The sequence below is a fragment of the Notolepis coatsorum genome, assembly GCF_963971535.1.
Source record: "Notolepis coatsorum genome assembly, chromosome: 1".
Classification (NCBI taxonomy): Eukaryota; Metazoa; Chordata; class Actinopteri; order Aulopiformes; family Paralepididae; genus Notolepis; species Notolepis coatsorum.
This window is the reverse complement of record NC_140165.1, coordinates 311,155,343-311,227,431: the sequence shown is the minus strand read 5'-3', so window position 1 is coordinate 311,227,431 and position 72,089 is coordinate 311,155,343. Positions and strand designations below refer to the sequence as shown.

At 43.4% G+C, this 72,089-nt stretch overlaps 3 protein-coding genes across 3 annotated transcripts in view; all 3 read left to right on the top strand.

Annotated features, from left to right (window-relative positions):
- sh2b2 (SH2B adaptor protein 2) overlaps positions 1-3,584 on the top strand; it is a gene marked incomplete at its 5' end in the record, with an annotated part of 22,878 nt that extends 19,294 nt beyond the window's left edge. Inside the window, one exon of the mRNA XM_084311417.1 lies at positions 1,879-3,584. Within this exon, the coding sequence (XP_084167543.1) occupies positions 1,879-2,243 (365 nt within the window). The 3' untranslated portion in view covers positions 2,244-3,584. The remainder of the gene's footprint in view (positions 1-1,878) is intronic.
- A 28,298-nt stretch (positions 3,585-31,882) lies between these two features.
- Positions 31,883-43,201, top strand: LOC311226027 (DNA excision repair protein ERCC-6-like; the record flags this gene model as incomplete). Its single annotated transcript, XM_084311408.1, has 3 exons — positions 31,883-32,019; positions 42,261-43,081; positions 43,176-43,201. Exons 1-3 carry the CDS (start codon positions 32,003-32,005, stop codon positions 43,199-43,201), a joined length of 864 nt encoding a protein of 287 aa, XP_084167534.1. The 5' UTR covers positions 31,883-32,002.
- A 20-nt stretch (positions 43,202-43,221) lies between these two features.
- LOC311241872 (DNA excision repair protein ERCC-6-like) lies at positions 43,222-47,069 on the top strand. The gene has a single exon (XM_084330813.1). The coding sequence runs from the start codon at positions 43,267-43,269 to the stop codon at positions 46,528-46,530; it is 3,264 nt and encodes a 1,087-aa protein (XP_084186939.1). The 5' UTR covers positions 43,222-43,266; the 3' UTR covers positions 46,531-47,069.
- The last annotated feature ends 25,020 nt before the right edge of the window (positions 47,070-72,089 follow it).

Sequence of the window (72,089 nt, the reverse complement as noted above, 5' to 3'; positions counted from 1 at the left end):
AAGACGAAATCGCGCGCGACACTGTCCTGATATGAGGCGGCGCGTGTCCGAGTGTGTCTGTGTGTGTGTTACCTGGAAGCACACAGGGGCAAAGCAGCCTGCGATTCTTGACCAATAAAAAGTGTTTAGGGGCGGGACTCGGCCGCGTAATCGCTCAACTAGAGACACAGCGAGCGAATATTTGAGGGGTGGACGACATCGCTGCTCAGTTCGCTGTCGCTCGCGGCAGGTCAGGATAGTCTGATTGAAACAAATACATTTTAATCACTTTTTCTCGCTCGCTCGCGTCGCTCTATGTCAGGAAGGGGTGTTAGGCTTTTTATTTGCATTAGCCTTTTATTCTTTTTTTTTATTAAATTTTTTTTATTGCTCTTTTTCCCCCTCCTTTTTCCTCAGATTTTCTCCCATCCCAATGCATCCCAATGTTAGTCGTTATGCCAATTCCCAATCCCCTTCCTGGTCGCTGCGCACCTACCCCACACAGTCGGTCTGGGAGAGTGGAGGCTATCACGTGCTTCCTCCGACACACGTCTAGCCAATCAACCGCTTCTTTTCACCTGGCAGCGCGGACTCTCACTGAGAGCGTGTAACGTGTGGAAGGATCACACTACCGCCCTTAGATCCTATCCGCGCTTAGCAGGCGCCCCGACCGAACTGTAGGAGTCGCTGTTTACAACGACCCGGACCCACCCCGCCAGCTTATCCCACCCTCTAATACCGCCAATTGTATTAGTGTGAACGGCCAGCCAAGCTGGTGACAACCCCGGAGCTGTGAGCTGGATTCGAACAGGCAAATCCAGCGTCTCCGGGGTTGGTGACGAACGCAATCTCCGTTACGCCACCTGACCGCCTCGCATTAGCCTTTTATTCGCATTAGCCTTTTATTCGCATTAGCCTTTTATTCGCATTAGCCTTTTATTCACATTAGCCTTTTATTCGCATTAGCCTTTTTATTCGCATTAGCCTTTTTATTCGCATTCACCTTTTATTCGCATTAGCCTTTTTATTCGCATTAGCCTTTTATTCGCATTAGCCTTTTTATTCGCATTAGCCTTTTATTCACATTAACCTTTTTATTCACATTAGCCTTTTATTCACATTAACCTTTTTATTCGCATTAGCCTTTTATTCGCATTGGCCTTTTATTCACATTAGCTTTTATTCACATTAGCCTTTTATTCACATTAGCCTTTTATTCACATTAGCCTTTTATTCGCATTAGCCTTTTATTCACATTAGCATTTTATTCACATCAGCCTTTTATTCTGTGCTGTCTTCATTGTTGTTTAATGTGATAGAATAATGTGACCTTTCCACTTTCAGTGTCTGTGTTTTTCTTTTCTACGTGGCACGTAATGTGTCTGTGTGTTTTGTAGCACAGAGACACACACACACACACACACACACCTACGCACACACACACACACACAGAGACACACACACACACACAGAGACACACACACACACACACACACACAGAGACACGCACACACGCAGAGACACACACACAGAGACACACACACACACAGAGAGAGAGACACACACACACACACACACACACACACACACACACACAGAGACACACACACACACAGAGTGACACACACACACACACACACACACAGAGACACACACACACACAGAGACACACACACAGAGACACACACACACGCACACACACACACACACACACACACACACACACACACACACACACACACACACACACACACACACACACACACACACACACACACACACACACACACAGTGGGTTATGTTATGTGATAGAATAATGTGACCCTTCCCCTCTCAGCGTCAGTGTTCCTCTCGTCTTCATCACGTAGAAGAGTAACCTCTCCGTGTGTTTTGTTGCAGACGCTGTGCCTCAGCTCCCCCCGCCGCCCCGGGACCCCGGCTGCCGGACCGACGCTCCCCCCCCGCCGGCCCTCCACCTCCCTGGGATCACGCCGCCCGCCGGGCCCCCTCCCGACGCCCCTCTCTCCTCCTCCAGCTCCTCCTCGTCTCCCACGGCCCTCTCTGCCCTCTCCCGCAGCGAGCCGGGCACCGGAGGAGGAGGAGGAGGAGTGGGAGGAGGAGGAGGAGGAGGGGGGGGGCTCCAGAGCAGGAGCAACAGCTCAGAGCGGCTTCTGGAGGCCTCTAGTGGCGCATCGGAGGACTACCACGACGTGGACGGGACGCGCCGGACCCGAGCGGTGGAGAACCAGTACTCTTTCTATTGACCAATCAGGGTCCGGCCGGGTGGGCCCTAACCGGAGGCTCTGATTGGCTCAGATGCAGACAGGCAAAGATTCGGGATGATCTCAGTTTCTCTCTCTCTGCGCCACATGTCTCGTCCGCTAATCCCACATAGGCTCAACCTCGGCCGTCGAGGATCGGAGGAAACGGCTGATAATAATCTGTTTTGCGCGTGTGGTGAAGGAAAAACACAACCGCAGGAAGAGAGGGAGAGGATGAGAGGGGGAGGATGAGAGGGAGCGGGGGGGGGGGGAGACGAGGGCACGGAGGAGGGGAGAAGCATAAGCGGGAGACGGGACGTAGGCGGAAGAGAGTCACAGGAAGTCATCCAGTCGAGTCATATGGCTTTGATTCACCTCATCAAACCACTTCCTGTCCGCCCCCCCCTCCCCCCGCCCCCCCTACTCACAATCCACCCCTGGGAGCGGAGCCTCTTGTCACCGCCCTGCTCGAGGATCAAGGGCTGCGACGATGACCCCCCGAAGAAGCACTCCTTCCCACTCCAGAGACCTCCAGAGCATCCCCCCTTAATGTTTGTTAAGCTGCTTCGAATCTTGTCCCGGATATCCTCGCTGTCCCTGAGGGCTGCTCCTACGGAGCGCGGCTCGAGGGCCGATCCAACGCTCACATCAGCGCACAGCCATCAGGGGCGCGTCGAGGGGCCGGCCCACCGCTCACATCGGCGCAGCCATCAGGGGCGCGTCGAGGGCCGATCCACCCGCTAACATCAGCGCAGCCATCAGGGGGCGTGTCGGCGGGTAGCGCGCGGAGATATTCTCTCTGAAACATGTACAGCCTACAGGTCTCAGTGCCTGACAGTTATACCCTGGACTTATACAGACCTTTTGGTCATAGTAGTAAATAGGGAAACTCCTTTCCCCGCGATGATGAAGAAGATGATGATGATGATGATGATGATGATGATGATGATGATGATGATGATGAATGGGAGAACGGAGAGGACTCGTCTAAATACACAGAGCACGGCTCGCCCCTCCCGTCGTCGTCAGAGAGCATAATAATCATACCAATATAAATCAAATCCAAATAAAGTCGGTTTTTCCGTTCCATACCATACTATACTGTACATGGACATCGCTGCTGCACCGCTGCATATTCCAAGTGTTTTTGTTCGCACAAGTTACGTCGACGGGAACACAGTAGTAGACAGAGGGTGTTATATAGTGTAATAATAACAACAAAGACGCAATTCGAGAAGATAAAAGCCTGCAAGATTACCAACTATCACTCGTTCGTTATTAGTGTTGTTGGAGGGTGGTCTCCGGTCTTTGCTTTTACTGCATCCTTTCCTTTGGCTGTGTGTGTGTGGTCGTCTACTATGAATCCCATCTAGTGTCGTCATCATCACGATACCAGAGTATTGACTTCGATACCGATACCTACCAGCCTATAAGTATCACGATTAGCGGTTCTAAAAACGATACCACGGGCAAAAACCTAAAAATATCAGGAAAAGGAATATGGAACATAATAGATGGCAGAACATGGAAGATTGTTTATAAACAGTGCCGCCGCGACACTCTTGACACGCCCACTACGCAAAGCGTGCGCTCTCTCTCACACACACACACGCGCGCGCACACACGCGCACACACACACGCGCGCACCGTTGGGTATCGCGATACCCTACTAGTATCGGTGTATCGTGCAACCCTACTCCCATCTATTATCAAATGGTCAGTGTGCTGCTACAGTAGAGTTTCTAAAATATGGTTATTGAGTCCCCCCCCCCCCCCCCCCCGTCCGTCCGTCCGCTCCCGGGCCTCTCTTCAAGTTCACCACATCAATAGTCTCTATAGAATAGATAGACCCCCCTGTTCCTATTGATAGTGGGTTTATTAAGCAATGGCTTAATAATATCAATATAGTGTATAAAATCCAGCATCGAAGGGAGGAGCGTGAGTTTGGGGCACATTTAGCTTTCTCCAGTGCGTTGTAGATACAGGACGGCATGCTGTGTGCTGTCTGTACCATAGATATATATATAGAACACTAGATAGCTTGCCCGCGCTGCCGGCCAATGGAGAGCGACGTCACTGAGCCGCCGCCATCTTGCCAGGGTCAGCCTTGAGTGAGAGTGAGTGAGCTGCACAGACAAAAATACTCATAACTCGCTGAAATATTGACGGATTTACAAACGGTTTGGTTTATTACAAGCATTATTAACGTGGCTATGATTCAAGCGGTTTGTAAAAAAAAACATCTTTACATTTTTTTTTTTTATAAGTATGCAGTATCATAACTACATCTTTGATGTTTATAGCAAACCAACCCGTTTGTAAATCCGTCAATATTTCAGCGAGTTATGAGTATTTTTGTCTGTGCAGCTCACTCACTCTCACTCAAGGCTGCCCCTGGCAAGATGGCGGCGGTTCAGTGACGCTGGTGACTCCGCCTTAAGCTATCTAGTGTTCTATAGATATCTATGGTCTGTACAGCCTATGGGTGAACTGGTGCGGGGGCGTGGCCTAGGACACGTCACTAGATGGCCATGCTGGAAAGGACAGAATGTCAGTAGATCTATAATAAGGTGACATCGTTCTCACAACGGCTCTTCAATTAGAACGTGTAGTTCCATGCCACACACGCTGCTTGCTAGAAACACTCAAAGTCAGGAGTTGACTTTTTTCATTACTAGATCCACATCGGCACATAGAGAACACTGTCAAATAACCTCTTAAAAACGTTGGGCACGTCTGAATTTCAAGTCCCATCAGAGCCTCATGGCTAGTCATGTAGATTTTACCAATAGCAGCCGGCTTGGCCATAGTAACACCTTTAAATGATCTTACAACGATTACATTACTAATAGAATGCAGACCGCAAGGAACTATAATACAGTGTACAAATTCAGAAGGCACTTTATTCAGTTGGAATCGAAGTTCCACAGGTGCTAGGCAGGTGCCTTAGTTTAAATGGACCGTATTATTCACATGGCCACACTCTCGTGTCATGCTCGGGTTGGGATTCACAAGGTGGGAACAGGGTGGAAGGGAATCTGCAGTAGCAAAAGAACTGCTGTGTGAACATGGTCAATGAGGTTCCGGTGGTCAGTCTAGCAGGTACAGAGAGGTGTGGTCCTTTAGTTTAAATGAGATTATGGTGGTCAGTCTAGCAGGAACAGAGAGGTGTGGTCCTTTAGTTTAAATGAGGTTATGGTGGTCAGTCTAGCAGGTACAGAGAGGTGTGGTCCTTTAGTTTAAATGAGGTTACGGTGGTCAGTCTAGCAGGTACAGAGAGGTGTGGTCCTTTAGTTTAAATGAGGTTACGGTGGTCAGTCTAGCAGGCAGGTACAGAGAGGTGTGGTCCTTTAGTTTAAATGAGGTTACGGTGGTCAGTCTAGCAGGTACAGAGAGGTGTGGTCCTTTAGTTTAAATGAGGTTACGGTGGTCAGTCTAGCAGGCAGGTACAGAGAGGTGTGGTCCTTTAGTTTAACTGAGGTTCCAGTGGTCAGTCTAGCAGGCACAGAGAGGTGTGGTCCTTTAGTTTAAATGAGGTTACGGTGGTCAGTCTAGCAGGAACAGAGAGGTGTGGTCCTTTAGTTTAAATGAGGTTACGGTGGTCAGTCTAGCAGGCACAGAGAGGTGTGGTCCTTTAGTTTAAATGAGGTTACGGTGGTCAGTCTAGCAGGCACAGAGAGGTGTGGTCCTTTAGTTTAAATGAGGTTACGGTGGTCAGTTTACCAGGAACAGAGAGGTGTGGTCCTTTAGTTTAAATGAGGTTACGGTGGTCAGTCTAGCAGGCAGGTACAGAGAGGTGTGGTCCTTTAGTTTAAATGAGGTTACGGTGGTCAGTCTAGCAGGTACAGAGAGGTGTGGTCCTTTAGTTTAAATTACGTTTTTTCGCTGGTCAGTCTAGCAGGAACCGAGGGGCGAAACAGTTCACGATAGTACATGTGCCAATTTGAATCCTATTTTTGGAAAAGTATTTATTCCTCAGTCGTTGTAAATTACATTTTCCTAGCGGGTCTTTATTTATGTATAATTGATTCTTCTTGATGAAATATCCCCAGTGGAACCTGTCATGAGAGGCCGTCTCACATATCAAGAGATAAAAGTCATATTTTCTTTTCTTTTCTTCTTAATGCTGATTTTTCTGTTGTCTGGCTGAGTTTTGGAGAGTCTGTGCAATTTTGTACAAAGTGATGTACTTGACATACTACTTTATATTTCTGTGAATAAAACATGTGAACAAACGCTGTTGCTAATGTTCATTGATTCTCGTTTAGATGAAGTATGCCGTGGAATAATGAAGTCATTCAAGACACACAGTGTGTGTATGATATGACATGTATGATATGACACAGTGTGTCATATATGTTGTGATTAATTGAAAATGGGGGACCCTGGTGTAAACAAGACGAAAGCCTTTCTCTGGTCTGCATCCCCTTAACAATTGTATGTATTGAGCTGTACTGTATTGTACCCATTCTGCAATCTGTTAATAAAGTTTTCAATCAATCATTCATTCATTCATCTGTCTGCACAAACACCGTCTGAAACTGGCCCCTGTAAATGTCCTAACGCAACCCCCTCCAATGTACAATAAATGTCCTATTAAACCCAATAATACACGAGACCCTCTTCTTGGGACCAAGTAAGGTTTAATCGATAATCCAATGTACAGTTACCCCCCCCCCCCCCTATGTAGTCCCCACCCACCCACCAACCTCCTCCAATGTAGTTTTTTCGTCAAATGTATATACTCTCTTTTTTAGACTCTTCTTGTATCAAAAACTACTGTATTTGTAGATCTGGTATGTCATAAATATAGATGTAGCTGTACTGTCTATCTGTATGTCATGTATGTCATATATGTTATGATGAATTGAAAATGGGGGACCCTGATGTAAACAAGACGAAAGTCTTTCTCTGGTCTGCATCCCCTTAACAATTGTGTGTATTGAGCCATACTGTATTGTACCCATTCTGCAATCTGTTAATAAAATGTCCAATCAATCAATCAATCAATCAATCAATCAATCAATGATGGAGTCCAAGCGCCCCCAAGTGGACAAACTGTGTAACTGAGGTATAACCACAGGGAGGGTTCAAGCCAACACGACGGGAACAACATTGATTGATTGATTTGAAATCTTTATTTGATTTGAAATCTTTATTTCGAACATGTAAATTAATACAAACAAAATAAATAACTAAACAAAATCAAAACATAACTCAAACAAAATAAATAACTAAACAAAAGCAAAACATAACTCATTATCAATCAATCAAATTAAATTAACTCGTTATCACGGGAAAACGGAGTAAATTAAATGTATGAATGTATGGCCTCTTAGGGCTTCAGTCCCTACCCCCTTTTTTGTGACTTACTATTTTTGGATTACGCGCACCTGTCTGAGCACAGTGGTTACCTTTTCTACTTTAAAATCCCCCCCCCCCCAGCCACATTGGTTCTCTTGCAGTTAATCCAGCCTTTTTGCAAATAATATAATCTTTTTTATAAATTAAATATAAATATAAAAATAATATTATTCTTTCGATTGGATCATTCCCTCCTCCAAACTGAGTCTAGGGGAAGGACTTCATATACGAAGATGTAAGTAAGTGACGGTAAAAGTCAGAGACAAAACCTCTCGATGTCTCCCTTTCATAAAATAATTTGTGATATCTGTGGTGCTCAAGTGGTACCTTTTAATGGGACTCCATGAGCCTTCAAACATGCTAATAATAACTGTACTCTGTAGAAATAATATGTGGAACTGGTGAGGTTAAATTTGTTATGTATATCTTGATAGCTACAGAAACCCTGTTCGTTGAAGATATCTCCCAATATATGTATGCCATTCTTTTCCCATTTGGGAAATCTGATGTTGTTGTGCAATAAGGAGTGTATTGTTATTAAATATGGGAGAGTGTCTATGCCATTTATGTTGGTTAGTACATTTTTTTGTGTGTTTCACGCCATATCCGGATCATATGTGTAATAAGAGGGCCAAATTTCATGTTGCATTGCTTAATTGATAGGTTGGTGTATACTACATATATGTTATTATGAATTGGAAATGGGGGACCCTGGTGTAAACAAGACGAAAGTCTTTCTCTGGTCTGCATCCCCTTAACAATTGTATGTATTGAGCCGTACTGTATTGTACCCATTCTGCAATCTGTTAATAACATTTTCAATCAATCAATCAATCAATCAATCAATCAATCAATCAATCAATCAATCAATCAATGATGGAGTCCAAGCGCCCCCAAGTGGACAAACTGTGTAACTGAGGTATAACCACAGGGAGGGTTCAAGCCAACACGACGGGAACAACATTGATTGAATGAATGAATGAATGAAAACTTTATTAACAGATTGCAGAATGGGTACAGTACAGTACAGCTCAATACATACAATTGTTAAGGGGATGCAGACCAGAGAAAGACTTTCGTCTTGTTTACATCAGGGTCCCCCATTTTCAATTCATCGTAACATATATGACATACATGACATACAGATAGACAGTACTGCTCCATCTATACATTTATGACATACCAGATTTGCAATTACAGTACTGTTTGTGATACAAAAAGAGTCCAGAAAGAAAAGAGTATATACATTAGGCGTGGAAACTGTACATTGAATTGGGTAGGTGGGGACTGTACATTGGGAGGGGGTGGGTGGGTGGGAGAGAAATATACATATGGTTACATTACCCATTCTGCAATCTGTTAATAAAGTTTTCAATCAATACAATTACATAGCCTTCTGAAATCTAGTCGCCAAATGAATTAATTCATTTAAGTTCATTTTCAGCCCTGCTTATACTAAAATGTACCTCTGCTTTGAATAGCAGTGATCCTCCAAGTGATCCACCCAAAGATTTGAAATCTTTATTTGATTTGAAATCTTTATTTCGAACATGTAAATGAATACAAACAAAATAAATAACTAAACTAAATCAAAACATAACTCAAACAAAATAAATAACTAAACAAAAGCAAAACATAACTCATTATCAATCAATCAAATTAAATCAACTCGTTATCACGGGGAAAACGGAGTAAATTAAATGTATGAATGTATGGCCTCTTAGGGCTTCCGTCCCTACCCCCTTTTTTGTGACTTACTATTTTTGGATTACGCGCACCTGTCTGAGCACAGTGGTTACCTTTTCTACTTTAAAATCCCCCCCCCCCCCCCCCCCAGCCACATTCGTTCTCTTGCAGTTAATTCAGCCTTTTTGCAAATAATATAATTTTTTTTTTTTTTATCCACTTTTTCTCCCATTTTCTATATTTTCTCCCATCCCAATTTCGTATCATCCAATTCAACCCTCCCCTGTCACGAACGCTGTTTCTTGCCTCCCACAAGCTGGCTGCAATGTGGACTAAGTCATACATAGCACAAGTCCCCTCCGGTACTTGAGGTAACAGCAGTCGCATCTTTTCACCTGTGCAGCTCGATCTCTCAGTGGCGAGAAGTAACGCGTGGGAGGCTCACGCTGCCCCCGACACTTCCTGATTCTACTGCGCAGGCGCACCAACAGACCTGTAGGAGTCGCTGTCCACAACGCCCGATCCCCACCCATCAGTTTCCCACCCCCTAATACGGCCAATGTGTATTAGTATGAACGACCAGCTAAACTGAAAGCAATGTGGAGCGCTGGGCTCGCTCCGCATTCGTGGCGAGCGCCTTGCCCACTACGCCACGTAGCCGCCATAATATAATCTTTTTTATAAATTAAATATAAATATAAAAATAATATTATTCTTTCGATTGGATCATTTATGATTAATTGAAAATGGGGGACCCTGATGTAAACAAGACGAAAGTATTTCTCTGGTCTGCATCCCCTTAACAATTGTGTGTATTGAGTCGTACTGTGCTGTACATTCTGCAATATGATAATAAAGTTTTCAATCAATCAATCAATCAATCAATCAATAAATAAATAGGAAAATGACGTTAACGCAGCGTGCTTCGTGATTGGTTGGAAGTGTGTGGCGGGGGCGGGGCAGACTGCTCAGTTGGACGCGTCAACACGTTTGAATCCTAAATTGCGACAAGAGTCTGTTGGTTGATGATGATGGCGGTCAGTTAATAACGTAAGCAGCCAGGGTGTCGTCGTCAACAGGCTCGAGTATCTCGGTTGGTGGTTTACCTCGAGGCTACGAAGAAACCGAAGAGATGGATGATGTCTCACAGAATAATGATGATGTGCTGCATGCAATTCCAGAGATCTCAGACTCAGAGAAACTGGAAAAGTAAGTAACGTTAACACACGACGTGAGGCAGCCAGCCTGGCGTCTCTACTTTCCGTAGCGCCATTTCTGCAGACCCCTCTCTGATAGGTTGAGCCCATTTCTGCAGACCCCTCTCTGATTGGCCGAGCGCGCGCATGCGCATGAGCCGCGACAAGCTCTACGCAGACCCTCGTGCTGGAAGATGTAGGATCACTTGGAGGATCACTGCTATTCAAAGCAGAGGTACATTTTAGTATAAGCAGGGCTGAAAATGAACTTAAATGAATTAATTCATTTGGTGACTAGATTTCAGAAGGCTATGTAATTGTAACCATATGTATATTTCTCTCCCACCCACCCACCCACCCACCCCCTCCTAATGTACAGTCCCCTCCCCATCATATGTATATATAATAATTATACTCTGTCAGGATCTATGGGTAACAGTACTGTATATTTGCATATCGTATATGGACAATTCCAGCGTTATGGATGTTACATTCAGAGAGAACATTGGAAACTAAACTTAATATTGACAAGTCATCGATTTGAATTGGAAGTATAATTTACACATTTTAGTTACACTTATTGAGATAAAGATGAGCCTGCAGTAAGAAATGTTTTGACCTTTTGGATTTTGAGATAGGTGACAAAATACACAGCGTTATGGATGTTACGGAATTGACAAGCTTTTCGGACTCACTGAACACATGATGAAAACTCTGTGAATATCTTTTTCAAAGAATAACATGTTTACTATCACTTTGTAGGGAAGGGTTTGAGGTACCCAAAAAGCACATTCAGGAAAACCTGGCATTTCCTCTCAAGGAATGAATCACAAAAAAGTGCTGTTATGAATGTTACGTTTGTGCGTTATGGATGTTACACGTCTGAAATAGACAAAAAACACTATCAAAAATAGGGCTTTACCCACATGTGTTTGACTTCGGTGGACCATTTTGAGGGTCAAACCAGTCTGGATTCATGTTGTAGTCTGAAAAAATGCCAGGAAATGCTTCTTCTTCTTCTTATTTGAATTTCCGGCAGTGTAGACGCATCGTGGCGTATTACTGCCCTCCACAATTCTTGCTTCGCCCACACTTGAGAAAGTTTACACTCCTCTTCTTCTTCTCATCTTCAAAACACATTTCTATCATCTCTGTCTCCTTCTTCTCTGCTCCTCTTGTCATACAATCACAATACAAACATCATCTCCTCTCTTGGAGGGCCCCCCCAAGAGGGGGAACCCTCCATCTCATCGCCACCTGAATCCTTCTTCTTCCACGAGAATTGTTGAATATATCCCAGGAAATCTTCTTCTTCTTCTTCTTATTTGAATTTCCGGCAGAGTAGACGCATCGAGGCGTATTACTGCCCTCCGCAATTCTTTTTATGGGCTCTTCTTCTTCTCCTTCTTCTCCTTCTTTTCTTCTTCTACTGGACCCCGTCATCACCTACATTGTCCATTGGAGTGCAGCTACTGCTGCTACTTCCTGTCTGAGCCCCCCTCCGCGGGATTTCTTATACTACACTAGTGGTGTTCCATCTTTAGGCCTCTTCAACTCACACTTTCTCCTTCTTCTCTGCTCCTCTTGCCTGTCCAATACTAATACATACACTAACGCTATATCCTCTGGTACAACTCTGAAGCATGCAGAAATGTCAGCACTGCCTCTGTGATCAACTGGTGGTTCTCATTATCCATGCCAAAGAATGATTTAAGAGAGAAGGAAGATACTCCCAGCTCTACCAGACTTTTATAAAAGATTTCCCTCTCTTTATATATATAGAACACAAATGTTCTAGAATGTTCGATTATGACATCATACTGTGACATCACAAATGTTTGATTATGATATACTGTGACATCACAAATGTTCTAGAATGTTCTATTATGACATCATACTGTGACATCACAAATCACACAAAAAAAATATATATATTTTTCTTTGGTCTTAACCATTGCTCGCCAATGGCTTGTTAACACAGTGATTGTCCCGCGGCTCAATCCAGACACCGTGGATATCGATCCGTTGCCATAACTCAATAATCAACATTATTTGGACGTGTATTAGTAATATACAACCCGGCAATGGATCGCATCGATCAACATCCCATAATAGCTATCTTTTTGCTCCACTCTCATCACCCAACGCTATGAGGAGACTGGGGTGAGTTTCAGCGTTTTTCTTTACCATTTTCGATACAAACTGCTCTGATCAATATATCACCCATACTACATGAATCATTTAACGTCGGTCACGGAATTATAAACGACCCCCCCTCCATTCATCCGCGCATGATGAGTCATAACGTCTAGGACCGTGTACAGTTGAAATTTTTAATCTGGCGTCGATCGGTATCAAACTGCATTTAATGGTCTAATATATGCATTTATGGCTATATCTCACGTTCTATGAAATACTGCAGAAAACGATAAAAACATATTTATACTCTAGACCGTATTTTTGTGTGAATGAAAAAGTAAAACGTTCCTACATCCTGAACGATAGATAATTGATGTTGAATGGGCCATAGTAATGTCAATTTAGCAATACAATTACATGAACATCTCCATAGACAAATAGAGCTGGCAGAGGATGGTTTAGGATGGGTACAATGCCCGGCGGAGAATGGGTTAAATAGTTTCAAAATATCAGACTTCTGAAAATAGCTCTTTATTTGATTAACATAAAAAAGTGTTTTCTATACAGAGAACAAAGCCGAAGGCCGGACCAGGACTCTCAGATTTTAAGAAATTTTATTTAATGGCAGCCTATAATACAGACATGTTTTGGAACGTGTTCCATCTTCAGTGTAATAGGCTAGCAGTGATAGCTTGTAAAAATGGGAGCTATATACCATGAGGGCAGGAAGTGACATCATAGAGGTGAGCTTGGGAATGCCAGTCAACTTTGACCTCCAGAGTAAGGACTTGATAATGTAGCATGTTGAAAACAAATGTATACCAGAAACTTAAATAAGCCTATAGCAAACACAAAATTCTATGAGCAAAGAAAAACAACAACAGAAACTTTTCACCATTTGTAAAATAATGATAATATACTCATGATAATACAAGTAATAAAAGTCACTTGTAGGAAACAGGATCACAACTTTTTTCATTCATTCCCTTTGGTACACAGCTATACAGAGAACAGCAATATTAATATCGGTTAAATCAGAAAATGAGTTTTGGAGCAATTCCATGAAAATGTCAACCTCACCATCGCTAAACGAACAATAATCACTATGCAACAACCATCAAATGCACACAGCACACACACCCACACGCACACACTCACTCAAACAAACAACACACTGCAGCACCCACTCTCCACACTTTAGATCACACAAACACACTTACACTTTATATTTATTGATAAAGGATTTGCACTACAACTCGTACACCTACTGTGAATTGTACCTAAATTGCACCTCGTCCCATTTCTCCATTTCTGCCTTGCACTATATATAGTCCCCCTATATAGTATTGTATATTAGTACACTGCACAGTATTGTATATTGTATGGTAACTACGTCTATTCTGCATCGAACATTGTACATATGTCTAAACTGAACACTGTGACCTCTTTTTTTACTTCTAATTTTACTATGTTTTTATTCCATACTTATCTTGTCTTGCACAGTCTCTGGAGCGCAACAGTAAGAAGCATTTTGTACAAAAGTATTCTGTACTTCTGTATGACAACTATTAAAGAAACTTGAAACTTGAACTTGAAAACGAAAGTTATAAAAAATCAAGTCCAATTCACTCTGCCTGGACTGGTTCAGAGAAATGGTATCTCCCTCTGTTATCCATGTGAGGATTGAGGTGTTCACGAATCTGATCAAAACTGACCCAGGACTTGTCCTCTTTGGTTGGAAGTGCAGCGGTAAGCCTCCATAAGGGACATGGACATGTGGCGTTTCTGAACCCTCTGCTTGACTCCTTCTCTTATGGTCACTGCATCCTTCATTCCTGGGGCCTGTCTTGAAATGTCGTCCCTGGAATAATACTAATTTACTTTCTGTTTGGTTTCATTTGGGGTTTCTGTGTTTTTTGTCACGATACTTGGCAAAACAATAACAAATACACATGTAGGCTGAGCAGACGCGAGGGGGAGATGGCAGACAGCAGCCGATTAGCAGTAGGCTAACGTGGACACTGCTCTGCCTAGACCAACAATGTGTGAAAAAGTTGTGTCTGGAAATATGTTGGATTTTAATCAAACAAGGAGTCATAAAATACTTCTGATTTAAATCAAACAAAGGGGTCATAATCGGACTTAACAACACACATTTTTGATAGTGTTTTTTGTCTATTTCAGACGTGTAACATCCATAACGCAAAAATTTAACATCCATAACGCCACTTTTTTGTGATTCATTCCTTGAGAGGAAATGCCAGGTTTTCCTGAATGTGCTTTTTGGGTACCTCAAACCCTTCCCTACAAAGTGATAGTAAACATGTTATTCTTTGAAAAAGATATTCACAGAGTTTTCATCATGTGTTCAGTGAGTCCGAAAAGCTTGTCAATTTCCGTAACATCCTGTGTATTTTGTCACCTATCTCAAAATCCAAAAGGTCAAAACATTTCTTATTGCAGGCTCATCTTTATCTCAATAAGTGTAACTAAAATGTGTAAATTATACTTCAAACAAAGGGGTCATAATCGGACTTAACAACACACATTCGCAATGTAACATCCGTCACTTGCAATGTAACATCCATAACGGTAACATCCATAACACTTGTAAAGAATACAAAAAATAAGACCAGAATGACTAATTGCTGTTAATATGTCATCTTTATAAAAGTTAGCTTTGCTTAGGACGTTTGGTTGACATTGCATTCCAGATGAGATGCATGTTTTATGACAACTTTTCCTGGAAAACGTTATGGATGTTACATTCGCTGTCTCATAAAGGGGCATTATAACAGCATGCTTCACCTGCCAATGGAAAGACACAAAGTACATAATTGATTCACATATTGATACAACAGCCCTTCATGACCAAAGGTGAGGTTCAGTGTTGTGCTAGTTACTGAAAAATAGTAACTCAGTTACTTTACTAGTTACTTCATTTCAAAGTAACTTCGTTACTGTACTAGTTACTTACACCCAAAAGTAATGAGTTACTGTGAAAAGTAACTATTTAGTTATTTAAAAAAAAATTCAAAAAAAAGATTGCTCCCGAGTCCCATGCCCCAGTTAGTACTCAAAATCGGTTGATCAACTTGACAGTTTCCATTCACATCACCGAACTCTGCTAAGCAATGTGGTCTAGATACAAACACAAATCTGACACAAACAAATGTTGTCCCGAGTCGATATAATAAGAAGTGCGCCGGTTGAAGGAACAGCCTTGATGTCGCCGGAGCGTTTCATTATAACCATTATAATTCAAGGGTACTACGACTATGCGTGCACCTCATGGTACCAAAGCACCTCAAAGGCGCTTAAAACAAAATTACAAACATCACAAAACAAACTGGTCAGACTACTACTTGACCTGAACCCCAGAACCCACCTCACCCCTGCCCACTTTGACAACCTAGGATGGCTTAGAGTAGACGACAGAGTACAGCAACTTGCAATGGGCCTGGTCTACAAGATACACTATACGACCGGGGTACCCATGTACATGTCAAAATACTTCCCAAAGGTCAGTGAATACCACAACCACTACACCAGAGGAAGCTCAACAAATCATGTAAAACCCAGATTCGGCTCAAACAAGGGACTAAACACGTTTCGCAATTATGCCACAACAATGTGGAACGCCCTACCCAAAGCTAGGGGTAACAGTACTGTATATTTGAATACCGTTTATGTCACAAATGTATCAGTACTAAATACCTATATGTCCCTATGCCATAAATGTCATGTATGTTGTGTATGTCATAAATGTCTATATGAATTGAAAATGGGGGACCCTGATGGAAACAAGACAAACGTCTTTCTCAGGTCTGCATCCCCTTAACAATTGTATGTATTGAGCCGTACTGTATTGTACCCATTCTGCAATCTGTTAAATAAAGTTTTCATTCATTCACCATCTTGCAAGTTGCAACGTTGTTTAAGATATCAATCAAAGCATTGCAACGTTAGAATAGTTAGGATATCAATTGTGCATGAAAGGACTATATTTATATTGTTTGATTAGTATTATGAGATTCCCTGGCAGATTTCGTACAGTCAAAATCCGTTGATCAACTTGAGTTTCAGTGAACACATTGCACTCACCAGTCTGCGGTGGTCGAGATGTAGTAACGTTACGTTAGTCCAGTTGACTCCAGCAGCGCCTCAAACATGTTCTTTATCTCGTTTCCATGTTGTATATTAATTATCTCTCCAAGTAGTTGCTAAATGGTTTGTTAGTTTGTTACTGCGTTCTTTTTATGTAGATTCATAGCGAGCGTTTGTTTTGTTTACAATAGAGAGGGTCTATTTCTTTCCGTAGCCGCATTTCTGATTTCCGCATTTCTGATTGGCCAGTGGCCAGACTCGCCTCGTATCATTCTACGCGGGTGGGGATGAGGATAATAATAATAATAATAATAATAATCACTACCGCTCGCTATCAATCTACGCCGTATATAACGCAAATAACGCAGTGACGAACCATTCAGTAACGTAAGTAGCGTTACTGAATTTCAAAAGTAATGCGTTAGAGTACTAGTTGCGGCAAAAAGTAACTTCGTTTCTAACTAACTTCGTTAGTCCCAACACTGGTGAGGTTAGAAAAATATCTGTTGATTTTTTTTGCCATTCTGGCCATTCAGAAAGTCATACAATTAGGTTAATCGAAAAATAAATTTTTACATCATTGCGTCTCCTCCTGTAGTGTGAAAAAACATGCATTCTCATAAATATTACGATAAAATCTATTTTGTACTTCAAAATATAGACCTTGATGATACATTTGAAATTGGTTTGGTTATGATCATGTTATTTAAATTTTTTCATGGTGAGGTTGACATTTGCATGGAATTGCCCATATGTCACAAATGTAACAGTACTAAATACCTGTATGTCATGTATGTCCCTATGCCATAAATGTTGTGTATGTCATAAATGTCACTATGAATTGAAAATGGGGGACCCTGATGTAAACAAGACAAACGCCTTTCTCTGGTCTGCATCCCCTTAACACTTTCGCGACCGCTGGGATGAGTCTAATTAATGGCAAGAGGACCGGGGAATGTAAACAAACGTGTGGCTTTTTGTAGAGCTAAATCTATACTTTATAAGTTTATAGTATTGCTATCTGTCCATTCTCATTGTCAATTGAGTTCATAAACCGTCCCTTCAAAATGGCTTAAAGAAAAAAAAATGCATCAATAGGCTAATAGCTGCTAACGTTATATCCAATGGCATTTCCGTTTTACAGATGCTACAGAAATAACTCAAACTGCATATGATCGGGACTGTACCAAAGCATGTATGCATGAAAGGGGGCGGGGGCCGAGTAACACAGTTGGAAGGGATTAAGGGGATAAATGGACATCACATAGAAAATAGAGAGGAGGAAAAGAAAGTAAAAAGGGGTACACAGAAGACACCACACACGGGTTTGGGAGGAAGGAGGGACATTGGAACATATGAGCCACATTGAGAGGGACCTAGGAAATGGGGGTCTTTGATCAGAATGAAGGACAGAGCGCTTTTGACCAGGAGCTCGACAGCAATAAAAACAGTAAGAAAGCTGGACAAATATGATGAGCGGTTGGGGGTAAAGGTTTCAAACCCCCAAGCCGTCAGGAGGAGGCCTCTCACTAGGAGAGCAATTACTCCTCACCCACCAGCAGGGGACAGGGGGGGACACAGGGACCCCCCGAACGCCTTGGGAGCACTTTATGTAAAGTTTATGTTTTTTATTTATGTTAATCATTATATGTATTCGGTGAAGAGAGTGGAGGCTACAACCGGAGGGGGGAATGAATGTGACATGGGGGGGACTGACAGACGAAAGAAGAAGAAAGATGACAATGGTTAAATGCAGGGTTAGAAATTAAAAAAAAAAATTCAAGGGCTTTTTTTGCCCCCCTTAATTGATTTTCGGGGGCTTTTTTTGTATTTCGGGGGCACTGAATTTTTATGATAAACGGTAGGGGTGGGACGGTTCACAAAATGGACGGTTTGGTTCGTATCACGATTTTGGGGTCACGGTTTTCAGTTCGATATACGTTAATTTTTATTAAAAAAAAATTAACACTCAAATCTAAACATGCTTCTCATTTATTAAAAATAAAATAAAAGGTTTACAGTGTTTACAGACTTAAATAATGTTTGGCACACAAAGACCGAACTGACTGAAAAATATATTGTCAAAGTATTAACTTAGTGCAAACAAACAATATGCTCAGCCAGCACTAGACTTTCCTTTCTTTAATATAAACACACAAAAACAATGTCAACCATGTTTAAATTCCCTGATTGTCAGTTCTCAATGGAAAGATTCGTTTTCTGCTTGAAATTATTATGTTTCTGTCTACATTTATTTAGACTAACATTATTTAAATATTGAGTGCAACTGTGGTGGATTACGTAATTCGGTGAGTTGGAACTATCTATGGGTTGGCGCGGGTCCCCACGGACATTTTAGCGTGTGGCACCTTCAGCTCCGGTAACGTTAGGAGGAGTTCATAACATCAACATGCAGTGGGACAGCGGTAATAGTCCCGGTTGGAGTTAGTAAAACACAGTTGTATGTTAGCCTTCTTGGATGTTGAATAAACGCCTATCATTGTCTTTAAACACCCCGCCTCTCAGACTCCCATTTCCTCCTCTGCTAGAGTAGCTAATAGTAGCTACGGTGACATTTCATTGACTGTACAGTATTAGCTTGCGGGCTGCGTCGGGCTACCATAGTTAAAACGTGCGTTGTTTTGTACAAACTGCTAACGCTATGGCAAGATGTGTGTATGCCTATGTAATGTTAATGGCTATGTTTTTAAAGTCGTAATGAAGATTGATTTATATTGTGCGTGCCATTTTTACACAAACTGACTAGCACCTGGCTGCAGCTGGACCCTATTGGGCTGCAGTGCTGCTGCTGCTGCTGCTGCCTGCAGCCAGTGCAGAACACCGGCTCCGCCAAATGAATTTTTTTATTTGCGCGTCATCTGAACCGTACGATACACAGACGCTCCATTACCGGATAAATATATATATATAATTAGTAAACTGTCGGGGGCATTAAGTGCCCCCCTTAACTGATTTTCGAGGGCATTTTGTCCATTTTCAAGGGCATTATGCCCCAAGCCCCCGTTAATTTCGAACCCTGGTTAAAGGTATAAAAATGATGTCATTAAACGTTAATGGAATGAATAATACGATAAAGAGGGGCAAAGTGATGTTGAAGTGTAAAAAAAGTGAGATGGAAGTGATTTTTCTGCAGGAGACACATTTGGTAGCACAGGATCATGAGAAACTGAAGAGATTTGGATATGAAAATGCATACTATAGTTCCTTTAAACGGAACCTGAGGAGAGGAGTAATCACGTTAATCAAAAACACAGTCAAATTTGAATTGATCAAGGAAGTAAGAGACAAGGAGGGAAGGTTTGTTCTGGTGAAGGGAAAAATGGAGGGTCAAATGATTACGTTAGTGAATGTTTATGCACCCCCAGAGAGTGAGAGGGATTTATATGAGACCATTTTTGATATGATAGTGATGGAACTAGAAGGGATATTGATATGCGCGGGAGATTTTAATGTAGTACTGAATCACGACCTAGACACCACGAGTACTAGAAAAGGACGGGCACCAATCAGTAGATATATGAATATTCAGATGACGGAAATGGGAATTACAGATGTTTGGAGGGGGATGCACGCCATGGACAGGGAATACACACATTACTCACACCCGCACGTGACATATGCGAGAATAGACTACTTTTTGATGACGACGGGGGACAGTTACAGGGTACGGGAGAGCAGAATAGGAGTAGCGGACATATCGGATCACAGTGCCATATATCTGACAGTAGATCTAGAAGGGAGACGGAGGAACACGATCTGGAGACTAAATGTAGGAATATTAAATAACAAGGGTGGTGAGTCAGATCAAGGAGGAGATAGCCAGGTATAAGGAAGAAAATGACAATGGGGCGGTAGATCCGAACATTCTATGGGACACACTGAAGGTGGTGATAAGGGGGAAATTGATGGAGAAGACAGCAATGCTGAAGAAGGCCAGAACGGAGACATATCACAATCTGATAGGGAAGCTGAAGAAGCTAGAGGGGAGACACCAGATATCAAAAGAACAGGAAACGCTCGGAGAAATCAAAGAAGTAAAGGCCAGGATAAATAGGGAATTATTGACGGAAATAGAAAAGAAAGCGAGGTTCATGAAACAAACGTACTATGAAGGGGGACCAAAAGCGACCAGACTGTTGGCTAGGAGAATTAGGACGCAACAGAAGTTGAACACGATACACACAATAAGGGATACAAAGACTAATGAAATATTGAGAGACCCAGCTGAAATAGAGAGGACATTTAGAGAATACTATGAGAAACTATACACACAGCCAAAAGCAGCGGGAGAAGAGGAAATAGAAGCATATCTGGAGAAGCTAGAGTTACCATCGATAGGGAAAGAACAGAATGAAGAATTAAATAAAATAATTACGGAACGAGAACTGGAAGAGGCAATTAGTAGAGCTAAAAACAACAAATCTCCGGGGAGCGACGGATTCCCATCGGAATTCTACAAGACATTTAGAACGGAATTAGCACCCATGTTAGGGGCGGCGTTCAGACACACGATGGAGGAGGGCAAAATGCCCCCCTCATGGAAGGAAGCCATAATCACCACGATACCGAAGGAAGGGAAGGATAGAGAATTATGTAGTAGTTTCAGACCTGTGTCCATACTCAACGTGGATTACAAGATGTATACATCGATAATATCAAAGAGATTTGAGACGTTTATGCCAGACATTATAGATGAAGATCAAACTGGATTTATTAAAGGGAGACAGACACAGGACAACGTGAGAAAGACATTACACATAGTAGAGGAGATACAAAAACAAGGTGGTAGCGCGGTACTGATTAGCCTAGATGCAGAAAAAGCATTCGACAGTGTGAGCTGGACATTTTTATATAAAACATTGATGAGGTTCGGACTGAACGGGAGGGCGATGAAGATGATCAAGGCGCTATATCAAGAACCGACAGCGAGGGTTAAGGTGAATGGCAGCCTGACGGATAGAATCAGATTAGAGAGGGCTACCAGACAGGGATGTTGTCTCTCACCAACGCTCTTAGCGATATGCAAAATGATAGAGAAGGGGGAAATGCAGACACTACAAAAATTAAAGGAGAAATTTGGACTAGAAAACAGGGACCACTTCAGATATCTACAGGTTAGAGACTACTACAACAAAGAAATAAGGGGGGCCAAAGACGAAGAACAGAATGGAATAATCAAGATGATAGTATGGGCATACGAAGGGGGGCAAGGAAGAGTAATATCAGCAATATACCGAGCTATAATGAACAGCAAGGGACACACGACCGATTACATAAGGGAGAAATGGGAGAGAGAACTAGAGATAGAAATAACAGGGAAGGAATGGGGGAACATATGCGAGGTGCAACATTCAACAACAGGATCGAGGATATGGAAAGAGTTTGGATGGAAAAACATAATCAGATTCTTTATAACCCCAGAGCTGAAGGGAAAATATGCACCAACACAAAGAGCATGCTGGAGGATGTGTGGGAAGGAGGGGGCAAATCACACGCACATATTCTGGGGATGTCAGAAGCTGAAGGGGTATTGGGAGGAGATAGGGGAGGCAATGATCAGAATATTAGGATACGGGTTACCACAAACAGGACTGGTGCTTTACTTAGGAGACCTGACACACGAGGGAATACAAGGGGGGGACAAATATTTAATAAAGATAATGTTGATAGCGGCCAGAAAAGCAATAACAAGACTGTGGTACAAAGAAGACCCACCGACAATAGCACAATGGGTAGGAATAGTGGAAGAGATGAATTGAAAATGGGGGACCCTGATGTAAACAAGACGAAAGTCTTTCTCTGGTCTGCATCCCCTTAACAATTGTATGTATTGAGCTGTACTGTACCCATTCTGCAATCTGTTAATAAATTTTTCAATCAATCAATCAATCAATCAATACAGGATATGGAGAGGATAACACACATGCTGAGGTTACAGGAAGAGAAATTTGGAGAAAGATGGGGAAAGTGGGAGGATTACAAGGGGAACGAAAACGACATCACAGAGGAAGAACCAAATACATCACAAGAGGGCGAAGGGTAAAGGAGGAAAGAGGTTCAAAGGGGGTCTCTGAACCCATGTCGCACACTTAATGTTTTACAATTGTTTTATGTTTTTTTAAGTCAGTATTTTTATTTTTCGTCTTTTGGGCATTAAATTTTTTCTTTATTATTTATGTCTGTTTAATAGTGTTGTTGAAGTTATTGTATATGTTGTGTTTTTTGTCTCAATAAAAATGTAAGTTTAAAAAAAAATAAAAAAGGGCGGGGGACGTCGTTTATTATTATTGATTACCAATAACAGTGTTCGTCTAACTAGCCACATAGGCCGTTCGCCTGGATGGCTAGCGGAACGGTGTCCGATCGGGCTGTAATTTACGTGAAGGGGATCTTACCGTGGTCGGGGCTGATCACCCCCCCCCCCCCCCCCCCGAGCATTTCCCCGTTATCGATCGCCATCTGGTAGATCATATGTCCATTGGCTGATGATAAATCCCCTTATTGCATGGTGAAATCTGCGATCCGAAACGTAATCCAAGCTACATGATGCACATCCAGTATCCTGCTACTAAAAATCTCCATTGAAAAAAAAAAAAAAAGGCGATCCGTTCGCCCACAGGGCACATTGCAGTAGCGCGATAGTGCCCCTAAGAGGATCTGGCCGGTATTGCACATTGTCGAATTCATAGAGTAGGGAATATCTGCAGTGCCGCTCGGCGACCTTGAACAGGTTATTAAAATGGAATAAAAGCAATAACAACTTGCCACAGCTTTATCCGTGATTCTGTCCACAACGCATGGATTCGAAACACGTATAAATACGTGGCTCGTCCCGAATGTGTTAACAATTGTGTGTATTGAGCCGTACAGTGTATTGTACCCATTCTGCAATCTGTTAAATAAAGTTTTCATTCATAGTTAGACATTAGAGGTTGAGTAAATATCTAAAGAGAAGTTAGATGTCAATGTTTTGGTTTGTTAAATGATAAATGTTAAATGATTAAATGATACACACTGAAATCTACGCTCTCTCATCCTGCTTTCCGCAACTCCTATACTTCCTGAGTAACTTGCCCAACACTGCTTAATGGTTGTTTAAATATTTTACATGGGGCACGTATAATCCACAGGGCACATTTACACACACTGTGACATAATATGAGAAAGTCCACATTCCAGTTCTACTTTTGTTTTGATGTGAAAAGGGATGCTGCACTTAGCACTGACTGAGAAAGTAAACATTACAGTTCTACTTTATAAAATGCTAATTGTAAATATGTTTAAGTCCACTCCACATTACAGTTCTACTTTTGTTTTGATGTGAAAAGTGATGCTGCATAAGATGACTGCTGAGAGCGTCGTTTCTTGACTCTCACCTGAGAGCGTAGTGACTGCTGAGAGCGTCGTTTCTTGACTCTCAGCTGAGAGCGTAGTTTCTTAAAATTGTCAAGCTACAATATTATAAAATACAATATTATAAAATCCTGTCGGGAAGCGTGCCTCAAAGCATGAATGAACCGGCATTTACCGGCATTTCTAAGCACTTTAAACTTGAACTTTAGTGCACATAAAGTCATGCGGAAACCGCTGTTCCTGGAGGCAGTAGGGCGTATGCATTTCAAAGTGTCCACCCATTATTCTACGCTCATAGCGAGGGGGGCGTACTAACGTAGGTCAGTGGCAAATCAGAGCGCACAACGGGAACGCGGAAACACGAACCGTTTGGTAACCCCACTTTGGTAACCCCCACTTAGAAAGTGGCCTGACTGGGGCTATATTTCACACTATATTTCCCAGCCTGAATTATTTCCCCAGTCCGGCCCTGCTTATGTGAGTTGTCAATGGACAACAACATGCTCTGTGTGTGTTTGTGTGTGTGTGTGTGTGTGTGTGTGTGTGTGTGTGAACCACATTGTGTCTGACAAAAGTTAACAATAAATAATGGTATTAGGAATACATTTGCCTCCTGCGTGAACTGTGCATAGCTGAATAGACTGTATTTTAACGTCGGCCATATGGTGGTACTTGGAGAGCCAGCTACCTTCTCAGGTGGTACTTGGTGTAAAAAGTTTGAGAACCACTGGTGTATAGTATTGTACTAGGTCTTTATTGTGTACAGTATTGTACTAGGTCATTATTGTGTATAGTATTCTACTAAGTCTTTATTGTGTACAGTATTGTACTAGGTCTTTATTGTGTATAGTATTGTACTAAGTCTGGCGGCTGGGTGGCGCAGCGGACTAAGCGCTCGTCACCAACGCAAGGGACACTGGTATCGAATCCGGCTGTCAGCGTTGCCTCTGGCTTGGCCGGCCGTCATACTCGCTCGATTGGCAGAGTCAGCGGGAGGGAAGTCGGTGGGTGGGTCCGGGTCGTTGTAAACAGCGACTCCTACAGTTTGGTCGGGGCGCCTGCACAGCGAGGGAAGGATCTGGAGGGAGGTAGTGTGACCTTCCACACGTTACACTCTCCCAGTGAGAGTCCGCGCTGCCAGGTGAAAAGAAGTGGTGGGCTGGGTACACATGTGTCGGAGGAAGCATGTGATAGTCTCCGCCCTCCCAGACCGACGGTAGGGGGTAGAGTGCGCAACAACCAGGAAGGGGATTGGGAATTGGCATAACGACTAACATTGGGAGGGGAGAAAAACAGAAAAAGAAGGGGGAAAAAGATAATACAAAAAAATATGTGTATACTGTATAATGTATACTAAGTCTTTATTGTGTATTGTACTAGGTCTTGTAGTTGTGATAATCTTACTGGTGCTTTGTTTTTGCAGGTTGTTGTCCCTTGCTACTGATGTGAAGATGGAAGCGTATCAAGGGTAAGTTGGCTCTAAGAAAAAACTTGCCTTGATGACACAGGGCTCTACAGTGCGACCATTTTACTCTAATTTGCCCCTAAACATATGTGTGTGCGAACCGGAAAAATCAATTACTCGCACGGTGTGCGAGTGGAGATTACAACCTCAGTCTTGCTTTTTTCGCTCTGCTGCTAATCGTTCAAAAACTACAAGTCCCACATTTCACAAGCCTCATTAATGTTCCAATCACAGTAGAGTTTCCTATAGTGACCAGGGCCGTAGCCAGGGTTTAGAAATTAGGGAGGTCCATTTATTTTTTTGGCCCAGACCGGCCCACTATAATCGGTCGGACACCACCCACCAGTACACCATCCTTACGGTCCCCTTAAATATGCGTACCTACTGTACTATCCCCCCCCCCAACCCATTACAAAGCTGGGTAGTAAGTGCCATGGACAAGTGGACCAGTGTACTCACTCGCTCTTGGCTGAATCTTGTTTTGGGTGGTGATGTAAAAACACCTGCATCATAGCAGGCTCAGGATGGGCAACGTAGTCTATAGCCTGTGCATCCCTGTCTCTCTCCTCCACAACCTGGCTTGACTAGACATAAGGAGAGAGATGATTACAATTAACTGGTACATTCAGGTCCAGAATTGTTGGAATCCCCTGACAAAGATGTGCAAAAAGCTGTACAATTTAAACAATACCATACTGGTAATGAGAAAATAGTTGTTTATTCAATGAATGCATGGAGCAGTTCCATCTTATTTCATTTGATACTAACTACTCAGTTCATACAGATTTCAAGTATTCAAATATCAATGATGAATATTGCATAAGGTTTACACAGTTAATAGATCACCTTCTTGTTTTATATTCATCTTATATGGCAATTAAATCAATGGTGTGTTTGTTTGGGGAGTTTGACCTATGTGCCTACCACGTGAAGGTGCATGATCAATGGACAGCACAAAAACAATTTGTGTAGGTGGAGACTAGAGCTACCACAGATAGTAATAAGTTATTAAGAGTAAGTAATCCATACCATATATATCCTAATAGTTACCTTATTACCATACTTGGCTGAAAACAAACTTTGCTGCCTGTTGTGAATGTGTTTTTCCCTGTAGGCTAATACATAAGTAGGCATACATTTTTGCAGTTGAGGAAAAATTTGCAGTTGAGTAGGCTATAATGTGCTGTGTTTTTATGTCTTCCATCGAGGACCACCTTGGAAATAAGTGTTAATGCTTGTTAATGAATGCTTTTAGGTGATATCCTCAGGAATACAAATTGGTCAAGATCATTTGTTTTTATGATGTGTTTTTAATTTCCAAATAAATCTAATCAAATAAAAAAGCAGTTTTTGCAGTTGAGCTACTGGTGTTGTATATTATACAGCCTTTTCATGCATCTTTATCAAGGGAACCCTTATCCTAATGATTTAAAAAATATTATGATGATACGATATGGACCTAGTAGTTGGGTCATCTGTGGCACTTCGTTTCTCAATGGATTTTTTAAAAAGGCGGGGGAAATTTGTGAGAGATCAAAATCCAAAATGGCTGCCGTGGAAATTAACTTTTTAATGGTTTGACCTACAATGATGCCCAATACATGGTACCAGCCCCCTCTCAGTCATGTACCAGCCCCTCTGTCATGTACCAGCCAGCCCCTCTCAGTCATGTACCAGCCCTCTCTCAGTCATGTATACCAGCCCCCTCTGTCATCTACCAGCCCCCTCTCAGTCATGTACCACAGCCCCATCTGAGTCATGTACCAGCCCCCTCTCAGTCATGTACCAGCCCCCTCTCAGTCATGTACCAGCCCCCTCTCAGTCATGTACCAGCCCCCTCTCAGTCATGTACCAGCCCCCTCTCAGTCATGTACCAGCCTCCTCTCAGTCATGTACCACAGCCCCATCTCAGTCATGTACCATAGCCCCATCTCAGTCATGTACCACAGCCCCCTCTCAGTCATGTATACCAGCCCCCCTCTCAGTCATGTATACCAGCCCCCTCTCAGTCATGTACCAGCCCTCTCTCAGTCATGTACCAGCCCCCTCTCAGTCATGTACCAGCCAGCCCCCTCTCAGTCATGTACCACAGCCCCCTCTCAGTCATATACCACAGCCCCCTCTCAGTCATGTACCACAGCCCCCTCTCAGTCATGTACCAGCCCCTCTCAGTCATGTACCAGCCCCCTCTCAGTCATGTACCACAGCCCCCTCTCAGTCATGTACCAGCCCCCTCTGTCATGTACCAGCCCCCTCTCAGTCATGTACCACAGCCCCCTCTCAGTCATGTACCAGCCCCCTCTCAGTCATGTACCAGCCCCCCTCTCAGTCATATACCTGCACGACTGGCGGGGGGGGTGCTTAGTAAGAGATGTGATTGGGCCAGCCCAGTGTCAGTCAGTACCAATGGGCCGATGTCTCAGCCTAGTAGTGGGCCGGTCGTTGACCAAAAAAAAAAAAAAAAAAAAAATTATAATTTTTTTTATAAAAAAATAAATTATATATATATATATATATATATTTTAATAGTTACAAATAGTTACCGAGGTCCGGACCTCGGTGACCTCATAGCTGGCTACGGCCATGATAGTGACGCAGTGTTTCCCCTAGGATTTTTTTCAGGGGGGGTGGTAGGCCCCCCAAAACTACTAGTGTTGTCGCGGGGCGCTCATGTCACGGATACGTGGTGTCAACAGTGTCGTCATAGACGCTCGCAGTAAGGCGGTTGTTAGCAGAGGTGTGGACTCGAGTCACATGACTTGGACTCGAGTCACGAATTTGATGACTTTGGACTTGACTTGACCAAATAAAAAAAGACTCTGACTTCGACTTTGACTTTAACACCAATGACTCGTGACTTCACTTGGACTTGAGCCTTTTGACTTGAGAAGACTTGATACCTTCCCCCATGCCCAACGATTAAAAATTATGTTATTAAATGTGCCGTGAATTAATAAATTTTCAGCGAATACGCTTCATTCGCGCAGCCGGCTCACATGTATATTTTCCCTAACGGAGTTGCACTTCCGCGTTCGTCCAGTGTAACCTGCGGAGATAGTGGGTGTGTTTTGTTTACACCAGTATCCACTGTCATGGCGGCGCACAGTAATCGAGTTTTTACACATGGATATCAGCACTATTTGTCTTTTGGACCGGTGGTCGTCCGTTTATTAAGATCGAATGGACCATGGATCAACTTCCAGACATCGGATGATTGTGGATTCGGGTATCGAAACGTTTTTCTAAAGTTTTGAGAGTACGGATTTGTGCGTGAACGTAGACCCGGGAACAAGTTGTTTGGGTAAGTCACTTATGTTATGGTTAAGGGTATGGAAGATGAACGTATGAGGGTCCGGATATCTTTTCTTCGAATGCGGGACGTTAATAATAATATAATTGTCCGAGTTATGAATGCCGTGTGACTCGTTTCATCTGTGTATCTCTAATGTGCGCGCTGTGCAGTCTTTACGTTGGCAACACGAATGATGAATGAACACGGGTCGCTAAGGAATTTAACTTGCTTACGTAGAAACAATGCAAGATAACGAGACCTTTCATTATAACGTCTTGTTATGACTAAGATATCAAGTATTTACTCCCGGAAAATCTTTATGTATGGTGATAACGAGTATATTGTTAACTTAGCTCCTGTACTCTGTCGTCGTGAATGAATGAATGATGAATGCAAACTTTATTTAACAGATTGCAGAATGGGTACAGTACAGCTCAATACACACAATTGTTAAGGGGATGCAGACCAGAGAAAGACTTTCGTCTTGTTTACATCAGGGTCCCCCATTTTCAATTCATATTGACATTTATGACACTCAACATACATGACATTTATGGCATAGGGACATATAGGTATTTAGTACTGATACATTTGTGACATATACGGTATTCAAATATACAGTACTGTTACCCATATATCCTGACAGAGTATATACATGTGATGGGGAGGGGACTGTACATTAGGAGGGGGTGTGGGGTTTGGACATTTACGGTGGCCAGTTTCGAATTGCAGCCTCCCGTAGGTGCTCTTTAAGAGCGGTTTTGAATGTGGGTAGGGATTCACATTCCTTTACAGCTTTGGGTAGGGCGTTCCACATTGATGTGGCATAATTGCGAAACGTGTTTAGTCCCTTGTTTGAGCCGAATCTGGGTTTAACATGATTTGTTGAGCTTCCTCTGGTGTTGTGGTCATGGTATTCACTGACCTTTTGGAAGTATTTTGACATGTACATTGGTACCTTAGTCGTATAGTGTATCTTGTAGACCAGGCCCATTGCAAGTTGCTGTACTCTGTCGTCTACTCTAAGCCATCCTAGGTTGTCAAAGTGGGCAGGGGTGAGGTGGGTTCTAGGGGTAAGGTCAAGTAGTAGTCTGACCAGTTTGTTTTGTGATGTTTGTAATCTTGCTTTTAGCGCCTTTGAGGTGCTTTGGTACCATGAGGTGCAAGCATAGTCGTAGTACCCTTGAATGAGTGCTCCTGCCAGAGTCTTCAGGGTATTCTTGTTTACCAGAGAGGAGATCCGGTACAAGAATCTAGTTCGTTGGTTGACTTTTTTTATTACATTGGATGTCATTTTGTCACAGGACAGATTTGCCTCTAGGATGGAACCCAGGTAGGTAATTTCATCTTTCCTTGTGACAATATTGTCACCCACTGTAACTGAGAAGCCGTCGGTCTTGCTGAGTTTGTTATTTGATCCGAGAGAGAGAGAACTCACACACAAATTAGGCCCTACCTAATTATAATACCTAATAAACGACCTAATATACGAAATGCAGAGATGCCTTGTCATTTCAGTACAGATTTTTTATACCCCAAAATTGATAAAGGGTTAGACTAGTTAGTTTAACCAAGGTCTGCTATTATGGATCATGTGCCATAGACTCATTAGACTGTATATAGGGCAGGCAGACGTTAAATACATGATTGGTCCAAGTGGGAAGACAATATCTTGGTTATTGTTATCCTACCTTTAAAATGGATATGGTGATCCTTATTCTTTTTTTCTCTCAATATACTCCTGAACTGGTTTTCTCATGCAGCTCTTGCCCAAATGTATCTAGTTGTAAGACTAACCCTAATTCTGAATATTATTACATTTATAGTAATTAGATTATGTTTTGCCAACAAGTTGATAATGAATATTTTTGGTGAATCACGTATTATGACTTGTTTAGGACTCAAAACTCAAAGGTTAGGACTTGGGACTCGACTTGGGACTTGTCAGGCTTGACTTGGGACTTGACTCGAGACTTGCCTCTCTTGACTTGGGACTTGACTTGGGACTTGAGTACCAAGACTTGAGACTGACTTGTGACTTGCAAAACAATGACTTGGTCCCACCTCTGGTTGTTAGTATCTGTGCATTTCTCTACACTGAGCTGAAATGAAACAATTGCACATAAATTAGGTAAATAAATATTAACTATTTATTTACAACACATAAATTAACTTATTTACAATTATACATACAGTAGTGACAACACACATATGAACTATTTACAATACAGGGACAGTGTTTCCCACAGGATTTTATGAGACTGTGGTGGGTGAACCTCGGACCCTCTAGGGGGGTCTGGGGGCATGTTCCCCCGGAATTGTTTTTTTTGTACATTTTAAAGTTAAATGCATCAATCTGGTGCACTTTGAGAGCAAAATAAAGAGGCCAGATCTATGATGAACTTTGTGCTCAAAACACAAAATCGAATAGATGGCAGTGCTTCCCAATCCTCTCCTCGGAACACCCCAGCCGTTCCATGTATTTGTTAAATTCCACCACCAGCACACCTGATTCAACTTAACAAGCCCTTTATTAGTATTAGCGGACTAAGCGTTCGTCACCAACGCAAGGGACACTGGTATCGAATCCGGCTGTCAGCCTTGCCTCTGGCTTGGCCGGCCGTCATACTCGCTCGATTGGCAGAGTCAGCGGGAGGGAAGTCGGTGGGTGGGTCCGGGTCGTTGTAAACAGCGACTCCTACAGTTTGGTCGGGGCGCCTGCACAGCGAGGGAAGGATCTGCAGAGAGGTAGTGTGACCTTCCACACGTTACACTCCCAGTGAGAGTCCGCGCTGCCAGGTGAAAAGAAGTGGTGGGCTGGGTACACATGTGTCGGAGGAAGCATGTGATAGTCTCCGCCCTCCCAGACCGACGGTAGGGGGTAGAGTGCGCAACAACCAGGAAGGGGATTGGGAATTGGCATAACGACTAACATTGGGAGGGGAGAAAAACAGAAAAAGAAGGGGAAAAAAGATAATACAAAAAAATATGTGTGTATACTGTATAATGTATACTAAGTCTTTATTGTGTATTGTACTAGGTCTTTATTGTGTATAGTATTGTACTAGGTCTTGTAGTTGTGATAATCTTACTGGTGCTTTGTTTTTGCAGGTTGTTGTCCCTTGATACTGATGTGAAGATGGAAGCGTATCAAGGGTAAGTTGGCTCTAAGAAAAAACTTGCCTTGATGACACAGGGCTCTACAGTGTGACCATTTTACTCGCATTTGCCCCTAAACATATGTGTGCGAACCGGAAAAATCAATTACTTGCACGGTGTGCGAGTGGATATTACAACCTCAGTCTTGCTTTTTTCGCTCTGCTGCTAATCGTTCAAAAACTACAAGTCCCACATTTCACAAGCCTCATTAATGTTCCAATCACAGTAGAGTTTCCTATAGTGACGCAGTGTTTCCCCTAGGATTTTTTTCGGGGGGGGGGGTGGTAGGCCCCCCAAAACTACTAGTGTTGTCGCGGGGCGCTCATGTCACGGATACGTGGTGTCAACAGTGTCGTCATAGACGCTCGCAGTAAGGCGGTTGTTAGTATCGGTGCATTTCTCTACACTGAGCTGAAATGAAACAATTGCACATAAATTAGGTAAATAAATATTAACTATTTATTTACAACACATAAATTAACTTATTTACAATTATACATACAGTAGTGACAACACACATATGAACTATTTACAATACAGGGACAGTGTTTCCCACAGGATTTTATGAGACTGGTGGGTGAACCTCGGACCCTCTACGGGGGTCTGGGGGCATGTTCCCCCGGAATTGTTTTTTTTGTACATTTTAAAGTTAAATGCATCAATCTGGTGCACTTTGAGAGCAAAATAAAGAGGCCAGATCTATGATGAACTTTGTGCTCAAAACACAAAATCGAATAGATGCGCCAGCAGTGCTTCCCAATCCTCTCCTCGGAACACCCCAGCCGTTCCATGTATTTGTTAAATTCCACCACCAGCACACCTGATTCAACTTAACAAGCCCTTTATTAGTTGAATCAGGTGTGCTGGTGGTGGAATTTAACAAATACATGGAACGGCTGGGGTGCCTCGAGGAGAGGTTTGAGAACCACTAGAGCAGACATTTGAGCCATCAAAGAAATGAAGCAAAAGTGTACCTGTGTTGAACTGGTTTATTTTTTAGAAAATATAAAAATATACTGGATTACTATTACGACTACTACCACTGCCAATACTACTGATACATCCCTATTGGCAATGTATCAGTCTGGGTCATTAATGGGAAACACTGAGGGAGGCACATACAACACTCATAACTATTTACAACCAGTGTCAGAGCGAGTGCACTCAAGTTGTGCACACTGGACGCTCTGACCAAAGAGTCAGTTTATCAGAGCGGAGCAGATTTTCAGAGTGAATTTATGAACTCACCTTAACTAGGGCCCTATGAAATCCGTTTTTATCTTTTCCTGTTTTCGGATATGAATTTTCCTGTTTTCGGATTTCTCTGATTTAATATTTTTTTCCTTTGGATTTAACCAACAAAAACTATACAAAATTATGTTTTTAACTAACTTTAATAATAGTACATCTGCAAACAGTGCCAGTGTAGTTCAATGTTCAGTGCCAGTTAGGTTATGAGGTTTCTTTTTTTTCAATTAAGTTCAGTTCAATGCAGTTCAACTGCCAGTGCAGTGCAATAACTAAATAATAATTAAATAGAAAATAATAATTGATTTTAAAAGAAATCAAGAAAAATAAACTGTAAAATGTAATTTATTTCAAAGAGATGTCCTTTAAAGGTTCACGCTTCTGGGGCGCCCCAGTGGCGAACCAGATGGCGCGCTCAGCTGCGGCACGGCCGACCCGGGTTCGATTCCCGAACCCGTCGTTATTTGCCGAATGTCTTCCCCCCACTCTGTCTCCCATTCCTCCTCTCTCTCTCTCTCTACTGGACTGCCCAGTAGAAATAAAGTGATAAACGCTAAAAAAGATTAATCTTTAAAAAAAGGTTCACGCTTCTCCCCATCTCTGGCTGACATCACCATTGTGATACATGATGGTTAGGCCTTTGTGTTTTCCTCAGTGAGGGATTCTCTTTTGTCGGTCAGCAGCGTTTTGTACTTGCTGAAGCTTCTCTCTGTATAATTATTTTTTAAGTTTGAATATCAACATTATCTGGCCATCCTCAGTAAATATCAAACTTTCCAAAGACCAGAGTTGGGACGGGCACGCACGCACACACACAGTGGCTGGGGATTTCAACCAGGCGAATCTGAAGAAAGTGATGCCGTCCTTTTTTCAGCACATCGCCTGCTCCACGAGAGGGAGGAACACACTCGACCACTGTTACACCCCGTTCAGAGCCGTTGATGGGTGCTGCAAGCGCGAGCGATCACGACTCCATTTTATTATTCCCTGCCTACAAACAAAGATCACGTGACGCCGTCGTGTCACGTGAGACAAGAAAATGGTCTGACGAATCAGAGGCCACGCTCCAGGATGCGCTCGAAGACACGGATTGGGATATGTTTCGAGAAAGCGCCAGTGACGTCAATGAGTACGCGGATACCGTTGTGAGCTTCATATCAACACTCGCTGATAGTATTGTCCCCACGAAAAAGGTGCAGGTTTTCCCAAACCAGAAACCGTGGGTGGACAGTACTATTAGAGCAGCCCTGAACTATCGCACCACGGCTTATAACCTGGGCAGAGAGTCAGGAAACATGGAAGAGTACAAGGCTTCAGTCTATACTCTGCGCAAGGCTGTTAAACTTGCTAAGAGGACATATGCTGATAAACTGGAGACACAAATGGCACAAAACGACACAAGAGGCTTGTGGCGGGGACTGAAGACAATAACTGACTACAAAGTCAGCGCCCCCTCAATGGGGAGCGACGACGCCTCTCTCGCGGACAAATTCAACTCCTTCTACGCTCGGTTTGGTGTAGACAGTGTCGCCGCTAGCTCTCTGGCTAGTGACGTCACTGGCGCGCCGGCTGTTGTGTAGGGGGGGGGCAACCGCGGGGGGGCGGGGACGCTCTCTCGTTGTCGGAACACAGTGTGAGAAGAGCATTTATGCAGGTGAACACCAGGAAGGCTGCTGGCCCAGATGGTATAACAGGACGCATACTTAAGTCCTGTGCCAACCAGCTTGCCCCGGTGTTCACCGCCATATTTAATCAATCCCTGGCGGAGTCAGTGGTCCCTGCCTGCTTCAAGATGTCTACCATCATCCCTGTACCGAAGAAACCCTCCCCAACATGTCCAAATGACTACAGACCGGTGGCACTCACCTCTGTGGTCATGAAATGTTTCGAGAGGCTGGTCAAGGACCACATTTGTGCCTCCCTCCCCAGTGATATGGACCCTATGCAATTTGCATACAGGACAAACAGGTCCACTGACGACGCGGTCTCCCAGGTACTGCACAGCACCCTCTCTCACCTTGACCGTCAGAAGGGGGGCTATGTGAGACTGTTGTTCATTGACTACAGCTCAGCGTTCAACACCATAGTCCCCACCAGACTGGTGGACAAGCTGATCGAGCTGGGTCTGAGCTCCGCCCTGAGCGCCTGGGTACTGGACTTTCTGAGTGAAAGACCCCAGGCGGTCAGGGTGGGGGGTCAGACCTCCAACACCATCACCCTGAGCATCTGGTCCCCCCAGGGCTGTGTTCTGAGCCCCCTGCTGTACTCACTCTACACACACGATTGCGTGGCCAAGTTCAGCTCCAACTCCATAGTGAAGTTCGCAGACGACACAGTGGTGGTGGGGCTGATCTCGGACAACGACGAGAAGGCCTACCGGGAGGAGGTTGAGGTACTGGAACGCTGGTGCCAGGACAACAGCCTGCTCCTGAACATTGGTAAAACCAAGGAGCTGATCGTGGATTATAGGAGAGGACAGCAGGAGACACACACACCACTGATGATTAACGGGGCTACCGTGGACAGGGTGAGCAGCTTTAAGTACCTGGGGGTCCACATCTCAGAGGATCTGACATGGTCAACACACATAGACACAGTAGTAAAGAAGGCGAAACAGCGCCTCTACCACCTGAGACAGTTAAGGAAGTTCAGAGTATCGGGGAAGATACTCCAGTCCTTCTACTCAGGAGCTGTAGAGAGCATCTTGACCGGAAACATCACTGCCTGGTATGGAAACAGCACGGCACAGGACAAGAAGGCCCTACAGAGAGTGGTGCGCTCAGCCGAGCGTACCACGGGTATTGCACTACCTCCCCTGCAGGTTCTATACAACAAGAGGTGCAAATCCAGAGCCTGCAGAATAATGAAAGACCCCCACCACCCCAATAACAGCCTGTTCCAGCTGCTGAGGTCAGGCAGACGCCTGCGAACCCCAGCTACTAGGACAGAGAGGCTTAGGCTCAGCTTCTTCCCCCAGGCCATCAGAGCCTTGAACAATGAACATTGAGTGCCACAGAACACTGAACTATCCACACACAAGCACACATGAACACACACACGACACGCTCACACACTAGCAGCAACTTTAACACTTTAACATGAGCGGGCACACACTCATGCCGCACACACGCACACTTATGGCCAAAAGGAAAGGCCACTTTAAATTAGTATAACAACAGGAACAGTGTATTGCACTACCAAAGCTACCTAGCATGTCCTATATGCTCTGTAAATAACTATGTACAGACACCGAGATGTCACACCATGTTACCTGTTACCTGTTTATTGCACAATGTTGTTTGTTTATTGGATTCTATTATATGTTGTACCACTGTATTGCACATCGTTGCGGGCAAGACCACCCGCATTTCATTGTATACTTGTATGCCGTGTCACACCATGTTACCTGTTACCTGTTTATTGCACAATGTTGTTTGTTTATTGGATTCTATTATATGTTGTACCACTGTATTGCACATCATTGCGGGCAAGACCACCCGCATTTCATTGTATACTTGTATGCCGTGTCAAAAGAAATTTGATCGGGACATCCCTACTCTGATTGGCCACTGATGTTTCTGGGCGCACCAATCGTGTGACGGCAAGTTCTTTTGCCGGTTAAGCTTAGGCACTCGTTCGAAGTTGGTTAAGGTTAGAGTTTGTCTTAGAGCATGGCGATAGAACGCCAGCCCTGATTCCAAACTCTTAACCTTAACCAACTTCGAAAGAGTCGCCTAAGCTTAACCAGTGATAAACTAGGCGTTAGGTAGTTTGCTGCTGGTCGAGGCGGAAATGGGCGCGCCACGCGATTGGGCGCACATGTCACATGACCAGAAACGTCAGTGGCCAATCAGATTCGCTAAACGCGTGAACCGGTTGGGTGTCGAATAGACGCGGCTGGGCGATATGGCCAAAAATGATATAACGATATGATAATGTTATCATATCACTCGATATCGATATTGTTATAAGTATTAAAAACAAAAACAACAGATGTATGTTTATTTTGCAGCAATTCTTTGTCGTTGCCGCCATCTTTAGTGTTACATCCCCTCACACTCCAGTTCTCAGGCTGCAGCTGGTTTGAAAGCGAAAGTAAACAGGCTTCTCTGCTGGCTGTGGCTCCAGGGGAGTTGAATAGGTCTGGCTCTGCTAGTTTCTTTTCTATCTTTTGACGCTTTTTTGGTGGACAAACCACCGCACATGTGCACCGTGACTCCTGACTGGAGACTAGCTCTGCTAGCACACATAGCCTACTGTGTACAGACGGTTTCAAACTGTATTTTAAATTAGAAAGCAAACAAAATAAATGGACAAGAGACAAATAAATCTCAATTAGGTCAGTATTGTCATTTGGACAAGCAAAACCATTACTTTAAGTTGCAGGCAAGAAAGACAAGTCTGTCCACTCTCTGGTTTTAAAACGGCCCTGTTGCAGGTCACACATTTTTTTTTTCCTGTATATATTTTTTCCCGATATCGATTATTAAAATATATCGCAGTAATTATCGTTATCGTTTTATCGCCCAGCCCTATGAGAACACAGTACACGGCTGATAACGCTAGCCAAGTTAGCACACACACGTACACACAAAGTGGGCCAGTGACTTTGGTGTAGGGGTGTAACAATGCATCGATCCTAAGGGGAAAATTCAACTGCACATGATCCCCTCCACATGTTTGCACTTTTTAAAATGTTGTAAACTGAAAAATAATTTAGTTTAGGTTTCTACCAGAAATGTGCATCGTCACGTCTTCCCCCAAGCCAGTGTACCCGTTTCCACCTAAAACTTTTTGCCAAAGATTTGCTCAAACAAAGCACTCATTTATCAACTTTATAATAGAGAAATGTTCCTTGTAAAACATTTAGTTATTTCTAATAAATTATTATTGTAAACAAGTGATTCTATTTTTTGTCCCTTTTGTATCTTTGACCCAGGTACCAGTATGTCTGTACTATTCACCTTAGTATATATGACTCGAGGGGCAATTGCATCACATGCTGTGTACGGGAAAATGCATGTGTTTGTGATGAAATAATAATTAAAAGTTTCAGTCCACATAAGGGTCCATCTACAGTGCAGTCGGTAAGTCTGAGTCGAGTGAAACCGTTGTTTTGACACCGTACTCTACTTTGAAACAAGTACACACTCAATTTAAACATTACACAATATTTGATCTATTTATTCCTAAAAGATTTGCACTACCTTGTTTTTGCATTTTGTACATTTTAGTTTTGTATATTGTCTATTCTCTATAGTGTTCGGCCTTTTCTTTTACTTTTTACTGTATAAAGCACAATCTCGGGAGGCTCATACAGAACCAAGCATTTCACTGTAATGCACATGTACTTTAACTTTATATTTGACAAATGCAACAAAACTCAACTTGAACTTAGGGCGGCTACGTGGCGTAGTGGGCAAGGCGCTCGCCACGAATGCAGAGACCCCAGCGCTCCACATTGCTTTCAGTTTAGCTGGTCGTCCGTACTAATACACATTGGCCGTATTAGGGGGTGGGAAACTGATGGGTGGGGATCGGGCGTTGTGGACAGCGACTCCTACAGGTCGGTTGGTGCGCCTGCACAGTAGAATCAGGAAGTGTCGGGGGCAGCGTGAGCCTCCCACGCGTTACTCCTCGCCACTGAGAGATTGAGCTGCGCAGGTGAAAAGATGCGACTGCTGTTACCTCAAGTACCGGAGGGGACTTGTGCTATGTATGACTTAGTCCACATTGCAGCTGGCTTGTGGGAGGCAAGAAACAGCGTTCGTGACAGGGGAGGGTTGAATTGGATGATACGAAATTGGGATGGGAGAAAATATAGAAAATGGCAGAAAAAGTGGACCAAAAAAAAAAACTCAACTTGAACTTGAAACACGTCCAGCTATAATATGAGGGCTTTACATCCATATTGGGTGAAACGTGTTGTAGCCCTTTTTTATACTTCAGAACAATGAAATGGTTAACCTTTCACTACCACACTACAGACGGTTAACCTTTCACTACCACACTACAGACAGTTAACCTTTCACTACCACACTACAGACGGTTAACCCTTTCACTACCACACTACAGACGGTTAACCTTTCACTACCACACTACAGACGGTTAACCTTTCACTACCACACAAATTCAACTGCATCGATTTGAAAATGTTAGAATCGATTAGAATCACAATTTTAATGTGTACACAGTGTTATGTTATTCTCATGTCCGTTACAGCCAACACAACGACATACGCTACTGAATACCGTTTATGTCACAAATGTATCAGTACTAAATACCTATATGTCCCTATGCCATAAATGTCATGTATGTTGTGTATGTCATAAATGTCTATATGAATTGAAAATGGGGGACCCTGATGGAAACAAGACAAACGTCTTTCTCAGGTCTGCATCCCCTTAACAATTGTGTGTATTGAGCCGTACTGTATTGTACCCATTCTGCAATCTGTTAAATAAAGTTTTCATTCATTCATTCATTCATCAACGTTAAGGCATTCGTTTTGTTGCATTAACGTTACATATACTATTGCTATCGATAAATATAGGTGTTCTAAAATCTATTGCTATTGGTAAGACTAGAATAAGTTAAACTAACTTAACGCTACTGTTTCGGAAAAGTCTCGCGTAGCGCAATGGCGGACTTTCCGGAAGTAAAAAAGCAAATAAGAGCTTCCGATTGGTGGTAAGAACAGTAGAGGTGGGTGCAAGCGGTGTGACGTAATTGGCAGAATCGATCATGGTCTACCTGGTAGACCTCAATGGTCTACCTGACACGCAAACTCATAAACAATGTTTCTGTACTGGAGGTGTACAGTATTTCAATAGGCAACCCTGAAAGGATTATTTTTCTAGAAGAGCAACACTAGCCAAAACATAGGCATTGTATGCAGAAAAGGGGCTAAAGTTAAGTGACTGTGTGTTGGAATATATTATCATGTCATTATGGATCTGTGTTGAGATATCGTTATCATTTTACAGCTTGACTGGTTCACTGTGGCCAGCTATGTAATGTGTGTGCGTCTCTTTAAGAGACACACACGATAATCTCCCCAGCCAGCCAAAGCAAGGTTGTTATTACTTCCCGTAGCTGGGAACCATTTTTATTTACTTTCATCATCATATCTGATGTATAATGTTACGTCTTGCAAGTGTGCATTAAACTATGTTCTGCCATATAGCCCAAACGAGTTAGTATGACGATCGGACCAAGCCGCAGGCAATGCTGACTCCGGGAGTCGAGACCGCAGCCTCTTGCATTGGTGACGAGCGCAATCTACGCTACGCCACCCGACCTGGAAGAAGAAGCAGATTTTTTGCATGATTTAAAAACTATGGTTCGAACGTCCCTTCGGAAAAACCCTGGCGAAGTTCGAATCCCAAAAATGGGCTTTGGGGACAGATCTACACCAGCAATAGAGCAGTAGCCTGGCTGTTCACACCAGCAGTAGAACAGTACACCTGGCTTTTTACACCAGCAATAGAGCAGTAGCCTGGCTGTTCACACCAGTAGTAGAGCAGTAGCCTGGCTGTTCACACCAGCAGTAGAGCAGTAGAGCAGTAGTCTGGTTGTTCACACCAGTAGTAGAGCAGTAGCCTGGTTGTTCACACCAGTAGTAGAGCAGTAGCCTGGTTGTTCACACCAGTAGTAGAGCAGTAGCCTGGTTGTTCACACCAGTAGTAGAGCAGTAGTCTGGTTGTTCACACCAGCAGTAGAGCAGTAGCCTGGCTGTTCACACCAGCAGTAGAGCAGTAGCCTGGTTGTTCACACCAGCAGTAGAGCAGTAGCCTGGTTGTTCACACCAGCAGAAGAGCAGTACGTCTGGCTGTTCACACCAGCAGAAGAGCAGTACGTCTGGCTGTTCACACCAGCAGTAGAGCAGTAGTCTGGCTGTTCACACCAGCAGAAGAGCAGTACGTCTGGCTGTTCACACCAGCAGTAGAACAGTACACCTGGCTTTTTACACCAGCAATAGAGCAGTAGCCTGGCTGTTCACACCAGCAGTAGAACAGTACACCTGGCTTTTTACACCAGCAATATAGCAGTAGTCTGGTTGTTCACACCAACAGTAGAGCAGTAGCCTGGCTGTTCACACCAGCAGTAGAGAGTTAGCCTGGCTGTTCACACCAGCAGTAGAGCAGTACGTCTGGCTGTTCACACCAGCAGACGAGCAGTACGTCTGGCTGTTCACACCAGCAGTAGAGCGGTAGTCTGGTTGTTCACACCAGCAGTAGAGCAGTACGTCTGGCTGTTCACACCAGCATATAGAGCAGTAGTCTGGTTGTTCACACCAGCAGTAGAGCAGTACGTCTTGAAGGTCAAGTTATATTTGCTGGTACTCTTGAAGAAAAGGGGTTTAAAGGTGAAAAGAAGTGGCTGGCTGACTCCGCATGTATCGGAGGGGACATGTGATGGTATCTATCAACCCTCCCTAGACCGACCAGTGGGGGGCACAATCAAGCAACGACCAGGAAGGGGAGGGGGGAATTGGCATGACAACTAAATTGGGATGGGAGAAAAACACAGAAAAACAGGAGGAGAAAAAGTGGATCAAAAAGAAAAAGGGTTTAAAATCATCAAATGAAAGGGGAATCAAACTTCTGCTTTCTAGCATGGATAGAGTGGACGCAAGGGTTCCTTGTTTGTTCCTTGTTGGCTCTTTCATGTGAGGTAAAGGATTAGAACAGATTTATGTCAAATCTTTTAATTGAATGTTTTCTCACAGCATTGATTTGGTTGCATCGCTAACCAGGCAAGGTGGAAAATAACATCAGCCATGAGCCACAACCTGCTCAGTTCTGGATGTGGCTAGAACGTTTGTTTACTCAGTCACATTAGCAGGCGACTAAACATTAGTCATCTATTCTATAATATTATTGGCTCTGAAAGAAATTAAGTTGAAAGTGCTTTTAATAACCTTTTGTGTTACATTATACAATGTTTAATAAGTCACTGACATGTCCTTTTTCTTTTTTTTTTTACAGGTACATCAAGGATGGAAAATATGCTTCCAGACAAGGAAACATCTCTAAAGCGCTGGAACTCTTCAAACTGGCTCACGAGAGTTTCCCAAACGAGAAATTGAAAAGTGGAATAAAGAAACTTGAAGAGATTCTAGCACAGCAAGACTCGGAGAGTGACGACGATGACGAGTTTGTTGACGTCAACAAAAGTGGCCTCATGCTTTACAAGAAACTGTGCGACAACCTGTACGACCACCAGATAGAAGGAGTGGCCTTTTTGTACAGCCTGTACAGAGATGGCCGTGAAGGGGGCATCCTAGCTGATGACATGGGTCTTGGCAAAACGATCCAGGTGATATCATTCCTCTCTGGCATGTACGACGCTGACCTTGTTAAACATACTCTGCTTGTCATGCCAACCTCACTCATGAAAAAGTGGACCAAAGAGTTTGCCAAATGGAGTCCTGGAATAAGGGTTGAGGAGTTTCATGGCATCAGCCAAACGCAGCGAAATGGCAACTTGGAGAAGATTCAGCGGACAGGTGGTGTGATCATCACTACATACCAAATGCTGATCAACAACGGGCAGCAGCTTGCATCTTACAATGGACAGGAATTCACATGGGACTATGTGATCCTGGATGAGGCGCACAAGATAAAGTCTTCGACTAAAACAGCAAAAAGTGCAGCCGCCATACCTTCCATTAACCGTGTTCTTCTCACAGGCACCCCTGTACAGAATAACCTGAAAGAATTGTGGGCTCTCTTTGATTTTGCCTGCCAAAGAGCACTGCTTGGCCCGTCTGAGACTTTCAAAGCAGCGTACGAGAACCCCATCACACGTGCGAGGGAGAATGATGCAACTCCAGGAGAGAAAGCTCTGGGATTGAAGTTGTCCAATGACCTGATGGCGATAATAAACCCATACTTCCTCAGGAGGACAAAAGCAGATGTGCAGATGAAAAAAGCACAGCAAGACTCAGAGAGTGAGGATGACGAGTTTGTTGATGTCAACAAAAGTGGCCTCATGATTAACAAGAAACTGTGTGACAAGCTGTACCATCACCAGATAGAAGGAGTGGCCTTTTTGTACAGCCTGTACAGAGATGGCCGTAAAGGGGGCATCCTAGCTCATGACATGGGTCTTGGCAAAACGATCCAGGTGATATCATTCCTCTCTGGCATGTACGATGCTGACCTTGTTAAACATACTCTGCTTGTCATGCCAACCTCACTCATCAAAAACTGGACCAAAGAGTTTGCCAAATGGAGTCCTGGAATAAGGGTCAAAGAGTTTCATGGCAGCAAAACGCAGCGAAATGGCAATTTGGAGAAGATTCAGCGGACAGGTGGTGTGATCATCACTACATACCAAATGCTGATAAACAACAGGCAGCAGCTTGCATCTTACAATGGACAGGAATTCACATGGGACTATGTGATCCTGGATGAGGCGCACAAGATAAAGTCTTCTTCGACTAAAACAGCCAAAAGTGCCGCTGCCATACCTTCCAAGAACCGTGTTCTTCTCACAGGCACCCCTGTACAGAATAACCTAAAAGAATTGTGGGCTCTCTTTGACTTTGCCTGCCAAGGAGCACTTCTTGGCACGTCGAATACTTTCAAAGCAGAGTACGATAAGCCCATCACACGTGCGAGGGAGAAGGATGCAACTCCAGGAGAGAAAGCTCTGGGATTGAGGTTGTCCGAGAACCTGATGGCGAGAATAAACCCATACTTCCTCAGGAGGACAAAAGCAGATGTGCAGAAGGAAAAAGAAGCCCCAAATCATTCAAAGGGTGCTGGTGCAGAAATGCCAGACCTCACAAGGAAGAATGACCTAATTGTCTGGACATACTTAAGCCCAGTTCAGGAAGACTTTTACCAGCAGTTTATTTCATTGGACCACATCAAGGAGCTGCTGATGACCACCAAGTCACCTCTTGCAGAACTGAACGTCTTGAAGAAACTGTGTGACCACCCAAGGCTCTTGTCTCAGAGAGCCATCGCCCACTTAGGCCTTGATCAAAAGGCATCCACAGACTTCCAAGATGAGAATGAGCCTGCTAAAAACAGCATTGCCAACGTACCTGATGAAACTCTGATATCAGAGTCTGGGAAGCTTGTATTTCTCATTGCACTTCTTGAAAAACTCAGAGAAGAAGGTCACCGCATGCTTGTTTTTGCACGTTTCAGGATGATCCTTGACATACTTGAGCGTGTCCTGAACAACAGAGGTTTCAAAACTGTGAGGCTTGACGGCACAATAACTCAACTCGCCGAGAGGGAGAAGCGCATCTCACGTTTCCAGACGGACAAGCGGTATTCGGTCTTCCTCCTGACTACTCAAGTAGGTGGGGTCGGCATCACACTGACCGCAGCAGACAGAGTTGTGATCTTTGACCCTAGCTGGAATCCGGCCACAGACTCCCAGGCCGTCGACAGGGCTTATCGCATCGGACAGACGCAAAATGTTGTCATATACAGACTGATCACATGTGGGACTCTGGAGGAGAAAATATACAGGCGGCAGGTGTTCAAAGACTCCCTGATTAGGCAGACCACTGGAGACGAGAAGAATCCATTCAGGTATTTCAGCAAGCAAGAGCTGAGAGAGCTCTTCACACTACAGGACACACGATCCTCGTCAACACAGCTACACCTCCAGTCACTGCACTCGATGCACAGACGGACTGATCCTGAATTAGATGAACACATCGCCTACCTTCACACCATGGAAATATTTGGGATCTCCGATCATGACCTGATGTTCTCCATGGATGTAAACAACCATGAAGACGACCCCGAAGATCAGCAGTCGCACCAATACATTGAGCAAAGGGTTTGGGAAGCTCAACAGCTGATGAAGAAGGAGTCACAAATGCAACTTGCCGATAACATGGCATCCAGCACAGAACCAGCATGGCTGAGACAACCCGCTCAAGACAACACAGGGAGGTCGAATGAGAAGAGGCAGAAAAGGGAAAAGCCCGGCCCGTACTTTCACAACCACTATGACAAGCTCAACACGTCACTTGAGCTGGTGGACCTGACCCAAACTGGATCTAGTGATCTAGTGGGCAGTGATGTTGAGGCAGCTGATGAATCTGATGAATCTGTACAAGAGGTGATGGAAACATGGTTTTCTGCAGTGGGAGCTGTTGAGAAGAGGCGGAAAAAGGAAAAGCCCAGCCCTTCCTTTCACAACCACAATGACGAGCTCAACGCGTCACTTGAGGTAGTGGACCTGACCGAACATGGATCTGGTGATTTTAGTGCCTATTTTGAGGAAGTACTGAGTGATGTTGAGGCAGCTGATGAGTCTGTTCAAGAGGTGATTGAAGGACCACAACATTCAGAGATTAATTCCTTCAATGGGAACTTCAATGTGCAGCCGAAGGACAGTGAGATGGACATGTTCCAAGATGATGAGATCATCACAGAACAGGAAACCCACGCCCAGCAGAGTCAGTTATTATTGAAGCTACAGGTGGAAGGCAGTTTCAATGTAGACGAAGCACTCTCTGTTAAAAGTGTTGGAGAATGTGTGCAAAGTTCCTGTGTCACTGAACAGGACGTCTCTGAGGACGACGGAGAAAAGAAGAGACCAGCTGTGATTTACGATAGTGAGGAGGAGGATGACGACGACAGGCCACAGTCGATGGCGAATGAACTTCATGACACTTTGGACTTTGGACTGGCAGCCGCTTCCACTCCAAAATCAGTTCGATCTGGATCCCTTCCACCCAAGGCCAGTGAAAGCTTTGGAGGGAACACCTCCGTGGCCGCCAAACATCCCCATATGATGACCATGATTGAGAACCTCGATGAAGACGTCGAAGATGAGGTTTTAGAGGGCATGGACGATGATGTTTCAGAGGACATGAACGATGTCTCTCCTCGTGAAGAGGAGCCCAGTGGGGAAATGCGGGACGCAGAGAATGAGGAAGAAGAGAGCGCATATGCCTCCAATGACTCTGTGCCTTCGGTCTCTGAAATGGAATTAGGAGAGGAGGCAGATGGTGAGCTGGAGGAATCTACAACTGACGCAGTTAACAACACAGGTTCAGATCAAGTGAAAGATGTCAATAGCAGCAAGCTCCTCTCTGCAGCAGAAGATGGGAGCTATGAATCCCTTGTCAAACGAGGAAAACAGTGCTATGGGGAAGGGAAACTCCATGATGCCCTGGACCTCTTTTTGAGAGCAATTGACATCTCCAGTGGTGATGCTGAGATCCAGCTCATGACGATACAACTCTACCGTCAGCTAAATCCGAGAACAAAGAACTGAGATCGGGGCTTTTTCTGGTTCTTTCAAAAGAAGCTTCTGTGGTTAAGTTGCCAGGAAGGTGGGATTCATACGGGGAAGGAACTTGATGAGACTTAAGAGCAACACAGAACTTTTATCAGTAAAGAGCTATGTGTATCATTCAATCATTTAATATCCAGTTTAGAATCCAAAATCAGAAAAACGACAATGGACTGTTTTTCCATTGTTTTGATTTAGTTCTGAAGTTAAAATGGAACATGATAAAGTTGGATATTTTGTTGTCTTTGCTAATGTTAACTAATCTACCGCCTAGTTTCTAAAGGTTTATTATCTATAATAATTATCTAGCCTAAATATTATATTTTCTTTTCTAAAACGTAAGTAAGTCATATAGAATTGTTGAAAATATGCATAATATGTATCCCTTTTTGAAGATCCCCTCCACATTTTTGCACTTTTTAAAATGTTGTAAACTGAAAAACAATTTAGTTTAGGTTTCTACCAGAAATGTGCATCGTCACGTCTTCCCCCAAGCCAGTGTACCCGTTTCCACCTAAAACTTTTTGCCAAAGATTTGCTCAAACAAAGCACTCATTTATCAACTTTATAATAGAGAAATGTTCCTTGTAAAATATTTAGTTTTTTCTAATAAATTATTATTGTAAACAAGTGATTCTATTTGTTGTCCCTTTTGTATCTTTGACCCAGGTACCAGTATGTCTGTACTATTCACCTTAGTATATATGACTCGAGGGGCAATTGCATCACATGCTGTGTACGGGAAAATGCATGTGTTTGTGATGAAATAATAATTAAAAGTTTCAGTCCACATAAGGGTCCATCTACAGTGCAGTCGGTAAGTCTGAGTCGAGTGAAACCGTTGTTTTGACACCGTACTCTACTTTGAAACAAGTACACACTCAATTTAAACATTACACCATATTTGATCTATTTATTCCTAAAAGATTTGCACTACCTTGTTTTTGCATTTTGTACATTTTAGTTTTGTATATTGTCTATTCTCTATAGTGTTCGGCCTTTTCTTTAACTTTTTACTGTATAAAGCACAATCTCTGGAGGCTCGTACAGAACCAAGCATTTCACTGTAATGTACATGTACTTTAACATTATATTTGACAAATGCAACAAAACTCAACTTGAACTTGAAACACGTCCAGCTATAATATGAGGGCTTTACATCCATATTGGGTGAAACGTGTTGTAGCCCTTTTATACTTCAGAACAATGAAATGGCTGCCCTTTCACTACCACACTACAGACGGTTAACCTTTCACTACCACACTACAGACGGTTAACCTTTCACTACCACACTACAGACGGTTAACCTTTCACTACCACACTACAGACGGTTAACCTTTCACTACCACACTACAGACGGTTAACCTTTCACTACCACACTACAGACGGTTAACATTTCACTACCACACTACAGACGGTTAACCTTTCACTACCACACTACAGACTGTTAACCCTTTCACTACCACACTACAGACGGTTAACCTTTCACTACCACACTACAGACGGTTAACCCTTTCACTACCACACTACAGACGGTTAATGTAACTGAGGGGTACAATTCCCTGACTGTATTACTAGATATGATACTTACTACCACTACCTTTGTACTTAATATTCGGCCACCCAGTACACGGCATAAATATATTATCATGAACACTCTCACGTAGATGAAACGGATCCAACACAAATGTACGAATTAGAAACTAAGCACTTAATCACTTAATTACATTTATGAATTGAAATAGTATGCACTTTTATGGCAAAGAGTATTCGTCGGTATATCAATAGAGAATGTCCAATCTCTGAAGGCGCAGGTGGTAAATATACGACCTGGAATAGTTAAGGAATAACAGCAATGATACTTTAATGATTATATACTAGATACACTAGAGGGGGTTAATCCGGTCGCTTGTAAGCCGACAGGAGTAGGAGGGGGGGGAGGGTAGAATCCGGCTGCCTCGTCCGGCCAAGGGTATCCCAGGTGAACCCACTGTAGTGCCGTTCAATGCGCCGGCGATCCTTGGACCACAGATGAAAGCAGGTGGACTCTTTGTGGGCCGGCTCTCTCCGGTCCACGGGGGAGAGACGTGAAGCGACCTCGTCTTGCAGAGCGTCTCCTCACCTTGCGTCCTCTCCAGGGGGGGGGGTTCCAACACACGGCAGTGTCGGGGGTCTTTATCCATAGAATAATCAAAGTATCCAAAGCATAATCCGTGCCTGGGAAGGCGGGCTGTCGTCGGTAGAATAATCCGGTATACAGGTCCACTCGCTCGTCGGCTCTGGGGCTCCTCGGGTGCAGCTTCACATAGGGTCAACCACCCTGGGTAAGCAGCCAGTTCTCTGCCCGAAACGATGGGGTACTGACTACGGTAGTATTCTCACCGCACGAAGCACTATATATTAACAGACTATTATTAGCTTAATAGACTACGTCCAACTCGACGATATAGTGCCAAATATGACTATTCAAATATTAATATACACGATGTCTCAATACCGATGGTAGGCGAACTTGGCCTTACTCCCACACGTGGCGTTGCGGGGAGGCTTTACGTCTGTGACTCTATTGGAGGGTAAGAAACTGGACTGAAAAGAAAGTCCTACTTTAGTAGCGCAGTATATATACGCACTATGAACAAATAGTCCCATTAGTGGTGCGGTAGCCAAATTCCTACGCGGAACTAGGACTTGTTCGTACATGTCGAGCGGTACGTTTGAACTGGGTCTGAGGGGTATGGCAGCCTGGCACCAAGGTCTCGACCAATAGTAGAATGGAGACTATTATGGGATGTTCAGTAGGCTAGAATGGATATTCAATGCATATTGTACAAGGAATATACAAGGGATATCAGGGAATATTAGAGAATATACAAATACAATTAAATATATATATATAAATAAATATATATATTCGGTTTAATCTGGCCCTTCACAACAGCCACCCCCTGAATAGGTCCCAGACCTAATCAGTTAAACAGAGACAGATTAATCGCGTTGTCTATTTACACATAAGGGTTTGCTGTAGGGGTCAGTCAACTTCACAAAGTCATAGGGTTGTAGGGTCATGGTCATCATCGATTGTGTCTGGGAGTCGAGGCAGTTCTATGAGCCTTGCCACGGGACGGGTGTAAGTGCGACCCTGGACGAGCACTTCAGCTGCTCGGACCTTGCCGTCGGCACCGGTGATCACTTTGCTTACGCGGCCGGCCGGCCACATAGCTCTGGGCAGTGATTGATCAATAATCATGACGACTGTTCCTTCTGTCAAATTGTCTCTCTCCTTTACCCACTTCTGGTGGGTCTGTAGAGACGGTAGGTAGTGCAGTAGGAAACTGTTCCAAAACTTGTCGGCTAATACTTGGCTGTACCTCCACATTCGTCGGCCGTTCGCTTCTTCAGGCCGGTACATTGTCTGTGGTAATGCAGGATCTAGCCGCCCCATCAGGAGTGTGTTGGGGGTAACTGGGTCGATATCCGCCACATCACTGGAGACATATCCGAGGGGCTTCGAGTTAAGTACTCCCTCAATCTCCGTGAGGACTGTCATTAGGACTTCTTCCGCCACAGTCTGGGCCCCAAGTACTGCGTACAGGGCTGTCTTTATGGAGCGCACTTCTCGTTCCCAAGTGCCACCGAAGTGGGGTGCGTTTGGGGGGTTGAATTGGAAATCAACCTGTGCTGGAGCGAGGTGGGTCTTAAGTTCTGGGCCCATAGCTTGGAAGCTCTCTCTCAGCTCTCTTTCGCCGCCTTTGAAGTTTGTCCCATGATCGGACAATAGGGTAGACGGTCTTCCTTTCCGTGATGTGAATCTACGGAAGGCCATAAGGAATGAGTCTGTGCTCATGGTCGGGAGAAGCTCGATGTGTATCGCTCTGGTGGTCATGCATTTGAATACAATACCCCACCGCTTCTCGGTTCCTCTTCCTTTCTTTATGTGCAGCGGGCCAAAGCAGTCCATACCCGTTGAGTGGAATGGCTTGTCACCGATTCGGAGGCGACATGGAGGAAGGTCAGCCATCCTTGGTATGCTGGGCTGCGCGCGCCACTTGCGGCAGTCTAGACATGTTCGCTGGAAGCGTCGTACCGCCTCTCTTCCTTGTAGGATCCAGTAACGACGTCTGATTTCCGCGAAGACTCTTTCTGCTCCTGCGTGATGTACATCCTCATCGTATTTCTTTATAATCAGCTCTGTGACCTTGTGTCGGCTGTTCAATACGATCGGGTATTTAATGTCATCCGGTAGATTGGGGGCTCTGCGTAGGCGACCACCCACTCTGATGAGGGTATGAGCGTCGCTCTCGGGGGCCAGGTGAATTAATCTGCTGTCGGATGGGACGGGCTTTCCTCCCTGTAGACAGGCCAATTCATCGGGGAACGAGTCTCTCTGGGCTCGCTGCAGTAGAAGCAATTCTGCTTCCTCGTAGTTAGCTGCTGACATATCAGCGGGGGACTTGCACTCCGGGTGGTACCGCAGGAATGTTCTTTGTTGTGCACTCTCTATGGACGTGCAATCGTCTATGTTAGGGTCGGTGGAGGCTACGGTGCTCAATCCACAGAACACAGACTTCTTAATTTCCACCTCCTCTGGACTTGCTTCCCTCGGGATAGGCATGGGCCACTGTCCTTCCGGGAGTCTTAGGAATGCGGGGCCGTCACTGTAGACATTGCGACGGGTGAGGTCATCCAGGGGCATCCCCCGGGTGATGACGTCAGCTGGGTTCTGTTTTGTATCAACGTAGCGCCACTCTGTTTCTCCGGTTAACTCTTCGGTTAAGTCTTGAATCTCGGTGACTCTGACTCCCACGAAGACTTTGTACTTGCATGAGTCCGATTTGATCCAGGCGAGTACCGTCGTGGAATCTGACCACAGGATTGTTCTAGACACCGGTATGGTGAGCTCACGTTGGATGAGCGTGGCTAGGTGCGCTCCGGCTAGGGCTGCGCAGAGCTCTAGACGTGGGATAGATTGTTGCTTGCGTGGGGCTATTCTCGAGCGGGCGAGGACAAATGCTGTGTAGATCTCTCCCCCCTGGTCTTGGGCCCGCAAGTAGGCTACTGATCCGTAGGCGACCTCTGAGGCGTCACTGAAGACGTGTAAGTCCATTTTACATGTCTCTGGCCTCACCGTGGGTGGGAAGTAGCTTCGGCGCATATTAACGCCTGGGAGTGAGTGGAGCTCCATCTCCCACTCTCTCCAGGTGGATGCAAGGTGTGCGGGAATGGGGTCGTCCCAGCCCTGGTCCTTGTCCCACAATGCTCGTACAATCATTTTTGCCCTGGTGGTGTACGGTAGAATACATCCTAGCGGGTCATATTGTCGGGCGAGTGTTGTGTACACACTCCGTCTGGTGGTCGGCGCCGCCGCCGGCCTTCCCTGCTCCGTAGTCAGGGGCTTGTGTCTGTAGTGAAGCGAATCTGTTTTGAATCGCCACACCAATCCCAGGGTCATCTCCTGGGCTTCTCCCGGGATTGTAGCCATCCAGGTCTCGCTGCTGGCTGCCTTGTCCTCGGAGGAGAGGCTGCGCAGTACTTGCGGATCGCTGCTGGCCCACTGCCTGAGATCAAAGCCGCCTTTGATCAATGAGGCGCGGAGTTTAATCAGGAGAGCCTCGGCTTCTTCTTGGGTTGAAAGGCTTTGTAGACAGTTGTCTACGTAGAAGCTGTTCTTTACGCTGTGTCGGACCTCTTCGTCCGCTGCTGGGTCCTCTGCTACATGTTTCTGTAGTGCAAATGTCGCACAGCAGGGGCTGCACGTCGTTCCGAAGGGGAGGACTTCCCATTGGTAGATGGCTGGGTGCTCATCTCCTGGCTTCTCTCTCCATAGGAACCGTAACAGGGGCTTGTCCGCCTCTACTAATCTCACCTGCAGGAACATTCCTTTAATGTCCCCGCTGATGGCCACCTTTTCCTGGCGGAAGCGGAGTAGAACGCCGAGTAGGGAGGGGCCGAGTGTGGGACCGGGCAGTAACTCTTTATTCAGATTTTGGGATCCGATCTGGTAGCTGCAGTTAAATACTATGCGGTCTTTACCGTTGTGATGGACCTTGTGGTGGGGCACGTACCACGATTCAGTGGTCTGGTCAGCCTCTTTAATGTCCATCTTTGTGACGTGTCCCGCTGTGATGAGCTTCTCAATCTCAGCACGGTATACACTCTCTTGGGCGGGGTTCTTGGCTAAGCGCCGCTCCGTGTTCAGCAGGTACCGTTCTGTGGCGTCTGTCTTGGCGTGGAAAGTAGGCATTCCTTCTCGCCGCAGGAGTGGCGTGGCGTATCTCAACACGCCGTTGACCGGGACTCTCTTGGTCCCTGTCTCGAGGAGGTGAATGGCGTAAATGTCATCTTTAGAGCGAATGTCTTTCTTTCCATTCTTAAAGGGCATTTGTTCCAAGGTCCATAGCCGCTCTACGTGTTGCAGGAGTGCGGTTTCTCCCTCTGTGACTCGGGAGTGGAGACATCTAGTGGCTGTACTTCGGTTGAGAGATTTGGCGAGCGGGCCTTGGAGAGTCCATCCCAAACGGGTCTCGACTGCTGCAGGGCAGCCTCGGGGTCCGGTATGAACCCGGTCTATCGGGACAATGAGGTCTGCATGGTCGGAGCCTATCAACAGGGTCGGCATAGCATTGTCTATGAGCGGGATCGGTAACTTGCGCAGATGTGCATATTTCTCCATCAGCTTGGCGACGGGGTATGTGTACCGCGACAGTCCTATTTCTTGGCTGGTGAAAGCGTCTGCAATCTGGTACCGTCGCTCAGGCTGGCCGCTTTCTGCGATAGAGAATGAGACATTCTCGCCCTTTATCGTCTTCAAATCTCGTCTTATTGTCCGAATTGTCATTTGGGTTTCGCTTCCCCGCAGCCCTAGCTGGGCCGCAGCGGAGGCGAGCAGCAGGGTCTTCTCTGACCCGTCATCGAGGACGGCGTAAGTGTCCAGGACTTTATTCTGGTAGCTTAGTGTCACACGCACTACTTTTAGGAGTACTCGGGCTCCACTGCTGCTGGCGGGATCGATGTACATGACACTCGCTTTGCGGCTGGATGGTGCAGGTGAAGGGCGCCGTCTGTTACTGTCGTGAAGTATGTCCAGATGGGCTCCATCGCACTTGGTGCACCTTTTCTTTAAGCGGCATTCGGCTGCCATGTGTGAGCGCGCACAGCGAAAACAGCGCTTGTTGGACTTTATCCATTGACCTGCTTCCTCCGTGTTCAGCTTGGGGAAGGAGTCACATTGCGCTAGCCAGTGTTCTTTCTCACAGTAGGGGCACACTATCTTCCACTTCTCCGTTCTGGAGGGGGTACTGTGGCTCCTGCTGCTCGGTACTGACTCCGATTGGTGCATCACAGTCACCGATCTTCTTCCATCATTTAGTCGTCTGGTTCCTTCTCTGGAGCCAGGGGTGCTCCGTCCGAATGTATCTAGCCGTAGGCTGCTGACTTCTCTCGCCAGGAAGTCTGCTAGATCGAGGAGGTTCGGTTCGGGGCCATTCGGGTCTCTGTGGTCCCTCTGCCGCCTAAAGCGCTCCTGACGAGCGGGCGGCAGCTTCTCCAGGATCCTTTCCACATTTGAGTTGGCGTAAAGTTCATGCCTCCCCTTCTCTCTTTGCGCTCCCAACATCCCTACCAGGGACTGCACTCTGATGGACAGGTCGTCCAGTGCTCGATTGTCTATTGCTGGGGGTAAGCGGTCGATGTGTCGGATCTCCTGGATCACGTAATCCCATATGCGCCCATACCTCTGGTCCAATGCTACCAGCGCTGCTGTGTATGGGGTGGTGGAAGTCGCGTAGGCGAGCGCTATATTATGTGCGCGGGGTACCTTTAAGTGCTTCAGTAGGATGGCGTATTTGTGGCGTTCATCCAATACATCCACCAACATGGTCTCCAGACACATGCGGAGTTCTGTATACTGGGCCCGGTTCTCTTGGGTGAAGTCGGGTACCATAGGCGTGCCAATGTATGACGCTGACTGTGGATACATCGGCGAGCGTTGGGGGAGAGGCCTCCTAGGCGAGTCTCCTCCCGCTCCTTGGTATGGGCTGGTACCGGCAGTGTACCATGGCCCGCTTGTCCAGGTGCTGTTCCTCGGTGCGGGTCGTGCGTCGTGCTCACCCGTGTATAGAGTCGGGGGTCTGTAGCGCAGCTCCGCGGGAGTATAGCCTGGGCTGTACCGGACCTCCTGGTCCGGTAGAGTACTGTGCTGTCTTCGGGCGTGGTTCTCCTCCTCTTCCTCTTCGTCTTCAGTTAGGTCATCCAGTGCTTGTAGTCTCTGGTTTAGCCTCTCCACAGGATATGCTGCTCCTTCCCGGTTGCTAGGTCTCGCTTGGACCGGTGGGGGGAGGTGGTCTGTGGGGGGTATAGACCTCGTCTGTTGGTCAAGTTCAGGGTTGTTTACTCGGCTAGGGGATGCCGCCCTGGAGGTGTGTCTAGACGAGTTCCTGGAGCCTCTGGCGGAGGGAGAGGGTGTTGTCCGTCTGATCAGCTGTTCTATTAGTTGCGACTGCTGTCTGTCGCGCTCTGCGTCCCGTTGAGCACCGGCTCGTTCTCGGGCCACATTCTCTTCCATCTGAATGCGTCTTATTTCTAGACGTATCTGCTCGTGTTCGCTTCGCTGCTGGATCTGCAGTCGGTCGCGTTCAGCAGCGGCGTTCAGGCTGATGAGGAAGGCCTGCTGTAGGGTCCTCTCTGCCTCGCTGGGAGAAGGCGGTTGTATAGGGGGGCCTTCCCTCGGGGTACTCCTTGCGGAGCCTTGGAGCTCTATCTCCACGGTGCTCTCCCCGTCTTCTTCCGTGCCGAGTTCTCTCTCGGTAGCGTTGTATTCCTCCCGGGACTCATCGGGGACTACTTCTTCAGTACTGGCGGGGTGTGAAGTCATGTCTGGTTCCCACTGGTCCCCACCGTGAACTTGGTCAGTTACATTAGAGCCCGTAGGGGCCTCTATAGTCGGGGTAGTCTGGGCGTTGGGGTTAGACATACTTTTACTTTCTAGTTTTACCGCGTTTACTGTTAGTAGAAGACTAGGTTGTTGACTGACAGCGTAAGCCTCTAAGTACTGAGGGAGCCGTCGTTCGCGCTGCGGGCGTTGGTTAGGAGGATCGTTTCGTGGAGTGTTCATCATAGGCCATTTCAATATTAATAACACTATATTAATATTACACTAATTACCATCCGGCTCGAAGGACCAATTGTAACTGAGGGGTACAATTCCCTGACTGTATTACTAGATATGATACTTACTACCACTACCTTTGTACTTAATATTCGGCCACCCAGTACACGGCATAAATATATTATCATGAACACTCTCACGTAGATGAAACGGATCCAACACAAATGTACGAATTAGAAACAGGTCTTTATTTCTACACAGCGATGGTGTGTAGAATAAGCACTTAATCACTTTATTACATTTATGAATTGAAATAGTATGCACTTTTATGGCAAAGAGTATTCGTCGGTATATCAATAGAGAATGTCCAATCTCTGAAGGCGCAGGTGGTAAATATACGACCTGGAATAGTTAAGGAATAACAGCAATGATACTTTAATGATTATATACTAGATACACTAGAGGGGGTTAATCCGGTCGCTTGTAAGCCGACAGGAGTAGGAGGGGGGGGAGGGTAGAATCCGGCTGCCTCGTCCGGCCAAGGGTATCCCAGGTGAACCCACTGTAGTGCCGTTCAATGCGCCGGCGATCCTTGGACCACAGATGAAAGCAGGTGGACTCTTTGTGGGCCGGCTCTCTCCGGTCCACGGGGGAGAGACGTGAAGCGACCTCGTCTTGCAGAGCGTCTCCTCACCTTGCGTCCTCTCCAGGGGGGGGGGTTCCAACACACGGCAGTGTCGGGGGTCTTTATCCATAGAATAATCAAAGTATCCAAAGCATAATCCGTGCCTGGGAAGGCGGGCTGTCGTCGGTAGAATAATCCGGTATACAGGTCCACTCGCTCGTCGGCTCTGGGGCTCCTCGGGTGCAGCTTCACATAGGGTCAACCACCCTGGGTAAGCAGCCAGTTCTCTGCCCGAAACGATGGGGTACTGACTACGGTAGTATTCTCACCGCACGAAGCACTATATATTAACAGACTATTATTAGCTTAATAGACTACGTCCAACTCGACGATATAGTGCCAAATATGACTATTCAAATATTAATATACACGATGTCTCAATACCGATGGTAGGCGAACTTGGCCTTACTCCCACACGTGGCGTCGCGGGGAGGCTTTACGTCTGTGACTCTATTGGAGGGTAAGAAACTGGACTGAAAAGAAAGTCCTACTTTAGTAGCGCAGTATATATACGCACTATGAACAAATAGTCCCATTAGTGGTGCGGTAGCCAAATTCCTACGCGGAACTAGGACTTGTTCGTACATGTCGAGCGGTACGTTTGAACTGGGTCTGAGGGGTATGGCAGCCTGGCACCAAGGTCTCGACCAATAGTAGAATGGAGACTATTATGGGATGTTCAGTAGGCTAGAATGGATATTCAATGCATATTGTACAAGGAATATACAAGGGATATCAGGGAATATTAGAGAATATACAAATACAATTAAATATATATATATAAATAAATATATATATTCGGTTTAATCTGGCCCTTCACAACAGTTAACCTTTCACTACCACACTACAGACGGTTAACCTTTCACTACCACACTACAGACTGTTAACCTTTCACTACCACACTACAGACGGTTAACCTTTCACTACCACACTACAGACTGTTAACCCTTTCACTACCACACTACAGACGGTTAACCTTTCACTACCACACTACAGACGGTTAACCTTCTGTAGTGGTAGTGAAAGGCAGGGTTCAAATTATGGGGGGGCCAATGGGGGCTTGGCCCCTATAGATAGTCTGGGCCCCCATAGTCGACAACACCTGTGGGGGTCTCTGAAAAAAATATTTGAATTTCTTTTTTATATATGTTTTTCAATGTATGAATTAGTATTATTTGTTACCTACATTTACATTTAGTCATTTAGCTGACGCTTTTATCCAAAGTGACTTACAAGTTCTGTACGACATAAATGTACTAAATAAATTGTTAATAGATAATATTTTTCTTCAGTTTTTAGGGTTAGGGTTTGTCAAATTAAATTGTTGTATTTTATCAGATGCAAAATGCAAATAAGTAAATATGGCATATATTAGAGGTGAGTAATATTTTTTACAAATATTGATGGTTAAGAATGAGACTGAATAATGACATCACACAATAGTCTAATGACTATTTATCTAATGTTCATTGATTCTCGTTTAGATAAAGTATGCCGTGGAATAATGAAGTCATTCAAGACACAGTGTGTGTATGATATGACACAGTGTGTCATATATGTAGAGCCATATGAAATCCACGTTCACGGAATCACGGAATTTACCAATAAAAATGGAATCAACTGCAAAACGTGGAATATTGCAGAATTTGGCCTAATCTGGACTGAATTTCCGTTTTTTGGGTGGAACGTTTGTTGCAAAGCAAACATGACCGGGGAGGCGGGGACCGCTGCGTGTTACACACAACACAGCCGTGTCCAAGCGTCTCGCTGCTTCTGTGTTAACGCCGTCAAGAAGCTAAGAAATTCCGCAATGAGCCATAAATTCAGAGCAGAGCAGTATCCTAATGACTTTTATGCCTCCGGCGATAAGGTGTTTTGCAAATTCTGTCAACGTTCCGTGGACTGGACCCGCAAAAACACGTGCGACACTATTGTGATTACATGGCTATGTAACGTTACAGTACATAGGACTATAGATGGAAATAATAGCTTCTTGCTAAATCTGGTGCACCCATCTATTTGTTTAATGCAAACGATTGTCATTACACACTGTCCTTTATAAACGAAATAAACTTAAATAGCTATGTAACGTTACAGTACATAGGACTAGATGGAAATGATAGCTTCTAGCTAAATCTAGTGCACCCATCCATTTGTTTAATGCAAATGATTGTCAGTACACACTGTCCTTTATAAACGAAATAAACTAAACTAAAGCCTAAAGGTGCCTAAATTATGCATTACTACTATATTTCATCACAATATAATAGATATAGCTAGGCTACTGACTGTCATTGTGATAATGTCAGTAGTAGCTGTATCTATTGTTTACACTTGAAATGTGTATTTTTATTTTGTCACAATATTATTTGAAAAATATTGTGTAAAATTGAACTGTATTTCTGAGTTGTAGCACTTAAAAACATTAAATGGACTGTTATATCTTATTCAATTGTGGACATTTATTCATTCCCACTTATTAGACACTATTTCTGATGGTAAAATGAGCATAAAAAGCTAAATACAGAATTCTGAAATATTAAAACGGAATTTAGGAAAAAATAAAATGGAATTTGGAAAATAATAAAACTGATTTCATATGGCTCTACATATATGTTTTTTTTCTTTTCTTTTTTTGACATGACATACAAACATTTACAGTAGAAATCCACTATAAATCACAGGGCTATTACCGACATAATACTAACAATAATGACAGCCCGGTTTTTAAAATAGATGTAGATTAAAGATATTCACAGATTAATTACAATACAACACATAAATGCTCTTGCTCGTTCTTCCCCACCGGACCCCCCTTGAATACATCCATTATTCCGTTTGATACCAAGGATTAAAAGTTCATATAATGCTTTATCCTCTCCACCACTTCTAACCATATTGCTATGCTGGCTTCATTAACACCTAGAATTCATGCGGTAGATATCTCCAGGTAAATCACATCAAGATAGGTAAGAATCCATACCCTCCGGCACATTTTATCAGGTTGAATCCAGCGTGATGCTATTAGCTTTTTGGCAGCCGTAAGACCGGACAAGATTATCCTTTTTACAAGTACAGAGTGTGATAACTGAGAGACATCATTCAGCAACAATACAGAAGGCATTACAGGCATTGTCAAAAACAAAAATCCTGATAATAGTGTGGTTATTTCTTCCCAAAATATCTTAACAGGCGGGCATTCCCAATACATATGCATAAATGTACCACTATCACCGTTTGTACATAAGGAACATCGAGAGTCTTGTTTAAGCCCCATACGGTTCAGTCGAATAGGAGTTAGGTAAATCCTATGAATAAAATTGAGATTAATCTGTTGATGATCCGGGTTACGTGACGATAGCCGAACGTTTGCCCAGACTTCAGCCCAATCAAAATCTACTTCCAAGTCTGGTATATCCCTCCTCCAAACTGAGTCTAGGGGAAGGACTTCATATACGAAGATGTAAGTAAGTGACGGTAAAAGTCAGAGACAAAACCTCTCGATGTCTCCCTTTCATAAAATAATTTGTGATATCTGTGGTGCTCAAGTGGTACCTTTAATGGGACTCCATGAGCCTTCAAACATGCTAATAACTGTCTGTAGAAATAATATGTGGAACTGGTGAGGTTAAATTTGTTATGTATATCTTGATAGCTACAGAAACCCTGTTCGTTGAAGATATCTCCCAATGTATGTATGCCATTCTTTTCCCATTTGGGAAATCTGATAGGTTGTTGTGCAATAAGGAGTGTATTGTTATTAAATATGGGAGAGTGTCTATGCCATTTATGTTGGTTAGTACATTTTTTTTGTGTTTCACGCCATATCCGGATCATATGTGTAATAAGAGGGCCAAATTTCATGTTGCATTGCTTAATTGATAGGTTGGTGTATACTACATATATGTTATTATGAATTGGAAATGGGGGACCCTGGTGTAAACAAGACGAAAGTCTTTCTCTGGTCTGCATCCCCTTAACAATTCTATGTATTGAGCCGTACTATATTGTACCCATTCTGCAATCTGTTAATAACATTTTCAATCAATCAATCAATGATGGAGTCCAAGCGCCCCCAAGTGGACAAACTGTGTAACTGAGGTATAACCACAGGGAGGGTTCAAGCCAACACGACGGGAACAACATTGATTGATTGATTTGAAATCTTTATTTGATTTGAAATCTTTATTTCGAACATGTAAATGAATACAAACAAAATAAATAACTAAACTAAATCAAAACATAACTCAAACAAAATAAATAACTAAACAAAAGCAAAACATAACTCATTATCAATCAATCAAATTAAATCAACTCGTTATCACGGGGAAAACGGAGTAAATTAAATGTATGAATGTATGGCCTCTTAGGGCTTCCGTCCCTACCCCCTTTTTTGTGACTTACTATTTTTGGATTACGCGCACCTGTCTGAGCACAGTGGTTACCTTTTCTACTTTAAAATCCCCCCCCAAGCCACATTGGTTCTCTTGCAGTTAATTCAGCCTTTTTGCAAATAATATAATCTTTTTTATAAATATAAAAATAATATTATTCTTTCGATTGGATCATTTATGATGAATTGAAAATGGGGGACCCTGATGTAAACAAGACGAAAGTATTTCTCTGGTCTGCATCCCCTTAACAATTGTGTAATTGAGTCGTACTGTGCTGTACATTCTGCAATATGATAAGAAAGTTTTCAATCAATCAACAGGAAAAAGACGTTAACGCAGCGTGCTTCGTGATTGGTTGGAAGTGTGTGGCGGGGGCGGGGCAGACTGCTCACCTTGGACGCGTCATCACGCTTGAATCCTAAATTGCGACACGAGTCTTTTGGTTGATGATGATGGCGGTCATGGCGGCCAGTTAATAAGTAATAACGCAACGTTCTCCAGCAGCCAGGGTGTCGTCGTCAACAGGCTCGAGTATCTCGGTTGGTGGTTTACCTCGAGGCTACGAAGAAACCGACGAGATGGATGATGTCTGTCTCACAGAATAATGATGATGTGCTGCATGCAATTCCAGAGATCTCAGACTCAGAGAAACTGGAAAAGTAAGTAACGTTAACACGACGTGAGCCAGGGGGCCCCACATGTGGCGGGACGGCCGGGTGCCATCTTGGGGGACTAACTTTCACAGTGATTTTTGGGAAGGTACTATAATACACCCCTGCTGCTGGAAAATATGTGATAGCAATGCAGCAGTTGCCTCCAAATGTGTGCTATCACATCTTTTATAACACTACCAAGCATATTTTTCAGGCCTCCTGTCCGAAATTACGTGCCCCAAATTAATCATGATAGCTCCTGAACCATAAGTTCCATAATAAGGCCTATATGTTTCTGGTCTCCTTTGATAGGTAACAAGGTAGGACATGAATCCAGTGTAATTCAATTGATCAAGTTAGTAGTAGTTTATTTGTTCAGTCATCTCACACAATACAATATACACCATCATTTATCAATATTTGATTTTTACAGTGACTGAAAAGGTACAGACTGAAGCATAGTGCAGTGCTTATATGTGCCTGTCCTATATTCTTACCCAAAAAATACAAAAATGTAGATTCCAAAACAGTATTCTAAAAGAAAAAAAAGCAAACAAAACAGTGTTATTCACCCTTGTAGTTTTCAAAAATAGCTTTACAAACCTTTTTCCTAAAAACCAAAATCGAATTACTCATTCTTAACTGTATATCAGCATTGTTCCACAAGTTAACCTCAATAATAGAAATACACCTCCTTTTAATCCCTTTCTTAGCTTTTTGAACAGTAAATTTACAAATATCTCTCAAATCATATTTTCTTTCATGTATTGAAAAAAACCTTTGCACCCCATCTGGGAGTACCTTTGCTTTAGCTCTGTACATTATTTGCATAGTTTTATAGTAAACCAAATCATTAAATTTCATAATATGAGACTATAAACAATGGATTTGTGTGTTCATAGTAAACCATAGTGTTCATTGAAAATGGGGGGCCCTGATGTAAACAAGACGAAAGTCTTTCTCTGGTCTGCATCCCCTTAACAATTCTATGTATTGAGCTGTACTGTATTGTACCCATTCTGCAATCTGTTAATAAAGTTATCAATCAAGTAAGTAAACCCACATCTATTACCATTCCAGAGTAAATGGAGATACAATGAAGGAAAACATAATATTTTTATTTTACCCGCGCCTGGTACATAATCTAAATTTAAAAGGCAATATGATGAATGAATGAAAAACTTTATTTAACAGATTGCAGAATGAGTACAATACAGTACGGCTCAATACACACAATTGTTAAGGGGATGCAGACCAGAGAAAGACGTTTGTCTTGTTTACATCAGGGTCCCCCATTTTCAATAGTTATGACCATTATAACCAATATCCCATGGATAATAATGCAACTGAATGTGTTCTCCTACTCCTTGACTACAAATGTAACTGTAAATGTGACGACAATACATAAAAAATACAACATATATGATACTGTTTAAAAAGGTATACTCGGATGATGTAAATGTTTTGGCCATGGTTATTGGTTAGGTTACCGTTTACATGTTGACTGTTTACTGGTAATTCTACTACAAAACACTCTTTCAATACAGCCATGTTACAAAAACATAAATATCCCCAAAACATTGAAATAGTAATAAAAAAACAATGAATATTATTGATCAATATGCAATGTATTCAACATTCATATATGGGCCACAGAGAGTTAGACCTATACAATGATTATTTCTTATTGGTTTTCAGAAAAAAAATTGTTTATTTTGGAAAACTCAATACAAAACCCAGGGCACATATAATCACATCACATAATTTTTTCAGGAATTCAAATAAACGAATTACTTAAGTTCCATCAGTACAGATAGTTCTCAGTCTATCCGTGGCACTGTTGGCCGCGCTCTCCAATAGTCAGAGCAGAGACTAGTACAGATGGACGTAAAAAACAACATCATATATAATAATAATAATAATACAAAACCTACCATACTTTGTTTTACATTATGTGAATAACCTAATAATCACAATAATCTTCCCAAGTCTTGCATGCCTTCCACATCTTCATCAGAACTTTCCACACTCTGAGGTGGATGCCTGGTTCTCACAATCTGCCAGTCTACACATGTCAGTGCACCTGAGGCCAAGATCTGAGTAGTATACCTTTTTAAACGGTATCATAAATGTTGTATTTTTAATGTATTGTCATCACATTTACAGTTACATTTGTAGTCGATGAGTAGGAGAACACATTCAGTTGCATTATTATCCATGGGATATTGGTTATAATGGTCATATTGCCTTTTAAATTTAGATTATGTACCAGGCGAGGGTAAAAATATAATGTTTTCCTTCATTCCTCCATTTACTCTGGAATGGTAATAGATGTGGGTTTACTTACACTGGATTCATATGTCCTAGCTTGTTACCTATCAAAGGAGACCAGAAACATGCATATATGCCTTATGTAGAGCCATATGAAATCCGTGATCACGGAATCGGGGACGGAATCGCGGAATTGAGCAATAAAAATGGAATCAACTGTAAATTAAAAAAAAAATATATATATATATATATATTTTTTTTTTATGTTGTGGGTCTTGTACAGCACTTTGTTCAACTTTGTCAGTGCTGTAAAGTTTAAACCTTTTTAAATCTTAGACAAACAAAACACTTTGCTTTCATGAAATATTGTAAGCCGTCATTTGAGGCTTTATAAAAGCAGCACAATGAACACAAATCTGTCGGTGCAGAGTCCGACCTCATCTTAAATAACAAACAGCATTGCTTGTTGTAGTTAACAAAGAGAGGCAGAGTTGATTTAGCAAAAAAATATATATATATATCATTTATATTTCTATATTTTTTAATAATCAAATTTTATTTTCATATTCGAATCCCATGCCCATCGAACGAAGCTTCGAAGCTTAGAAGTATTTAAGACAGCCCTATTAAATGGACTGTTTTTATCTTATTAAATTGTGGACATTTATTCATTCCCACTTATTAGACACTATTTCTGATGGTAAAATGAGCGTACAAAGCAAAATACAGAATTCTGAAATATTAAAACGGAATTTGGAAAAAAATTAAATGGAATTTGGAAAAAAATAAAACTGATTTCATATGGCTCTACTAGCCTTATGGTTCAGGAGCTATCATGATTAATTTGGGGCATGTAATTTCGGACAGGAGGCCTGAAAAATATGCTTGGTAGTGTTATAAAAGATGTGATGGCATCATGGCACACATTTGGAGGCAACTGCTGCATTGCTATCACATCTTTTCTAGCAGTAGGGGTGTAACGGAACGTAGGCCAAATGCGTCCACATTTTTATAGGATTCTATCACATTTTCATAACAATAGCACCCTGCAGCGTTTTCATTGAGGTTTCTTACAAATTAACGATGCTCTATGTTGTACTTTATATGCCGATTATCATTAGAATCTTAAATTGTACCATATGTCCCCCTTTAGACAACATATGTAACGCTACCAGCGCACTTTTGTTAAGATAATTAGTTGGCCATTCTCGGTCGCTATACCGAGGTCGCAGTATCGTTTAACGCTGTTCAGATCACGTCTGAGAATATAGACACATCCCAGTGACCTGCGACCTGTGCTAACGCTCTTGGGAAATGCAGTGTTGTAGTTCTCAACATTTTCAGCCTTTAATTTTAAACCAATGCTGCCATCTACTGACAACAAAAAAGTGTTGTCTAATCGTCACCTTGAGAGCCACTTCCGTATACAGCGACGCCCCAAACACATTCTAGAGATTCCCACTTTTTGCTGGGATTGGGGCGTGGCCGTATTTGGTCACCGTGACGTTATACCTTCCCAAAAATCACTATGAAAGTTAGTCCCCCAAGATGGTAACGACCAACCCTACTGGCTCACGGCCTATCAGCTTGGCTGCAACCTTGCGTTTAAAATACAGTACAGTGATGTTTTCATTCAGTCATACATTGCTTCTTTTGGAATATCAATGTCATGAGTATAATTGTTTTCTCTTCAGATGTATCATTTGAATTGTTATAAGTGTTTTAAGTCACCCTCTCTGAGCACAGCCAGCTCTCAGAAGGTTGAGGGGGCGTGGCCTTCTCTTCACTATTGTACTAGGTTTTTGTATTTAGTCAGGTACTAGGTCTTTATTGTGTATAGCAATGGTTCTCAAACTGTGGTATGCGTACCACTAGTGGTACTTGGTGGTACTGCTGGTGGTACTTGAAAACATTTTATTAAAAAAAAAGAAAAAGTATTATAATTTTTATTTTATTTTATATATATTTTTTGCAGTCAGGCCACTGAATTTAGAAGCAGGCCAGGCCAGTGTTTCTAGTTGTGGTGGCGCGATAGTTAGATAACCTAAGTGGGGAACAACCAGGAGATCACTGTGACAGAGAGTAATGCAGTACTCTAACAGTCATACATCTTTTATTCAACTTCAGCCCTGATCATAACTATTTTTATTTTTAGATTTTTTGTAATGTCATAAACAATGAAATACTCCCACTTTTCTGAAGAGTTGTTGTTAATCTGACATTACAAAAAATCCATCAAAATCTGTGTTGTTGCTAATCATTGACACATGCCTAGCCTAATCCCCCCCCAGAAAAATGTACTTTGCATTTGATATATTTAAAATATTTAATTTTTTTTTTTTTTTACAATAATTTGTGATGCCATCACAAACACTGGCATTTAAAGGGTTACAATTCGAAAATGTATTGAATATGTGTTTTTTTACAATTATTTGTGATGCCCATCACAAACACTGGAATTTAAAGGGTAAAATAATCCTGCACCAGAATGCAGGAAATTAAGTCTTTGTAACAAAATAATTCCTGGTGAGGGGACGCGTCTATGCTTTTACCAAACGGTTTCGTGTTTCCGTGTTCCCGTTTTGCGCTCTGATTGGCCGGGTGGGGTCTGGAAGCTCGGAGTTGCTAATAAACAGTTTAAATCAGTTACAAAATGAGTGGTACTTACAGACCGAACGTCCATTTCCGCCGTTGGTGTCACAGCGCATGCGCACCAGGCAGCCAAATAGCGGCAGAAGAAGAAGACGCCATCTTGCCAACGTTCACTCTGTGAGTACCACTCGTTTTGTAACAATGATTTAAACTGTTTATTAGCAACTCCGAGCTTCCAGACCCCACCGTAAAGCTCTGTTAAACCCATATTGTACGCTGGGTATCTTTGAAATTCATATCTGATATATTTTTGACCCACCCCCAGCTCAGAATTCAGCGCTTGGTACTTAATATGAGCCTGGTGGCGGCATAGCTGAGAGTGACTGCGGATACGAAAAGCCCCTGGCTTGCAGATCGCAGTCACGTAAGGGGCTACGTGACTTTATGTGCGCTAAAGTTCTGGTAAGTTTAAAGTGCTTAGAAATGCCGGTAAATGCCGGTTCATTCATGCTTTGAGGCACGCTTCCTGACAGGATTTTATAATATTGTATTGACAGGATTTTATAATATAAAATTTTAAGAAACGACACTCTCAGCTCAGCTGCAGCGGTCGGTAGTGTGAAGCACCTCTGTATTCATGGGACCATGAATGCCAATTTCATGGGCAGCACATTTAATGAATTAATTTGAATCATCCTGTGTTGGTCCTCAACATGACACGCCAACATGACTCATCCTTGAATCCTTCCTTCGTTTCAAGGAAGGGAATCCTTCCTTCGTTTCAAGGAAGGACACCCGCTTTTACACGTCCTACGTCCCACCCACCCTCGTGCTGGAAGATGGAGGATCACTTGGAGGATCACTGCTATTCAACGCAGAGGTACATTTTAGTATAAGCAGGGCTGAAAATGAACTTAAATGAATTAATTCATTTGGCGACTAGATTTCAGAAGGCTATGTAATTGTAACCATATGTATATTTCTCTCCCACCCACCCACCCCCTCCTAATGTACAGTCCCCTCCCCATCATATGTATATATAATATACTCTGTCAGGAATCATGGGTAACAGTACTGTATATTTGCATATCGTATATGGGCAATTCCAGCGTTATGGATGTTACATTCAGAGAGAACATTGGAAACTTAACATTGACAAGGCAATAAGGCATCGATTTGAATTGGAAGTATAATTTACACATTTTAGTTACACTTATTGAGATAAAGATGAGCCTGCAGTAAGAAATGTTTTGACCTTTTGGATTTTGAGATAGGTGACAAAATACACAGCGTTATGGATGTTACGGAAATTGACAAGCTTTTCGGACTCACTGAACACATGATGAAAACTCTGTGAATATCTTTTTCAAAGAATAACATGTTTACCATCACTTTGTAGGGAAGGGTTTGAGGTACCCAAAAAGCACATTCAGGAAAACCTGGGCCCTCATTCATCAACGTGTGCGTAGAACATGTTCTATTTCCACACGTAAGCACAGAATTTAGAATGAGTGTACGCACAGGAATATTGGGATTCATCAACCGTGCGTACACAGGTCCTATGCTCCTCCGTGTTGATGAATACCACTTTGTTCTACCGTCAATGCTCGTGCATGATTATCCATATATGGTCATGAAAGTGAGGAAACACCCCCCATGGGATGTGAAATAATGGACTGACCCGAGCGGAACTCTGAGAAGCTTCACGGAGATTTTTCACTGCTGTCGAACCAAGAAGACACAACGCGCGTGTTTATGGGATAAATAAAAGGCGGACTTGTAAACGGTGATGTCAGATATCAACGGCTCCCTAAGACCATTGCTGCAATTCTGCCTGGACAGCTCAAAATACTAATAAAGACCGTTCGTTGACCACTGTTTGGCGTTGGTTGTGTGTCATTATAACCGTGCTGTAATATGAATGCCTTTATTAGTTGTGTTCGATTGGCTATATGATTTTTAGAGGCATCTATTTTGTTGTCGGTATTACCGACAACAAAATAGATGCCTCTAAAAATCATATACTATTAGGTAGCCTATATGAATTACATATAATAGCAGCCATAGCCTACATTATGCAACAGTAACTTGCGCATACCAGTGTATGCGACGGACCAGTGTATACCTTGTATCATATCATATTCATATAATAGTTTACTCTATCAGCATACCAGCATGTAATATGTTCTTTGTTAGAACTCAACTCGTTCGACAGGCTGACAGACGTGTGCACTTACGGTGATGTCGGATATGATATTATTAACCATTGCTGCCTGGGCAGCGCAAACACAAAGACCGCGCTGGAATATGACTGCCTTTTCCCGTGTTGTTTGATTAATACCCAGGGATTAAAGTTTTCCTCAATTTTATTCCAAATCGCGATGGATCTTCCGTAAATTTTCTACCTGCTGCATATGATTTCTAGAGGCATACTACAATCTATTTTGATGTCAGTATTGGGTAGCCTATATAAACAATAATACGAGAGCATATACAAGAACAATGAATCTCACTGCATGTATGATGTAGCCTGCCTTTCAATACATGAACTTGAATTCCATCATGTTTGTGTGCGGGACTCTGTAGTTCTGTATGAACCGTAATTCATTATAGTTCATTGTAAAATAGCAACAGTAGTGTAATTATGGTCAAAACCCTATAAATAGCATTTGGAATAATAGATCTTTCTCTCAGAATGAATGCAGCATGGTTTATATAGCGTTATCGGAATATATGGGGTGTAGGCTACTGACTGACTGCGCTCCGCCAGTGTTGAAACTAATGCACATAAGCTCATTTCCTTGTTGTAATAATATATTCTACCACTGGGCGTCAGCTAAGTGTGCTCAGAGCTTTGCGTAGACATAAGCACAAAGTCAAGTTCAAGTTGAAATTGATGAATCCCACTCTTTGCTTAGAAATGATCGTACGCACAGGGTAAGCACAAATCTGTGCGTAAGACACGTTGATGAATGAAGTGGCATTTCCTCAAGGAATGAATCACAAAAAAGTGCCGTTATGAATGTTACGTTTGTGCGTTATGCAGGCCTGTACAGTGCGAGATATATCTCGCACGTGCTACAGCAACAGCGGTCTGTGCGATGAATGGATTTACTTCACTAGCACTGGTGCGATAGGGATTCGGTTCATATAGATACTCTTATTTTGAAAATCCTGTAGCGGGTCTCATTTCTGCCCACGCGCAGCTCCAGCTATAATAACTAGGCTCGACAGCTAGCAACATTCAGGTGCATATGATACTCTTATTTTGAAAAAACTCCGTGACAACTCGACGAGTCATATCCGCCCTATCCGTGCTTGCAAGCAGAGCAGCGTGTTGGTGCGCACTGCTGCTGCGTAACACAGCAGTGCGCCTACACGTCCCGAAATAAGTCCGTGGTGTTTTTTTTTTCTCGCAACGGGTCAAATGCATCTACATGCTTTGCACCGTCGCCATTCCTTTATGCGCACATCGCCCGAAATTAACGTTTATGTACCATTACAATCACTACAACGTTAGCAAGCTAACAAGCTAATCCTGATCACAGGCAGAGCCAGCAGACACAGTGTGGAAAGGGAAATGGGGGGGCACTCTCTCCCCTTCCCTGTGTGTGTGTGTGCGTGCGTGCGTTTGGAAAGACGATGAAGTCACTAGTCAGGACTCAGGACAGGAGTATATTATAGTAAACTGAGGATGGACAGATAATGTTGATATTCAAATATAAAAAATTTCGAGAGGAGTGGAAGTTTGAAGACAGACTAGACTACAATATGATGCAGGGGTGGTGAGTTGAAACAGTGTGTGTGAATGAATGAATGTAAACTTTATTTAACAGATTGCAGAATGGGTACAGTACAGTACGGCTCAATACACACAATTGTTAAGGGGATGCAGACCAGAGAAAGACGTTTGTCTTGTTTACATCAGGGTCCCCCATTGTGTGTGTGTGTGTCCCAACCGACCCCACTTCTATGTTTCAATAAATTATTTGCATTTAAAACTATTAACGCTGACTCATTCCTTCAGTCCACTCAAAATTATGCTAATATTCCTTATGTTGTTTATGATATTAATTGAAAATAGCATATGAGAGTATTACTATTATAGTAATAATAACACATGGCGATATACTAAATGACAGCCAAACATGGCACTGCAACTAAATAACACAAATACAATAGGCACATTTGTGACTGTTACAAATATAACATGTTTTATACTTGTGCTACAAGATTTTGGCCTGTGCTACAAAACTATCAACCTCTGTAGCACCAGTGCTATGTGCAAAAAAAGTTAACGTACAGCCTGGATGTTACACGTCTGAAATAGACAAAAAACACAAACTAAAACACTAATCGAAAAACAATTATATTAAAAAAAAAATATATATATATATATATAATTTTTTATTATTATTATTTTTTACTACCTATCTTTGTGAAAGTGGCTTCTCAGCTCTGGTCCAGCTGAAGACAGAGCAGATGAACAGATTGGATATTGACTATTGAGCATGACCTCAGAGTTGCTTTGAGACTCTTGTCAGGACCAAACAACATCCCCAGTTATCCCATTAGTTCCCCCAAACTTACTGTCGGTCTGTTATGTTAAGCTAAGAAGTCTTCAGCTGGCTGGACCAGAGCTGAGAAGCCACTTTCACAAAGATAGGTAGTGCAAAAGAAAAAAATTATAATCATTTTATTTTTTATTTCTTTTCATGACTAATCGACGCAACAATATCTCGTCGACGATTTTTCATAATCGACATCTAATCGTTGCAGCCCTAGTGTAGACGCATCGTGGCATATTACTGCCCTCCGCAGTTCTTTTGATGAGCTCTTCTTCCTCTTCTTTCTTCTTTTGAATTCCCCGCAGGCGTATTACTGCCCTCCTCAGTTCTTATACTACGCTAGTGGTATGGTTTCCATAGTTAGGCCTCTGGTAAATCAACTTTTGATTGTTTACCCTCTTCTTCTCATCTTCAAAACACATTACTATCGACTATCTCCTTCTTCTCTGCTCCTCTTGCCTGTCCAATACTAATAAATACAATAACGCTATATCCTCTGATATAACTCTGACGCGTGCAGAAATGTCAGCACCGACTCTGTGATCAGCTGGTGGTTCTCATTATCCATGCCAAAGAAAGATTTAAGAGAGAAGGAAGAGACTCCCAACTCTACCAGACTTTTATAAAAGATTTCCCTCTCTTTCCTATACCTTTCACATTCTAGGAAAACATGCCCGACAGTTTCAGTCTCCACATTCACACCGCCCATCTGGATGTTTTCCCACAATGCACAAGGTACTGTTCAACCCACAGTGTCCCAACCTCAATCTACACATCTTCACCCTATATCACTCCTAGACCCATATCCATCCACCTTGATTTTGACCCCTAGGCTGCAGAGAGAAATAGTGCCTTCCCTTGGTCCCCTTTTCCCACTCAGCCTGCCACTCAGCCTCAACTCCTTTCTTTATCTTCTCTCTGAGTTCTACTCTTCCCATTGAAATGCCTATCTCTTCCTCCCTTCCCAGGCTCTGTTTGGCAAGGGAGTCAGCCATCTCATTTCCCGCAATCCCAGCATGCCCCGGAACCCAACAAAACTCCACTGACCAGCCTGCCTTCGCAATCCTATATAAAACCAACATTATTTCCTGAATGAGATCAGGGCGAGCTTTAGACCCACCTGCACTCAGAGCCATCAGTGCAGCAGCCGAGTCAGAACATATAATCACCTGGCTTGGTCCCACTTCCTCCACCCACCACAATGCCCAGAGAATGGCAAGCAACTCTGTCACAAATACAGAGCTGCCATCAGATATTCTCTGTCCCTTACCGATC

What these genes read in the sequence shown, in the direction of transcription:
- LOC311241872 (XM_084330813.1), top strand. Translation starts at nt 43,267, where the DNA reads ATGATTAACAAGAAACTGTGTGACAAGCTGTACCATCACCAGATAGAA.